At 40.3% G+C, this 72,089-nt stretch overlaps 1 protein-coding gene across 1 annotated transcript; it reads right to left on the bottom strand.

Moving 5' to 3' along the window:
- Positions 1–33,591: 33,591 nt before the first annotated feature.
- LOC110576584 (vitamin D 25-hydroxylase) lies at positions 33,592–49,187 on the bottom strand. The gene is made up of 5 exons (XM_021685779.2): positions 48,887–49,187; positions 41,032–41,173; positions 35,944–36,576; positions 34,814–35,143; positions 33,592–33,976 (listed from the first exon to the last, which is right to left on the bottom strand). Exons 1-5 carry the CDS (start codon positions 49,109–49,111, stop codon positions 33,801–33,803), a joined length of 1,506 nt encoding a protein of 501 aa, XP_021541454.1. The 5' UTR covers positions 49,112–49,187; the 3' UTR covers positions 33,592–33,800.
- Between the last annotated feature and the right edge of the window lie 22,902 nt (positions 49,188–72,089).

Raw genomic sequence — 72,089 nt, 5'->3', positions numbered from 1 at the left:
TGCCACTTTTGCTACAACTGCCACATAATTTGTAACCTGGTCGCACATTACTAAGTAATAAAATTTTAACTAATTTATTGAGTTTGCACTTAAAATATATATATCCTGGGCTCTTACTTCCCTGGTATACATTTTGCATCCTGCGTAAGTATATTTCTGCTATTGCAAAGTACAAGTGTATAAATTCACATGTGCACATATGCATAATGAGACTCAGATTTCCTATTAAAATTTTGTATTGGGGTTAATGTATATATTTTCTCAAAAGGAATGTTTTTATTAAAAATACTGTTACCGAGAACTCATTTTTAAATAATTTAAATTTAATCTTTGCTAAATAATTGACATATTAAAATAGACCAAAGAAACACTAAGAAGTATCCTTGCTGAAACAAATTCATAAACTTTAAGAAATGAATGTGACTATATTAAGTATATACAGTGCTATTAAATGCAATCTTACTTGAAAAATTGCCATAAGGGATTCCTGGGTGGCTCAGTCGATTAAGCATCTGCCTTCGGCTCAGGTCATGATCCCTGGGTCCTGGGATCGAGTCCCATATCGGGCTCCCTGCTCTCGGGGAGCCTGCTTCTCCCTCTCCCTCTGTCTGCCACACCCCCTGCTTGTGCTCTCTCTGAAAAATAAAATCTTAAAAAAAAAAAAAAATTGACATAAGCAATATTATATATTCTATTTTGGTTACTACTGAATCAGATTAATTTTATTATAATTTTCATCATGAATTTGCTGTTTTAACTCACTGGTCTTAGAAATAATTTTGTAGTGCTATATCTGTGTACTTACCCATACATTATTTTTCCATATAAAAACAAACTACTTTGTAAAGTTATTTCCTGATTTGAAGGCTATTTCCTGCTATTCTTTGTTAGTGCTGTTGGCCTTTGCTATTTTTATAAGAATCCTGTAAACTCTAGCATTGCTGAAGTCAAAAATTTCCTCTCTCTAGATTGCATCTCATAGGAACGAACTTCACAAAAGAGATGAATAAAGCCAACTCTGGTTTCTTTCTTATAGTTGCCAGGCTAATCTGAGGAGCTCTAGAGAGTGGGTGGGGATGGCGCAAGAATTATGATTTACCCTGGAGGTAATTGCTTGTGGAAAGAGATTAACAGTATGTGTGGAGGGCGCCTGGGTGGCTCAGATGGTTAAGCGTCTGCCTTAGGCTCAGGTCATGATCCCAGGGTCCTGGGATCGAGTCCCGCATCGGGCTCCCTACTCCTTGGGAGCCTGCTTCTCCCTCTGCCTCTCTCTCTCTGTCTCTCATGAATAAATAAATAAAATCTTTTAAAATAATAAATAAATAAATGTGTGTGTGTGTGGAGGCCTGGACAAGAACACGTCTCCACCTTGGAGGAGCCGAAAGAGGTTGAGGGTGGCTGACAGGGAGTGGTAGAGAGAGGGTGGCTAATGAAGAGCCTGGTAAAGCATGACATGCCATTTAAAGTTTTTTCCTCAAGGAAATGGGGGACTGAAAAAGTTTTCATCTGGAAGAGTGACCTGATTACATTTACATTTTATAAAGATCGTTCAAATAACATACTATGTCAAATGGAAGAATAAGATTAGACCTGGGGAGATCTCCCTGATCTGGACATGGAAAGATTATAGGACAACAGAGAAGTGAGTAGACTGAAGATTTGAGATGGAGGAGAATCCGTTTGCCCTGGTGATAACTGGATACGGTGGTTAAGAAGACCGTCGGGACTTTCAGATTTCTGCTTTGGGCGCCTGTGCATGTCATTCACTGTGAGAGGGTATACCCAAGAAGGAGTAGACTGTGGATGTGGTGGCGGGACAGGGGTATGTGTATAGCCTATTGGTTCTCTTTCTCTGGAGAACTTTGCTAAAAGTCACCAAACACAAGGAAACAACCCTAAAGGAGAATAGCAGATTTAGACTACCCAATGTCTGCAGATGCTGCATTGCCTTATCAAAACAATATGAAATAGCCATGCATGAAATGTTTAAGGAAATAAGATACAAAATGACAAAAAAAATGAGCAAGCAGTTAGAAATTTAAAACTCACCAGGTACGAGGGCGCCTGGCTGGCTCAGTTGGTGGAACATGTGCCTTCATCCCAGGGTTGTGAGTTCAAGCCCCATGTTGGGCATGGAACTTAAATAAATAAATAAAGATTCACCAGGTACAAGTAGCTATAAGACTGATGACAAACTTCTCAGTACCAAAAATGGAAGCCAGAAGTCACTACAACATTATCTGCTAAGTTCTGCGAGGGAAAAATGAATTAAAAAAAAAAAAAAAAATCTGTCAACTTACAGTTAATCACCAAAACTACCAAAAGTGAGGGTAAAATAACGAGACATTTTCAGATAAACACTGATCTTTTCCCATCAACAGAGTTAATCTAATGAAATTTTTAGAGCAGTACTTCTAAAGTTTGCTGTAATGTACATATAAATCATTTTGTGATCTGGTTAAAATGCATATTCTGATCTAGTAAGTCTGTAGTGGACCTCAGGAGTCTGTATTTCTTAAAAGTAGGTCCCTAAGAGTGGAGTTCTTTAAAAAGTTCTCAGGTGCCTGGGTGGCTCAGTCGTTAAGCGTCTGGCTACGGCTCAGGTCATGATCCCAGGGTCCTGGGATCGAGCCACACATCGGGCTCCCTTGCTCAGCGGGGAGCCTGCTTCTCCCTCTCCCACTCCCCCTGCTTGTGTTACTGCTCTCGCTATCTCTCTCTCTGTCAAATAAATAAATAAAATCTTAAAAAAAGGGGCACCTGGGTGGCTCAGTCGTTAAGCGTCTGCCTTCAGCTCAGGTCATGAGCCCAGGGTCCTGGGATCGAGCCCCGCATCAGGCTCCCTGCTCTGTGGGAAGCCTGCTTCTCCCTCTCCCACTCCCCCTGCTTGTGTTCCCTCTCTTGCTGTGTCTCTCTGTCAAATAAATAAATAAAATTCTTAAAAAAAAAAAGTTCTCAGGTGATGTAATGATGCTACTAGTCTGTTGACCACATTTAAGAGTAGCAAGATTCTAAAGTGCATACTTCAGAAAAGAAAAAAAATGACCCAGAGGGAAGATAGGCAATGCAAGAAGGAAAAGTAAACAGATTAATAAACAAATTTAGGTAAGTCTTAAATCATTATTTATATGAACTAAAAAAATATTTTGGGGGCGCCTGGGTGGCTCAGTTGGTTGGGTGACTGCCTTCGGCTCAGGTCATGATCCTGGAGTCCCGGGATCGAGTCCCGCATCGGGCTCCCTGCTCGGCGGGGAGTCTGCTTCTCCCTCTGACCCTCCTCCCTCTCATGCTCTCTGTATCTCATTCTCTCTGTCTCAAATAAATAAATAAAATCTTTAAAAAAAAAAAAAAATTTTGTGTGCCTTAAAATCCTGGATAACATGTTAATCAAGAAATAAAGTTAAGGGTCTTACATGGTTTCAAATGGAAATTAAGATACTAACTTTAGACTTTGTTAAATTAGGAGAAATGCAAAAATTAAGGGAAACTAAAGTTTTAAAAAGTATATAACTTCTAAACTGGTCGTGGTAGGGGAGTAAAAAACCTGGAATTGATAAAAAGGTCATAAACGAGTAAAGAGAAACAATAGGACAAATAGGGGGAGAAAAGGTAGGAACGAATTTTGAAATATCAATACCCACAAGAAATGCAAATAGTATTTTGGATTGGCACACCTAATCTGTCAGGGTTGTTTTCAAGCCAGCATGTAGTAGTACTTACAATGTACTGTTAAACATCGTTCTCAGTGATTTGATGTTAATTTATATTATCACCACCATTTTAAGGCAGATATTGTATTATTACCTCTGTTTTGCAAAGGCAATTTATCAGGGGGCGCCTGGGTGGCTCAGTTGGTTAAGCGACTGCCTTCGGCTCAGGTCATGATCCTGGAGTCCCTGGATCGAGTCCCGCATCGGGCTCCCTGCTCAGCGGGGAGTCTCTTTCTCCCTCTGACCTTCCTCCTTCTCACGCTCTCTCTCATTCTCTCTCTCTCAAATAAATAAATAAAATCTTAAAAAAAAAAAAGTAAAGGCAATTTATCAGGTACATAAAATACATGTACTTACCTAATAAAATAGTCTCAAAGATGAATAAATCAAAAGTTGGTAGAACTACAGAGAAAAATTGTCATTTCTACAACCTGGATGGGAGATTTAACACAGTAAGTTAAGCAGACCAAAAGTTAATAAAAATATAAAACAGCACAGTAAACAGTCTCATTAGACATATACAGAACATAAAACCCAGCAAAGAAAATTTTTGTCCTTAAAAATCCAAAGAACAGGGGCGCCTGGGTGGCTCAGTCGGTTAAGCGACTGCCTTCGGCTCAGGTCATGGTCCCAGGGTCCTGGGATCGAGTCCCGCATCGGGCTCTCTGCTTGGCGGGAAGCCTGCTTCTCCCTCTCCCACTCCCCCTGCTTGTGTTCCTGCTCTCGCTATCTCTCTCTGTCAAATAAATAAATAAAATCTTAAAAAAAAAAAAAAAATCCAAAGAACACTTTAAGTTGACTACATACTTGTGTATAAAGCAAGTCCTAATAAGCTTCAGAGAATATGTATCATACAAATACCATGTTCTCTGACCACAACACCATTAGTCTTCAGTTATTTTTTGTTACTTATTTCTATGTATGCTTGATAGATTAAAGAAATTGCTCCTAAATAACTCCAGGCTAAATAAATCATAATGGGCATTTAAGGGATGCCTGGTTGGCTCAGTCGTTAAGCGTCTGCCTTTGGCTCAGGTCATGATCCCAAGGTCCTGGGATCGAGCCCCGCATCGGGCTTCCTGCTCGGCGGGAAGCCTGCTTCTCCCTCTCCCATTCCCCCTGCTTGTGTTCCTGCTCTCGCTAACTCTGTCAAATAAATAAAATCTTAAAAAAGGGGGCATTTAAACATAAGTAGAGGTGAATGATTAAAATACCTGTACTACTTTCCAAAAATTAAGATGTGTTGAAAATGGCACTTGAAGAGAAACTTAGGGCATTAGAGGGTTATATTAGAAAAAAGGCTGATAAGTTAATGAGCTAAGCATCCAGCTTAAGTTAGAGAAACAGAATATAGTCATATTAACAAAATGAAGGATAAATCATGATCTCAGAAGAGCAGAAAAAACATTTGATAAAATTCATGTTTATGATAAAATATCTCAACAAAGTGGGTAATAAAAGGAACATAAGACCATAGATGGACAAGCCCACAGCTAACCTAAAATAAAAACAAGACAAAGATGCCTACACTCGCCACTTTCATTCAACATAGTATTGGAAGTCCTAGCCAGAGCACTCAGAGAAGAAATAAAAGCTTCCAGTTTGAAAGGAAGAAGTAAAATGTAAAAAAAAGTAAGTAAAGAAGTAAATGTAAAAAAAGTAAAAGTAAGAAGTATAATATCATGTCCTCTCTACTTGCAGATGACATATTATATACATATAGAAAACCCTAAAGACTTCATAAAAAAAAAAAACTTAGAATAAACAAGTTCAGTAAAGTTGGTGGGTACAAAATAAAAAATCTCTTGCCTTTCTATAAACCAATGAAATAGGGTGCCTGGGTGGCTCAGTCGTTAAGCGTCTGCCTTCGGCTCAGGTCATGATCCCAGGGTCCTGGGATCGAGTCCCACATCGGGCTCCCTGCTCCGTGGGAAGCCTGCTTCTCCCTCTCCCACTCCCCCTGCTTGTGTTCCTGTTCTTGCTGTCTCTCTCTGTCATATAAATAAATAAAATCTTAAAAAAAAAAAAAAAAAAAAAAACCAATGAAATATCTGAGAAATTAAGAATCCCACTTAGAATTTCAAAGAGAAAATACATAAAAATACAACTAAGAAGGTGAACAATATAGGGGCACCTGGGTGGCACAGTCAGTTGAGCGACTGACTCTTGGTTTCAGGTCAGGTCATGATCTCAGGCTTGTGAGACTGAGCCTGGTGACCGGCTCTGTGCTTAGCACAGAGTCCGCTTGGATTTTTTCTTCCTCTCCCTCTGCCCCTCCCCTCTATGCTCACGCACATGCTCTCTAAAATAAATCTTTAAAAAAAAAAAAAAAAAAGTGAACATACATGCTAAAAAATGTAACACATTGAAAAAAATGAATAAATGCAAGATTAAGTGCTCATGGTTGAAAGAATATTGTTAAAATGTACAGACAAAAAAAAAAATGTACAGACCACCCAAAACAATCTATAGACTCAATGCAATCCCTACCAAATTCCAGTGGCATTTTTAAGATTGAGATATGGGGCGCCCGGGTGGCTCAGATGGTTAAGCATCTGCCTTCGGCTCAGGTCATGATCCCAGAGTCCTGGGATCGAGCCCCGCTTCGGGCTCCCTGCTCGGCGGAGAGCCCCCTTCTCCCTCTCCCTCTGCCTGCCACTCTGCCTACTTATGCTCGCTCTCTAGCTCTCTGTCAAATAAATAAATAAAAAATCTTAAAAACAAAAAAAACTGGACCACTTTCTCACACCATATAGAAAATAAACTCAAAATGGATTAAAGACCTACATGTGAGACCTGAAGCCATAAAACACAAAACGGGCAGTTACCTCCTTGACATTGATATTGGCATTGGTTTTTCTGATAGGTTAGCATGAGCAAAAACAAACAATTCGGACTACATCAAACTGAGAAGCTTCCCGCACAGTGAAGGAAGCCACCAACAAAACAAAAAGGCAAAACTCAGTGGGAGAAGATATTTGTAAAGGCCCTATCTGATAAGGGGTTACTATCCAAAATATACAAAGCACTCATACACCTCAATAGCAAAAAACAAACACCACAAAAACCAAAACCCGATCCAATTTAAAAAAAATGGGCAGAGGCTCTGAATGGACCTTTTCCCAGAGGAGAAACAGATGGCCAAGAGGTACATAAAAAGTGCTCAACATCACTAGTCGGGGAAATGCAAATCAAAATCACAGCGAGTGATCACCTCACACCTGTTATCTCCTGTCTTTTTGATAGTAACCATTCTAACAAGTGCGGGCAAGAAAGAGGAGAAAAGGCGACTCTTGTGTGCTGTTGGTGGGAAAGTAAACTGGCATGGCCACTAAGACAAACATATGAAAGTTATCCCCAAAATAAAAAAAGAACTACCATATGATCCAGCAAGTAAGTGCACTCCTGGGTATTTATCCAAAGGAAACAAAAACACTAACTCAAAAAGGTGCATACACCCCCAAGTTCATTGTAGCATTCTTTGCAATAGTCAAGACATGGAAGCGACCTAAGTGTCTACTGATGGACGAATAAAGAAAGAAAATGTGGCATACATGTCCAACAGATTATTCAGCCATAAAAAAGGAAGAAATCTTGTGACATTTGTGACAACACGGATGGACCTTGAGGTCCTTAATCTAACTAAGTGTAAAAAGTCCGTGAAAGAAAAATACCATACAATCTCCCTTATATGTGGAATCTTAACCGATGACAACAAACTCAGGTACAGAGAAAAGATTGGTGGTTGCCAGAGGTGGGGAAGTGGACAGAATGGGTGCAGTTCGTGAAAAGATACAAACTTCCAGTTATAAAATAAATAAGTCCTGGGGATACTATACAACATGGTGACTATAGTTAATAATCCTCTATTATATATTTGAAAGTTGCTAAGAGTAAATCTTACAAGTTCCCATTGCAAGAAAAAAAATTCTGTGGTGATGAATGTTAAGTACATTTATTGTGGTGATCATTTCACACTATATACAAACATCAAATCATTATGTTGTATACCTGAAACTAATATATATCAATTATATCGCACTTGGAAGATTGAGTTGGGAAGGGGGAGACCTAGTAAGGAGGTCAGGGGAAACCAGCATGGTAGACAGCAAGATGCTTGCTGCTCCTGGCTGCCAGACTAATTTCTAGATCCTGCTTGCTGGCAGACATAGGGCACTCAAGGTGTTGTTAACACTGTGTAAATTGAGTCTGGAAATGGACAGGACTGAGCTTGAAGGCCCCCATTCTTGCAGCTGAGCTCAGGAGGAGAAAAACAGGCAGCAATTGAAGGAGGGGGCATGCCGCGGTGGCTCAGTCAGTTGAGCGTCTGTCTTCAGCTCAGGTCATGATGCCGGGGTCCTGGGATTGAGCCCCACATCTGGCTCCCTGCTCAGCAGAGAGCCTGCTTCTCCCTCTGTCTGCCACTCTCCCTGCTTGTGCTCTCTCTCCCTCCCTCTCTCTTTCCCTCCCTCTCTCTGACAAATAAAATCTTAAAAAAAAAAAAAAAGAATTGAAGGAGGGATAAAGAGTTTCCCAGACAAACAGAAGTTAAAGAAGTTCGGGGCGCCTGGGTGGCTCAGTTGGTTAAGCGACTGCCTTCGGCTCAGGTCATGATCCTGGAGTCCTGGGATCGAGTCCCTCATCGGGCTCCCTGCTCAGCAGGGAGTCTGCTTCTCCCTCTGACCCTCCTCCCTCTCATGCTCTCGGTCTCTCATTCTCTCTCAAAAAAAAAAAAAAAAAAAAAAGAAAATCTTTAAAAAAAAAAAAAAGTTAAAGAAGTTCATCACCACTAACCCGGCCTTTTATAAGAAGTGTGAAGGAGATTCTTTAAGTGGGAAAAGAATAGGCCATAAGTAGAAGAATGAAAATTATGACAGAATAATTTCACTGGTAAACTCAAACATGTAGTAAAATAGCAGATCGAGATTGATCACTTATAAAGCTACTATGAAGATTAAAAGACAAAAGTAAAATCAACTACATCTACAATATTTAGTTAAGGGATATACAAGTGAAAGGATGTAAAATAATGACAGCAGATACATAAATTGGGGGGTGGGATGGGAGTAAAAATGTAGTGCTTTGAAGAAGGTGTTCAAACAAGGGCGCCTGGGGGGGGGGCTCAGTCGCTTAAGTGTCCGATCTTTGGTTTCAGCTCAGGTCATGAGCTCAGGGTCATGAGATCGAGCCCTGACACTCCCAGCTCCACTGGGAGACTGTTTCCCCTCTCCCTCTGCCCCTCCCCCTGCTCGTGCTCCCTCTCTCACTCTAAAATAAATACATCTTTTTTTTTTTAATTTATTTGACCGAGAGATACATAGCGAGAGAGGGAACACAAGCAGGGGGAGTGGGAGTGAGCCACCCAGGCGCCCCTAAAATAAATATATCTTAAAAAAAAAAAAAAAAGAATATGTTCAAAAATACCAACTTAAAATATACGGCCATATACATAGAGTGTTATATATGAACCCCATAGGAAACGCAAACCAAAAACTTAGACACACACAAAATAGAAAGGAATCCAAGCATAACACGAAAGATTGTTATCAAATCACAGGGGCAGAGAGAGAGCAAAAGAAGAAAGAGAAGAACTACAAAAACCACCAGAAAACAATAACCAAAATGGCAGTAAGTACATATCTATCAATAATTTTAAACGTAAATAATTACTTTCAATGCAAGTGGACTAAATTCCAATCAAAACACATAGAGTGGGTCGCCTCGGTGGCTCAGTCAGTTAAGCATCTGCCTTGGGCTCAGGTCATGATCCCGGAGTCCTGGGATGGAGCCCCGCATCCAGCTCTCTGCTCAGTGGGGAGTCTGCTTCTCCCTCTCCCTCTGCCTGCCACTCTGCCTACTTGTGCTCTATCAAAAAAATAAATAAAATCTTAAAAAAACAAAAAACAAAACAACACATAGGGTGACTGAAGGGATTTTTAAAAAATTTAAAAATGGCCCATCTATATACTGGCACAAAAGCCTCACTTCAGACCTAAGGATACATAGACACTGAATATAAAGGGATAGAAGAAGAGGGGCGCCTGGGTGGCTCAGTCGTTAAGCGTCTGCCTTTGGCTCAGGTCATGATCCCAGGGTCCTGGGATCGAACCCCGCATCGGGCTCCCCGCTCGGCGGGGAGCCTGCTTCTCCCTCTCCCTCTACCTGCCGTTCCCCCTACTTGTGCTCTCTCTGACAAATAAATAAAATCTTAAAAAAAAAAAAAAAAAGGGATAGAAGAAGTTATTCCATGCAAACAGAATCAAACAAGAAACTGGGGTAGCAATACTTCTATCAGATGAAGTAAACTTTAAACCAAAGATTATAACAAGAGACAAAGAAGGGCATTACATATTAAAAAGGGATCAATCCAACAAGAGGATATAAAAATGGTAAGTGTCTAACACCCAATATAAGAGCACTTAAATATATAAAGCAAATATTAACAGACAAATGGATAGTAATCCAATAGCAGGGGACTTTAACACCCCACTTACAGCACTGGATCTAGACAGAAAATCATTTAGGAGGGGCACCTGGGTGGCTCAGTTGGATAAGCAGCTACCTTCGGCTCAGGTCATGGTCCCAGGGTCCTGGGATTGAGACCCGCATCAGGCTCCCATGCTCGGTGGGAGGGCTCCCGCTCCCACTCCTTGTGTTCCCTCTCTTGCTGTGTCTCTGTCAAATAAATAAAATCTTTAAAAAAAAAAAAAAGAAAAGAAAAGAAAAGAAAAAGAAAATCATTAAGGAAACAGTGGCTTTGAATGGCATCTTAGACCATAGGGACTTAACAGATACATAAAAGGACTTTCTATCCAAAAACAGAAAATGCACATTCTTTTCAAGTGCACATGGAACACTTTCCAGAATAGATCACGTGTTAGGCCACAAAACAAGTCTCAATAAATTTCCGAAGATTGAAATCCTATCACATACCTTCTTTGACCACAACATTTCGAAACGAGAAATCAATTACAAGAGGAAAACTGGAAAACACAAACACATGGAGGCTAAACCACATACTACTAAACAACCAATGTCTCAGTGAAGAAATCAAAGGGGAAATCAAAAATACCTTGAGCCTAAAGAAAATGGAAACACAATGGTCCAAAATCTTTGGGACACAGCAAAAGCCATTCTAAAAGGGAAGTTTACAGCAATACAGCCTACCTCAAAAAATAAGAGAAATCTCAAACAACCCAACCTTACACCTAATGTAACTAGAAAAAAAAAAAAAGGAGAAAAAAAAAACACAATAGAATGAAGGAGATAATAAAGATCAGAGTAGAGATCAATGAAATAGACACTAAAAATAAACAGGAAAGATCACTGAAACTAAGAGCTGGTTCTTTGAAAAGATAAACAAAATTGATAAACCTTTAGCCTGACTCATCAAAAATGAAAAAAAAAAAAAAGTTGGGGGGAGGGCTCAAATAAATAAAACCAGAAAGGACAGAAGTCATAACAGACCACAGAAATATAGAAAATCGTAAGAAACAGCTAGAGAAATGATGTCAACAAATAGGACAACCTAGAAGAAATAGATAAATTCCTAGAAACATACTACTTTCCAAGATTGACTCAGGAAGAAACAAAATCTGAACAGACCTATTACTAGTAATGAAATTGAATCAGTAATCAAAAAGCTCCCAATATAAAAAAGTCCAGGACCAGGTGGTTTCAAAGGTGAATTCTACCAATATTTTAAAAAGTTAATACCTATTCTTCTCAAACTAGTTCAAAAAATAAATAATTGAAGAGGATGAATTCTATAAGGCCATCATTCTATTCCACAATTCATTCTATAAGGCCAAATTCATTCTATAAGGCCATCATTACCCTGATATCAAAACCAGAGAAAAACACAAGAAAAGAAAATTACAGGCTGATATCCCTGATGAACATAGGTGCAAAAACCCTGAGCAAAATATTAGCAAATTCAACAATACATTAAAAGGATAATTTACCATGATCCAGTGGGATTTATTCTGGGGATGAAAGGCTGGTTCAGTATCCACAAGTCAACCAGTGTGATATACCACACTAATGTAATGAAGAATAAAAATCGTACGATCATCTCAATAGATGCAAAAAAAAGCATTTGACAAAATTCAACATCCATTCATGATAAAAGCTCTCAACAAAGTGTGTATAAACATACCTCAACATATTAAGGGCCATATGTGACAAACCTACAGCTGAATAATACTCAATGGTTAAAGGCTGAAATCTTTCCCTCTAAGATCAGGAATAAGCCAAGGATGCCCACACTCTTGCTACTTTTATTCAACATAGTATCAAAAGTCCTATCCACAACACTCAGACAAGGAAAAGATACAAAACGCACCAAAATGGTAAGTAAAACTCACCATTTCCTGATGACATGATAACAAATCTAGAAACACTTAACACACCACCAAAAAACTATTAGAATAAGTGAATTCAGTAAAGCAGCAAGATACAAATATACAAAAATCTGTTGTTTCTAAGCACCAATAACAAACTGGCAGGAAAAGAAATATCATTTGCAATTGCATCAAAAAGAATAAAATACCTAGAAATAAGCTTAACTCAGGAGGTGAAAGACCTATACTCTGAGAACTATTACATACAGATGAAAGAAATTGAAGATGACACAAGTAAATGGAAAGATATACTATGCTCCTGAATGGCAAGAATACTTTTAAAATAGCCGCACTACCCAAAGTGATCTATAGGTTCAATGCAATCCCTATCAAAACACCAAGAGCATTTTTTGCAGAACTAGAACAATCCTAAAATTGGTATGAAACCACAAAAGACCCTGAATAGCCAAAGCAATCTTGAGAAAGAACAAAGCTGGAGGTATCATAATCCCAGATTTCAAGATATACTACAAAACTATAATAACCAAAACCCTATCATGCTGGGGGTGCCTGGCTGGCTGCCTCATTAGTGGAGCATGTGACTTTTTTTTTTTTTTTTTTTAAGAGAATGAGCAAGCACACATGTGTGCACTAAAGAGATGGTAGAGGGAGAAAGGGTCAGGGAGAGAGAGAATCTTAAGCAGGCTCCATGCTCAGTGTGGAGCCCGACTCGGGACTCCATCTCATGACCCTGAGGTCATGATCTGAGCTGAAATCACAAGTTGGCTTAACCGACAGAGCCACTCAGGAACCTGAGCATGTAACTCTTGATCTCAAGGTCATGAGTTCAAGCCCCACATTGGGGATAGAGTTTACTTAAAATATATATGTAATTTAAAAATACAAAAATACAAAAACAAAGATAATGGTTGATCATTAGCATTCAAAAAAAGCAGTATCATCCTGGCACAAAAATAAGCACATAGAATAATAGAACAGAACAGAGAACCTGGAAATAAACCCATGCTCATATGGTCAATTAATCTATGACAAAAACATACAATAGGGAACATCTCTTCAATAAATGGTACTGGGAAAACTGGACAGCTACATGTAAAAGAATGAAACTGGACCACTTTCTCACACCATATACAAAATAAACTCAAAGTGGATTAAAGACCTGACACCATAAAACACAAAGAAAACAGGCAGTTACCTCCTTGATATTGATATTGGCATTGATTTTTTTGATAGGTTGGCATGAGCAAAAACAAACAACTGGGACTACATCAAACTGTAAAGCTTCAGCAAGACAAAAAGGCAACTCACTGAATGGGAGAAGATATTTGTAAAGGCCCTATCTGATAAGGGGTTACTATCCAAAATATACAAAACACCCATACACCTCAATAGCAAAAAACAAACACCACAAAAACCAAAACCCGATCCAATTTAAAAAAATGGGCAGAGGCTCTGAATGGACTTTTTCCCAGAGGAGAAACAGATGGCCAAGAGGTACATGAAAAGTGCTCAACATCACTAGTCGGGGAAATGCAAATCAAAATCACAGCGAGTGATCACCTCACACCTGTTATCTCCTGTCTTTTTGATAGTAACCATTCTAACAAGTGCGGGCAAGAAAGAGGAGAAAAGGGATTTTTTTTTTTTTTTTTTTAAGATTTTATTTATTGGGACTCCCAGGCGGCTCAGTTGGTTAAGCAGCTGCCTTCGGCTCAGGTCATGATCCCTGGGTCCTGGGATGGAGTCCCCCATCAGGCTCCCTGCTCAGCGGGGAGCCTGCTTCTCCCTCTGCCTGTTCTGCCTGCCACTCCCCTTGCTTGTGCTCTCTGACAAATAAATAAAATCTTGAAAAAAAATGTTTATTTGGGTGGGGCGGGGGAAGCGGCGGGCTCCCTGCTGAGCAAGGAGCTCAACGGGGGACTTAATCCCAAGACCCTGAAGTCCCAAGACTCGAGCTGAAGGCAGATGCTTAACCGACTGAGCCACCCAGGAGTCCCAGAAAAGGGAACTCTTGTGTGCTGTTGGTGGGAAAGTAAACTGGCATGGCCACTAAGACAAACATAAGAAAGTTATCCCCAAAATAAAAAAAGAACTACCATATGATCCAGCAAGTAAGTGCACTTCTGGGTATTTATCCAAAGGAAACAAAAACACTAACTCAAAAAGGTACATACACCCCCAAGTTCATTGTAGCATTCTTTGCAATAGTCAAGACATGGAAGCAACCTAAGTGTCCACTGATGGATGAATAAATAAAGAAAATGTGGCATATATGTCCAACAGAGTATTCAGCCATAAAAAAGGAAGAAATCTTGCCATTTGTGACAACACGGATGGACCTTGAGGTCCTTAAGCTAAGTGAAATAAGTCAGAGAAAGGAAAACACCATACACTGTCCCTTATATATTGAATCTAAAACCAAAACAAATGAACAAAAATAAGAACAGATTCATAAATTCAGATATTAAACTGGTGGTTGCCAGAGGAGAGGGTGGGAAGGATGGGTGAAGTAGGTGAAGGGCATCAATAGGTATGAACTTCGTTATAAAATACATCAGTCACGTGGATGTGAAGTGTAGCTCAGGGAATACTGTCGATAATAATGTAATAACATTGTATGGTACAGATGGTAAACACTATGGTAAGGGCTCCCAATATATTTAAATGCTGAATCACTATGTGGTTCACTTGAAAGGAGTATAATATTGCATATCAATATTTCAATTAAAAAGTAATTAATGTAATTAAACATATTAACCAATCAAAAGAAAAAGGGGTGCCTGGGTGGCTCAGTTGGTTAAGTGACTGCCTTCGGCTCAGGTCATGATCCCAGAGTCCTGGGATTGAGTCCCACATTGGGCTCCTGGCTCAGCAGGGAGTCTGCTTCTCCCTCTGACCCTCTCCCCTCTCATGTTGTTTCTCACTCTCTCTCGCTCTCAAATAAATAAATAAAACCTTAAAAAAAAAGAAAAAAGATCATCTCAATAGATGAGATAAATAATTCACCCTTTTATCATTTAAGGGAGAAGGAAAGAATGAAAGAAGGAAGGTAGGTATGAAGGGGGAAAAAGAATAGAAGCAAACTGATGTTCTAGGGGCATGAAGAAAAACTACAGTAAATGTCATTAATGGTAAAATATCATTCCTTTAAACAGATGAGAATGCTCACTATCCTCACTTTCATCAACAATGTATTACAGCTTCTAAACTTAGTAAGAATGACCATAATAATTGGAAAGGAAGACAGAAAACTGTCATTTTTATAAATGATATCACTGTTTAAGAGAAAATTCCAAAGAATTGAAACATTTTTTCAAATTAATTGTAAGTTTAGTATTTTTGTCATATGCTATCAGTGTACAAATTTCTATCCCATTTTTTATAGAACAGTCTCAAATTCTGCTGTTACCAATTTCAGTTTGGAAATGGTCATCAAGCTTAGGGTCTTAGACTCATTTTAATTCTCTTGAAAAAGCTTCACATGGTTAAAATTCCCATTTGGGGTTTCCCAGATTTTTTAGGATAAGATTTTTTTTTTTTTTAAAGATTTTATTTATTTATTTGAGAGAGAGAGAATGAGAGAGAGCACATGAGAGTGGGGAGGGTCAGAGGGAGAAGCAGACTCCCTGCCGAGCAGGAAGCCCGACGCGGGACTCGATCCAGGGACTCCAGGATCATGACCTGAGCCGAAGGCAGTCGCTTAACCAACTGAGCCACCCAGGCGCACCTAGGATAAGATTTTAATGAGAATATTCACAATTAATTTCATCAGGAAAACAATTAAGTGGGTATCTGTTTGCTGAAGTTTTATCTTTATTTTCCCATAATAGCTGTTTCATATTATTGGCCTGAATGAAGACACAGAAGATCAATAAAGATATGAAAATCCACCATTAAGTTGATGAAATTCATGAATAAACATGATTCCCTGCATTTAAGTTCAAATAACTGCTATTAGTAAAGGATAAATGAAGGGCTGGTTTAATAAGATCACTACTAATAAAAGCACTGGGAGCTGTTATTAATTACCTGTATTTTTTTTTTTTCTGGTTTAAAAAAAAAAGACCAAGGTGGGGGGGGGGGTTCTTAAACTCCATTCCTCAAAATACTGGGTCTGCATCCACTCCATTCTGAAATAGCCAGGCGATAGGTTTTAAACAAAACAAAACAAAACAAAAAACCACTGGTAACTAAAAGAGACCCAGAGAAGAGTGCTAAGGACCAAATCATGTAAAGAACCTAGAATAGTTAGCCTGTAGAAGTAGATTCGCAGTGCAACGCAAGCGAGAGCTTTCTTCAGATGTTTTAAGTGGAGGCCACATATTTAAATACCTACAAGACCAGATAGAAGTGATAAATTAATGATGTCGACTTGGTGCAGTAAATATGGATAAAGCATGTAAAAAGCTGCAACTAAGCTATAATTGATTTTTGCCATTCAGAATGCCAGTCCAGCTTTGATAGAACTTCACTTTTTAAAAGAAAAGCCTCAAAATACAGATTTTTATAAGTCTCAATTTTTAAGTGTTAAGTTTTATTTTAAAATTAAACCTAGGGGCGCCTGGGTGGCTCAGTTGGTTAAGCGACTGCCTTCGGCTCAGGTCATGATCCTGGAGTCCCGGGATCGAGTCCCGCATCGGGCTCCCTGCTCGGCAGGGAGTCTGCTTCTCCCTCTGACCCTCCTCCCTCTCATGCTCTCTGTCTCTCATTCTCTCTCTCTCAAATAAATAAATAAAATCTTTAAAAAAAAAAAAATTAAACCTAAAGTTTCTAGAATCAATTCCAATGTGGGAATGGGGTTTCCTCACATTACCATCAAGTAATTAATTCTCCAACACCAACTGGGTGTCCTACAATTCAACTCAATTCCGACACTATTTACCCAGACATAGCATCACATTCCACAAGTTAAGGGCTCAGTCCCACAAGACTGTCCTCTGCTTCAGACACCAATCACTGACTGACCCACTGACTACAGATTGGAGGTTCCCACAATCTCCTCCTTGGGTTCCATTAATTTGCTAGGGTCCTTCCCCGAACTTAAAAAAATCCATTTAGGGTGCCTGGGTGGCTCAGACGGTTAAGCGTCTGCCTTCGGCTCAGGTCATGATCCCAGGGTCCTGGGATCGAGTCCCGCATCGGGCTTCCTGCTCCTTGGGAGCCTGCTTCTCCCTCTGCCTCTCTGTCTGTCTCTCATGAATAAATAAATAAAATATTTTAAAAAAAAATCCATTTACTCACGAGTTACCAGTTTATTACAGAGGATATTAGAGGATACAAACCAACAGCTAGCTGAAGAGATACAGAGGGTAAGTTTCCAAACAAAGGAGCTTCTGTCCTTAACGGAGTTTTGGACCCAGCACAATAGCACATGAAAGCATTCTGGTTCACCAGCTGGAAAGTTCTCCAAACCACTTCCTTCTCGGATTTTATGGAGGCTTTATTCCACAGGCATTGTTAATTAAATCATTTACCATTGGTGATTGATTCAACCTCCAGCCCTGTCTCCTCCCCGGAAATCAGGGGGTGGGACTGAAAGTTCCAACCCTTTGATCATGATTGGTTCCCCTGACAACCAGTCCTCACAGTTAGGCATTACCCCAAACTCACCTCATTAACATAAACCCAGGTGTGGTGGAAAGGGGCTTGTTATGAGTAACAAGAAACCCAGTTCACCTTTATGGCTCTGAAGCGTTTATTTAGAAACTGAGGACAAGAGACCAAACATTATAGCAAAAGATGCTCTCATTGCTCTTATCACTCAGGAAATTCCAAGGGTTTTGGGAGCTGTAGGCCAGGAACTATGAACGAAGACCAAATATATATGAGAAATATATTTTTGTTGCATGAATGGCCAGATATATTCCTTATAAATCTCAACATTACAGACCTCTTATTAATCATTACCACACATGATTTGAAAAATATTTGAAAAACATTTGGAACATTTGAAAAATATTCAGTATACAGGCTCACTGCTTTAGAAGTTAATTCATAATGAAATGTTTTTAAATTAAAAATGAGTGCAATGGGGGGCACCTGAGTGGCTCAGTCGGTTGAGCATCCGACTCTTGATTTCAGCTCAGGTCATGATCTTGGGGTCATGAGATTGAGCCCTGAGTTGGGCTCAGTGTGGAGTCCACTTGTCCCTCTCCCTATGCCCGTGCCCCACTCACAATCTCTCTCTCAAATAAATAAACAAAATCTTGGGGCACCTGGGTGGCTCAGTCATTAAGCATCTGCCTTTGGCTCAGATCATGATCCCAAGGGTCCTGGGATCAATCCCCACGTCCGGCTCCTTGCTCAGTGAGAAGCCTGCTTCTCCCTCCCCTACTCCCCATGCTTTTGTTTCCTCTCTCGCTGTGTCTCTGTCAAATAAATAAATAAAATCTTTAAAAAAAAAGATTCTCTCTTAAAAATAAAAAAATAAAAAATTTTAAATGAGTACAATGGGTAAAATTTTTAACATTTTTGTGAAATATGCATGACAGTATACAGAAATACATGCAGCAAAATAAGATACTATGAATACCATCATGCAGCAAACATTGCTATCTCCCCAGAAGCTCTCACGTGCCTCTTCTCCATCTCAATCTCCTCTTCTCCCTGCTGAAGACACTCACCTGATTCTCTTTGTCTGAAATGTCTTTCACCTTTTGGAGTGAAGATTATCATGGCTGAATGTAATATTCTAGATGATTTTCTTGCAGCATTTACAGATATCATGCCTTTGTCTTCTGGATTGGCACTGTTTCTATTATGAAATTAGCTATCAGTTTTATTGTTGCTTTGAAGTGATTTTTTTTTTCTTTTCTATTTACCCTGTATGGCGTTCATAGGGCTTCTTGAATCTCTGGCTTAAAGTCCTTTATCAGTTTTGGAAAATTCTTAGCCATTACATCTTCAAGTATTACTTCTGTCCCATTCTTTCTCTTCTCCCCCTCTGGGTTTTCAAGCTCACAAATATTAAATGTTGTTATCTCCCTTACATCTCTTAGACATTTTTCATTTTCCATCCTTTATCTTTCTATGCTTAATTCTAGCCACTTCTTCACTACATTTCAGTCCACTATTAAATCTATCCACTAAGTTCTTATAATTTAGCTAATTTATGGTTCAGTTTTAGAATTTTCATTTTATGATTTTTAATTCTCTGATGAATTTTTCAATCTTGAACATTATGTTCGCTTTCCTAGAAGCAGAGCCTGAGCTAGGGATTCTTGTGCAACTGATTTACTGAGGGAAAACTTCTGAGGGGAGCAGGATAAGGCATGGGAAGAAGCCCAAGATAATTGATGTGGTTGAAGTCCTCAGCCTGGTCCCATAGGATGGAGTTCTGAAACACCAATAGCATCATACAGTTGTCCTCTTTGAGGCAAGTGATGTGTATATTTAACTTAAATACTCCTGAATTAGTCAGTTACTGCCTTCTGGGGCAGGGATGGGAGGGTTCAGGCTAAGCTCCTAGGGAATTCCAGGAGAGATGACCTCATCAATTGAGGACAGTTCTTCTGGGAAAGAGTATGAGCAGCTTACACTTGGGAGTATGAATAGGGGTATAGGTGGAGTGAGTGAATCCACCTAGTAAATAAATCATGGTAGAGGACTAAGAGTGGGGCCCCTGGGTGGCTCAGTCGGTTGAGCGTTTGCCTTCGCTCGGGTCATGATCCTGGAATCCTGGGATGGAGTTCCATATCCCATATCGGGCTCCCTGCTCAGTGGGGGGCCTGCCTCTCTCTCTGCTTGTGCTCGCTTGCTCTCTCTCTCTGTCAAATAAATAAATAAAATCTTAAAAAAGAGAGTGAGAGGGGGCACCTGGGTGGCTCAGTCGTTAAGCGTCTGCCTTCAGCTCGGGTCATGATCCCAGGGTCCTGGGATCGAGTCCCGCATCGGGCTCCCTGCTCCGCGGGAAGCCTGCTTCTCCCTCTCCCACTCCCGCTGCTTGTGTTCCCTCTCTCGCTGTCAAATAAATAAAATCTTTAAAAAAAAAAAAAAGAGAGAGAGAACCAGAGTGTCCACTACAAATGTATTAAGCATGTTTATTGTAAAGTTTGCAGTTAATAATTCTATTATCTGGATCTGTTAAAGGTCTTTCTGTTGTCTGTTGTTTCTTTTGGTTTTAGTCATTATCTTGTCTCCTTACATGCTAGTAATCATTGAGTGCCAACAATGTATATGAAAAAATTGAAGAAATATTTCAGGCCTAGGATTTTTATCTTCCTCCAGAGAGGATTTGTTTGCCTTTGGCAGGATGCTGGGGCATTAGTATTAGTAATCTTGAATCACCTTAGTCCAACCAGGGACTGAAGTAAATCAAAGCTGGGCTTCAACTTCAGTGTAGCCCATTTTTTCACTCTTACTCTGAGAGGATAGCTTTTTACGGTCCCTTGGTAGGCTATATTCTCCAAGTTTTTGGCCCCTAGCTCTGTGAATCCATCAAAAACTGTGCTTAACTTCTCAGCCTTTGAGTTGCCTCCCCCAGATTGGTTCCCAGCTCCAGGAGAAAATGAGTGTGACACAATCCAAGCACACTTCTCCAGATTTCCTCTTTTGTTTAGATCTTGCCCCAGAATTCTTCATTACCTTGTTGTTATGAGCTTAATTGTATACCCCCAAATCCATGTGTTGAAGTCTTAACCCCCCAGTACCTCAGAATGTGACTATAATTGGAGACAGGGCCTGTAAAGAGGCAATTAAGTTAAAACGAGGCTATTATGGAGGCCCTAATCAGATCTGATGGGTGTCCTTATAAGAATATTGGTTATGTGTGTGATTTACACATATATATTTCTTTGCATCTGTGTTCATGAGTGAGATTGGCTTACAATTTCCCTTTCTTTAAATAGACGTGAATTTGTATCAAAGTTATTCTAGCATGAAAAAAAATCATTTGGGGGGGGTGTGCCTTCTTTCCCTATTCTCTAGAAGTATTTGTGTAAGATTGTCATTAGAATTCACTGGTGAATTCATTTAAACCTAGAATTTTTTTTGTCTACAAAGAAAATTTAAAGAAAATTTTTGAATTTAAAGAAAAAGTTGGATTTATTTATATATATATATATTTTTAGATTTTATTTATTTATTTGACAGAGAGAGAGTGGCAGACAGAGGGAGAGTGAGAAGCAGACTCCCCACCGAGCAGGAAGCCCAACGTGGGGCTCGATCCCAGGACCCTGGGATCATGGCCTGAGCTGAAGGCAGACACCTAACCGACTGAGCCACTCAGGTGCCCCCAAAATTTTGAATTTAAAGAAAATTATGAATTCAATTTATTAGTTATAGCACTGTTTAAATTTTCCATTACTGTTCCTGTCAGTTTTGGAAAGTTGAAAAAGTGCTTCTCCTAGGGCAGTGTTTCTATATATATAAGCTGCACATTAAAATCACTTGGGACCTTTGAAAATAAGCATGCCTAATTTCTGTCCTTAGCACTCCCAATTTAATCTAGGTATTAGTACTTTGTAAAAAAAGATGAATTTTAATTTTCAAAAATACTTTTGTTTTTTGTGGTTTCAGTTCTATTCATTTATATTTATATAGTCACTTTATATATTTGTATTATATATAATAAATACAATTACTGATAATCAAAAACTTAATAAAAGATGAACACATACTAAGATGTCTCATTTCCATCCCATCCTCATCTACCCCTTTCTCTCAGTTACCTAGGAATGACCATTTTCATTAGTTTGTATTCATCCATCTAGTGCTTTTTATTCAAATACAAGTGCATACGTGCACAAAAACACATTTTTATTCTCCACTTTATACAAAAAGAGGACATATTCTATACATTGTTCTTTGTATTCATTAGCTAATGCTCTCTAAGAAATTCACCAAAATATACTGGTAATAATCATCTATTGTAGTTCTTATGAGTCAGGAAATGGCTGCCTGAGCACTTCTGGCTGAGGATCTCTCCTAAGATCACAGTCAGATGCTAGCTGGGTCTGTAGTCATCTGAAGGTTTGAGGAGGATCTATTTCCAAGGTGGCTCACTCACATGGTGGGCAAGTTGATCCTGGCAATTGATGGGAGGCCTTCAGTTTCTCTGTATGTGAGCCTCTCAACTGGACTCCTTGCATGTCATCATGACATGGTGGCCAGCTTCCCACAGAATGAGAGCTCAGAGACCAAGGTGAAAAATTGCAATGCCTTTAGACAAGCCTTGGAAGCCACCATTATCACTTCCATCACATCCTATTGGTTACACGCACCAGCCCTGATTAACAAAGTTCTGTTATACTAGGTGGGGATCATTTCTATATAGTGATATGGAGAGATCACCAGGATAAATGATGTCAAAGAAAACAAAACAAAAAAAGGAAAACCAACATACAGAATGTAGACCCAGTCTCCAAAAATGTATGTCTTATTTTATAGTGTCTGGATTTTGAGTTGTAATTAGAAAGGCTTTCTCATTCCAAAGTTAAAGAAGGATTCACCCATGTTTTCTAGCATTTTTATGGCTTTGTTTTATAAATTTAAACTTTTGAGTCATTTATAGTATATCAAGGCATATGCTATGAAATACAAAGCCAAATTTTTAGCTGTTTCCAAATCACTACAGAGTACTCTCCATATCAATACCATTTATTAAAAAGGTCCATCTTGGGTGCCTGGGTGGCTCAGTCGGTTAAACGTCTGCATTCGGCTCAGGTCATGATCTCAGGGTCCTGGGATCGAACCTCGCGTTGGGCTCCCTGCTCAGTGGGGAGTCTGCTTCTCCCTCTCCCTCTGCCCTTCCCCCTCACTCATGCTCTCTCTCTCAAACAAAAATCTTTAAAAAAAAAGTAAAATAAATTCATCTTTGTTTCTGTTTCACTGACTTCATTTTTTTAATGTATTTGGATTTTTCTTTGTTATTTTTCTGTTTATTCATATCATTATTATGCTATTTTATTTATTTAAATATTTTAAATATTTTATTTTTAAGTAATTTTTCACCCAACATTGGGCTCGAACTCACAACCCTGAGATCAAGAGTCACATGCTCCACCAACTACGCCAGCCAGGCACCCCCATTATGCTATCTTATTATTCAAACTTTATACTAGAAACAGCTGTTTAGAAATAGCTTGTCTATAGGGCCTTTGGGAAGTGATTAGGTCATGGGGATGGAGCCCTCGTGATGGGGATTAATAGCCTTATAAAAGAGACCCCAAGAGCTCTCTCCTTCCTTCTGCTATGTAAGGACACAGAGAGGAGACAGCCATCTATGAACCAGGAAGCGGTCCTCACCAAGAGTCAAATCTGCTGTCATTATGATCTAGGACTTCCCAGCCTCCAGAACTGTGAGAAAGAAATTTCTGCTGTTTATAAGCCATCAGTTGATGGCATTCTGTTATAATAGCCTGAACAGACAAAGACACTGTGCCACAGTAAAATATTTTTTATGAAGGGAAAATAGATTCATAGGCTTTGAGAGACTGTACAAATGAACAATGACCAGACCACAGAACTTTGATCCACAACCTTTGCATCAACCAGTCCAGAATGGTCAGGATTTGGTCAATTACTGACAACTTCTCTATTTTTTTGCCCCTACTTCCAACTCAGGACCAACTAAGAAAAGCCAATATGTTCCCCAAACCAATCACGTAAGATGCCTGCCCTCTAGTTAGCCTCTCTCCAGTTTCCCCAAATGGACGCCTTCCAAACATAGCATACTTGAAGCCATGCCTTTTTATTTTCAGTATAAAATTTTCATATTCCCTCGCCTGTCTTTAAGTCTTTCCAAAACACAACTGATGACTCCTTTGCTATATAGCAAACTTTGAATAAATAGCCTATGTTTGCTCAACCCCCCCCCAAAAAAGAAAAAAGAAACAGCTTGTCTAGTTCTATTTAAAAAAAAAACAAACACCTGACCACATTAAATGTATACATTAACCTATGGTGAACCGACGTCTTTATGTTGTCTTCTTAAGAATATTTGTACAAGTTTCCTTTAGGCTCTTTCAAGAGTGTTATAATGTTTATAATGTTTTTCCCACTCATCTTTTACATATTCTTGTTATATTTATTGCTATTGCTATTTTTTATCGATATTGAAAAAACGGTACTTTCTCTTTCTCTTTCATACACCTAATGGTTGCTGGACATAGAATAGCTATTGATGTTTTTGTATTTTAATTTTATATTGTTACTTTATTGAATTATCTTTCTATTTATTCTCAAGGATTCTATGGGATATAGTCATACTATCTGCAAATAGAAATACTTTTACTTTTTTCCCCCCATTTCTTTCAATCTAATGTTGTCTAATTGTGTTAGCTAGTACAATGTGAAAACAGTAGCAATGATAGTGGACTCATTTTCTTGTTAACGTTAAAGGAAGAGTACAATATTTCCAATATTTCCACTTCAGATTTGGAATGTGTATATATACTTTATATACATATATTTGCAAATATACAAATCCTTTTTAAATAGGTATATATATGTATATATTCATGTATTCATTCTACCAATCTGTATTTTACTGTATGTAAAAAATCTTTTTAAAAAAATGACTTTTCAGCATCTATGAAGATATCCACCTCAGTTCTTTGTATATGATTAATAATATTTCCTAATGGTGAACCATTCCTATGTTCCAAGACTAAACTCTATTTGATCATATACATTAATTTTAATTTATTGTATTTTATTTTTTTAAAAGACTTTATTTGGCAGAGAGAGAGACAGCGAGAGAGGGAACACAAGCAGGGGGAGTGGTGAAGGGAGAAGCAGGCTTCCTGCTGAGCAAGGAGCCTGATGCGGGGCTCGATCCCAGGACCCTGGGACCATGAACCAAGCTGAAGGCAGACGCCCAACAACTGAGCCACCCAGGTGCCCCCATATACATTTATTTTAAATGTAGTGGTGGATCTTTTCTGAAGAATTTAATTAAATTTGTATTGATTTCAAAAAAGCATTTTAGAATTTCCTTTTTGTTTTTATGCTATGGGACAGCTCAATTTTTTTTTTTACATTTAATTTAATTTAATTCCAGTATAACTAATGTACAGTGGTATATTAGTTTCAGGTATACACTATAATGCTCATCATAAGTGTACTCTTAATCCCCTTCACCTATTTCACCCATCCCCCCTTTTGCCTCCCCTCTGGCAACCACTAAGAGTCTGGTTTTTTGTCTTTTTCTGGTTCTTAAATTCCACATATGAGTGAAATCATGACATTTGTCTTTCTCAGACTGAGTTTTTTCACTTAGCATTGTACCCTCTAGATCTATCCATGTTGTTGGAAATGGCAAGATTTCATTCTTTTTTATGGCAAAGTGATATCCCATGGTGTATATACACACCAATCTTCTTTTCCATTTATCTATCAATGGATTCTTGGGTTGCTTCCATATCTTGGCTACTTTAAATAATGCTGCAACAAACATAGGGGTCCATATATCTTTTTTTTTTTTTTTAAAGATTTTATTTATTTATTTATTTGAGACAGAGAGAATGAGAGAGAGAGCACATGTGAGGGGAGAGGGTCAGAGGGAGAAGCAGGCTCCCTGCTGAGCAGGGAGCCCGATGCGGGACTCGATCCAGGGACTCCAGGATCATGACCTGAGCCGAAAGCAGTCGCTTAACCAACTGAGCCACTCAGGCGCCCCATATATCTTTTTGAATAAGTATTTTCATATTCTTTGGGTAAAGACCTAGTAGTGGAATTACTGGAGCATATGGTAATTCAATTTTTAATTTTTTGAGAAACCTCCATTCTGTTTTCTATAGTGGCTGCACCAGTTTGCATTCCCACCAACAGTGTATGAAAGTACCTTTTTTTCCCATATCCTTGCCATTCAGTAGGTTGTCTTTTTGTTTTGTTAGCTGTTTCCTTTGCTGTTCAGAAGCTTTTTATTTTGCTGTGGTTCCAATTGTTTATGTATATATATATATTTTTTACTTTAAGATTTCATTTATTTGAGAGAGAGAGTGAGAGCAGGAACACAAGCAGGGGGAGTGGGAGAGGGAGAAGCAGGCTTCCCGCTGAGCAGGGAGCCCCACACAGGGCGCTATCCCAGGACCCTGGGATCACGACCTGAGCCAAAGGCAGACGCTTAACTGACTGAGCCACCCAGGCGCCCCCAATAGTTTATTTTTGCTTTTGTTTCCCTTGCCTGAGGAGGCATACCTTAAAAAAATGTTTCTATAGCCAATGTCATAGAAATTGTTGCTTATGGACTCTTCCAGGATTTTTATGGTTGTGGGTTTCACATTTAGGTCTTTAATCCATTTTGAGCTTATCTTTGTATATGTGTAAGAAAGTGGTCCAGTTTCCCCAACACTGTTTATTGAAAAGACTATCTTTTTCCCATTGCATATTCTTGCTTCCTGTCTTGTAGACTGACTATAAAAGGGCAGGTTTATTTCTGGGCTCTCTATTCTGAATGATTGATTTATGTGTCTATTTTTGCACTGGTACCATATTGTTTTGATTACTTGTGATAATCTTGTAGTATATCTTGAAATCTGGGGTTGTGATACCTCCAGCTTTTTCAAGATTGTTTCAACTATCTTGTGGTTCTACGCAAATTTTAGGATTATTTGTTCTAGTTCTTTGAAAAATGCTGTTGGTATTTTGATAGGGGTTGCATTGAATCTGTACATTGCTTTGGGTAGTATGGACATTTCAACAGTACTTTTTCTTCCAATCCATGAGCATGGAATATCTTTCCATTTGTGTCATCTTTAATTTCTCATCAATGTCTTATAGTTTTCAGAATACAGGTCTTTCACCACCTAAGTTTATTCCTAGGTATTTTATTATTTTTGGTGCAATTGTAAATGGGATTGTTTTCCTAATTTCTTTTTCTGCTACTTCATTATTAGTGTATCAGCTCAAATAGTTTTTTGAAGGCTACATTTTTGGCAACTTCTTCTTTTATGAAACCTGATCTGTTGAACCTATTTCTTTTAGAGTCAATATTGGTATATATGTATGTATTCATTTATTTATTTATGAGAGAGAGAGGCAGAAGCAGAGAATCTCAAGCAGACTCCACACTGAGCAAAGAGCCTGATGTGGGGCTTGATCTCATGACCCTACAATCACAATGAGCTGAAACCAAGTGTTGGACACTTAACCAACTGTGCCACCCAGATGCCCTAATATTGGTAAATTCTATTTTTGTAGTTTATCGATTCATTCAGATCTTCAAACTTCTTTGCATTGAGTTATGTAAGTTTATTTTGTATGATTATAAAAATTGTTTCCGTGATTATTTTCCCTTATCATTTCACATTTTGAGTATTTATTCTTTCCTCCTTTTCCTTGATTAATCAAGTTAGCTAGTGCTTAGTTTGCTTGTCTAATTCCAGAGTCAGCAAATTTTTCAAATCAGGTGGATAGTAAATATTTTAGGCTTTTCAGGCCAAAATATTATGTAGGTACTTACAGGAGTGAAAATTTTCTACAAAATTTTTATTGATAACATTTGAAATACAATAATAATTAAGTACTTAAAAAAGTAATATTGATTCATTAATGAGAAAAAAGGAATTCTTCTCTGGGAGATAAAATTTTGCTTAATTGGGGCTCAAAGTTCATTTTTCCTATCATCAAAACATTACAAATGTTCATCTGTTAATGTTGATCTGTAATGAGATTCACAGATTTCATATTTGAAGGTGCCTTTTCACAAAGATGGGCACTGTCAAATACTGGTATCAATCCATGAGCATCTGATTTTAATTGAGTATATTAATTACTGGGAAGGCATTTATAGAATTCTATTAAATTCTTCAATACTTGCCTTTTTCCCATGTCATTACTTTACAGACTAATCACTTGCATTGGAAGTTAGATGGAAGCACTTTGATTGCATAAATAAATTTTGAAATATGGAAATTTCCTTTGCACTTGCATTCAGTTCTGAAAAAGTGCTGCTGGAACTTTAGTTTCAGCTCACAAACATATCTGCTGGAGAGATGTGTGGGAATGAAGGCCTCATTTTTTTGTTTTAACTTTTGACAGCACAAGTATATAAAGTAGCTTGATGTTAAAACTGACACTTGAAAAACACAGGTTTGGACTTAGTAGGTCCACTTATATGCAGATTTTTTACAGTACAGTACTGTGAATGTATTTTCTCCTGATTTTTTTCTTTCTTTTCTTTTTCTTTCGAGAGAGTGAGTGCATGTAAGTAAGGGGGGAGGGGCAGAGGGAAAGGGAGAGAGAGAGAATATTAAGCAGGCTCCATGCCCAAATGTGGAGCCCAACGAGGGGCTCGATCTTCTGTCCCTCAGATCATGACCTGAGCTGAAATCAAGAGTCAGACGCTTAACTGGCTGAGTGACCTAGGTGCCCCTCTTACGATTTTCTTTCTTTTATTTTTATTTTTTTTTAAAGATTTTATTTATTTGACAGAGAGAGACACAGAGAAAGAGGGAACACAAGCAGGGGGAGTGAGAGAGGGAGAAGCAGGCTTCTGGCTGAGCAGGGAGCCTGATGCGGGGCTCGATCCCAGGACCCTGGGATCATGACCTGAGCTGAAGGCAGACGCTTAATGACTGAGCCACCCAGGCGCCCCCCCTTATGATTTTTTTTTTAAAGATTTTATTTACTTATTTGACAGAGAGAGACACAGCGAGAGAGGGAACACAAGCAGGGGGAGTGGGAGAGGGAGAAGCAGGCCTCCCGCGGAGCAGGGAGCCTGATGCAGGGCTCGATCCCAGGACTCTGGGATCATGACCTGAGCCGAAGGCAGACAACGACTGAGCCACCCAGGCACCCCCCTCTTATGATTTTTTCTCTGATTTATTTCAAGAATACAGTATATAACATACAAAATGTGTTAATCGGCTATTTACATTATCAGTAAGCTTCCAGTCAAAAGTAGGCTATTAGTTTTTTGGGAAGTCAAAAGTTACGCCCAGATTTTCAACTGCACAGGGGTTGGTGCCCCTAACTCTTGTGTTGTTCAAGGGTCAACTATACTGTGATTCAAAGTGTTATTAGGTTGTTGAAACAACTTCACCTCAATATGTTTCCTATGTAAGTACTGTTTTGCCACAAAATTTTAGGTTAAACTCAAGAATGATCAAGTCTGCTCTAAAAGCTAGTGTCTAAAGCCATTCAGTATTTGATAACAGTGGTTGAGGGTGGTTGTTCTTATTCAGAAAAACTTCAATTTTGGTCCCGAGCTAAGAAACTTGCAGTAACATTTTATGGTATCACTGCTAAGTCATCTACCAAGTGGCTTGGTAGAGCAAGTCAGGATAGTCAGCTTCTATTTCTTTTTTTTTTTTTTAAGATTTTATTTATTTATTTGAGACAGAGAGAATGAGAGACAGAGAGCATGAGAGGGAGGAGGGTCACAGGGAGAAGCAGACTCCCTGCCGAGCAGGGAGCCCGATGCGGGACTCGATCCCGGGACTCCAGGATCATGACCTGAGCCGAAGGCAGTAGCTTAACCAACTGAGCCACCCAGGCGCCCAGTCAGCTTCTATTTCTGACAAAAACTCACAAAACTAATGATTGTTAAGTCCATGAGAATAAATGAAGTTCACCATTGATAACACCAGTTTTGTAATGTATGATAGATTGAAGTATTTTGTGTAAAGTACCTACTGATGAATCACAATTGGTTTATGCCTTTTTATGTTCTGCATGTATTTTTACTATCAGTTGTAACATATCTTAGCTGATTCTATCTCAAGTTGTATTGAATTAGTGTTTTCTCATCTTCTTTGAAAATATCCTCTCCTGTAGTTGTTTGATGCAGACCAGTCACCGAGACTAAATTTTCAGTCCAACTTGGCATGGATTTCTTGAATAAACGACAACTGAAAGTATGGGTAACATCTGTTTACTCATCAAGAGCCTGGAAAATCACTCAAAATCATCTGCATTGTTTTTAATTGACTATCAACATTGCTCCAATGTCCTCAACTCTGAGCAACTGTTCTCACTCAAAGACTACGAGTCTTAAACAAGTTTGTTTTCTGGACACATTTCTTTGGCTGCTTCAATTAAACATAATTAATTCACAAGTAATAAATGTCTTTCTCTGCTTGGATAACAAATGAGCCACTCAGAAACTTACTTTGGTTGCAGCTTCATTTTCATTTTTCATGAAGAAATTGTGAGAATGTTAGATTGTTAGAGATCATTAAAAATACCTAATTTTGGGGGCGCCTGGGTGGCCTAGGTCATGATCCCAGGGTCCTGGGATTGAGCCCCGCATTGGGCTCCCTGCTCAGTGGGAAGCCTGCTTCTCCCTCTCCCACTGCTTGTATTCCGTCTCTGTCAAATAAATAAAATCTTAAAAAAAACCCCCCAAAACCTAATTTTTCTGACCATTGCTTTCCTATGAGGGATAATGTGATGAGTGCTTAGTGTGGTAGTGCAAAAGCATACTGTATTCTTTCGGCAGAGCTACAGTGCTATTCTATAATAAACATGTTTTGCCACCTAATTTGGTTAAAATAATTCACACTCCACTATGCCCTAAAAGCATGACATTCAAAATTCACTTTTTTTCTCTCTTCTTGTTTTTGTTTGATGTGAGGAGTATGCACTGGTAAAAAAATTAAAGTTTAAGGTTTTTAAATAAAATGCTACAATACGGAGATATGCATAGAGCTGGGAATGCTGTCATGTTCCAACCACATCACTGCAGTGTGTCAAGCAGCATGCCAAGGGGTAAGACACGAGGGTGCCACATACACTTTCTGTCACAACTACTCAACTCTGCCATCATTGCCCAAAAACCGGTGTAGGCAATCTATTTTTAAAAATGAGTGTTTCTGGGGCGCCTGGGTGGCTCAGTTGTTAAGCGTCTGCCTTCGGCTCAGGTCATGATCCCAGGGTCCTGGGATTGAGCCCCACATCGGGCTCCTTGCTCCACGGGAAGCCTGCTTCTCCCTCTCCTTCCACCCCTGCCTGTGTTCCCTCTCTCGCTGTGTCTGTGTCCAAAAAAAAAAAAAAAAAAAGAGTTCCTGCATTCCAATGTAATTATGAACACTCAATTTGAAATTCAGAAAATTTTCATGTTCCACAAAGTATTTTTTCAACCACTTAAAAATATGAAAGCCATTCTTAGCTTGTAGGCCATACAAAATTAGTGAGCCAAATTTTGACTGTAGGGTATAATTTGCTGACTCTTGATCTAATGTATTGATTAAAAACAAAAAAAGATCCGGAGTGCCTGGGTGCCTCAGTTGGTTAAGCGTCGGTCTTTGGCTCGGGTCATGATCCCAGGGTCCTGGGATCGAGTCCTGCATTGGGCTCCCTGCTCCACGGGAGGCCTGCTTCTCTCTCCCCCACTCCCCCTCCTTGTGTTCCCTCTCTTGCTGTGTCTCTGTCAAGTAAATAAATAAATAAATAAATAAATAAATAAAATTTAAGGAATGGAAATTTCATAGTGCCCTAGTCATAAAATATCTTTCAGGGAAATTTATAATACTATGTGCACATATTAGAGAAGAGGAAAAGTCTCAGAACAATATTCTAAGCTCCCATTTAAGAAACTAGAAAAAGAGGGGCGCCTGGGTGGCTCAGTCAGTTAAGCGTCTGCCTTCGGCTCGGGTCATGATCCCTGGGTCCTGGGATTGAGTCCCGCATTGGGCTCCCTGCTCCACAGGATGTCTGCTTCTTCCTCTCCCACTCCCCCTGCTTGTGTCCCCTCTCTGGCTGTCTCTTTCTGTCAAATAAGTAAATAAAATCTTTAAAAAAAAAATAGATACAAGGTAAAGAAAATAAATAGCATGTTCTTTATTCTCTGTAGATTTATGAAAGTTTTAATCATCCTAGAAAAAAATAGTGATAGTAGTAATCAAGAGCAAAATAAGACGTCCTTAATTTTGATTATAATCTATTCTAGTTCACTAAATTTCTTTCCTAAGACCACCAAGCTTCCAGAATGCCCAGTCTGTAGAGTTCAACCTAGGCATTTGTAGGAGAAATGATAGTAAGTAGGAGGCCCAGGGATGAGAGATTTGCTGTGCCAAAGGAAAAGCAAAGATCAAAAAGTAATTTGAATGAACACAATTGTCAAGAGTCAGGGAAGCAGGAGGGAAAGTTGCTTGGCTTAGCAAGTGCTTAGAGGGCAGTGAGTTAGATATTGTAATTAGTCTGCTAGTCAGGAGTTCCTCTTCTCCTTATAACTCTCCTTATTTTTGTATAGATAACTATACTACCCCAGTGTAGCACATGTACTTTGGGGGAAGCCAACTCCATCACTGGCTCTAGTAGTCAGGCCTAAGTGAACCATAATCCCACTCAAAAGACAGAGTTTTAAAAGATGGGCACTTAACTTAGTTAGGATCTATGGGACACAAAGAACAGTTTTGGGAGAATATCTGAAAAGCTCCCTCACTCCCCCAGAAACAACCCAAGCACAGTCTAAACAAGGAGGCAAAGCACATGGACTTCCATGTCTTAAGATAAAGCTGATACCATCTGGGACGCAAAATGCAAACAAGCAGATCTTTGATGATACCATGGAGTATGTAGGTCATACCTACTCTAAAACTGCCACACTACTGCCAAATTTCTCCTTTATTATTTAGGTAAATTTGCCCAGGATTTTTTCCTCTTGCAACCAGAAACATCTTAATATATCAGAGATGCAAAGACTCCTGATTCATCACAGAGAAACTTGAAAATATTCAACAGATGAGGTTATTAAGGTTAAATTCATATTCTTAACAGAAGTCGTTGTTATATGCATTTACTCTAAGGCTGCAACTATTCATGAGCCAAGTTACAAGAGCAGAAATCCTTGATGTACAACCTTAGAGGAAATCATGTTAAAAAAACTATAAATACCTACCAGTTTGATCAGGACAGTCACAATTCACACTTATTTTCCTGCCATCATTATTACTAGAAGCCCATAATGCTCTAAAGCATGTTTTTTGGATTTGTAAAATATTCTCTTCAGAAAAGTAACAGTAATCCAAGGAAATGGCTGGAGACCTTTAAAAGGTAAAACGATTCCATCTTTAAGAACTGTGATTGGTTTATGAAGAAAGTGTACTAGGAAAAATGTCTGTGTCTATGAAGAATTAATACTTACTTTTGGGTGTCATTTTTTATTATAATTACATTACTGTAATTTCCTTCTACTGAACTGGTGCTATGGGGATGAATACTTGGGTCACAGGGACCCTCATCTGTAATAAGAACAAGGTAATTCTTATGCACACATAATAGGGAGCAAAATTTGAAAGCACTGGCAGGTTCTTAAATACACAGATATTTATTCTAGTATCTGCCACTATGTCTAAAATACCTCTGTCCTCCAAACTCATTTATTTAGGTTCTAATTTCTTTAGTCCTCTATTAAACTGGACTCCTACCACACTACCCACTAATGATAATATCTTATCAGAAGGGAACTGGCATTGGCATTTGGAAGCAAAGCCCCCAGGACAGGAGCAAGATGGAGTCAAGAAAGAAAAAGGGGTACCTGGTGCTCAACAAGAGGCTGAAAAGTCAGGCTCTGCTTATGGCATCCATGGCCTAGCTTACTTAAGCAACACCTGTCATTTGTACCTTTGTTTTCCTCCACAGATAATTCCACCTCAGAAGTCACAAAAGCTTGGAAAAAACCATACTTAATGCTTATTATTGCTTTAGTACTACTTTCAAAGACTGTGTTCGTTTGGCTTTATGATGCTGTGATTTTTGTATAAACACACACACTGGTTAGATAATCAAGGTTCAGGGGTAAAAGGCAACCAGATAACCTTTTCCCACAAGATGGCCAGCACTTTCAGCGTCTTTCTGCACAGATGAGATAGGGCTGGGGTTGCAATGTCATGCCTAATCTGGGCTTCAGATCTGGAACCAGCCCGTGCGGGAAATGCAAGTGAAACCGCTGGAGCAATGCTGTGAAAAACAGGAACATCTCCATCCGAGCCAGCTGCTCTCCAAGGCAATGTCTTTTCCCTAAACAGAAAAGAACAGACACAATTTTTTAAAATCCATAGTATTTACCAAAATTTACGTCTACTATATGGGTACCATTCAGGAAATCTGGTATTTAAAGAAAGTTAGAAGCAGTTATGTTTATTAAAGAGAATAACAATTGGCACTTCAGCTCCCAGAGCCCATTTCTTTACCTTCTCTTGTCAGATCATGGGCTTCTGTAAGCTTATTAATCCACTTCCACACTTCCCTTGGACGTTGCAACACAGCCCAAGATATGCCATGAAAGATCCAATCTCAGGCATGCCATTTTGTTCTAGATCCAGGAGAAGTGTATTTCATTTCAAATGACTAAATGTGAACCCTTCCCCAATGAAAGGAAGAGTTTTCAGTCTGTCTTCCATGGGTCTTGTGGTCCGTGGACTTTTTCACGGACAGCAAGAGGAACCAAGCAATATTTTTGGAGACGAGGTACAATAAATAAGGAGCCAAAAGAGCTATGTTTCAGCTGCACTTCAAATTCTGATGTCATTTCTTCCCCCGGGTCTCAGTTTCTCAAGCTACCTATTACTGACTTCTAGCTCTACAAGTTTCGATTACAAGCTCAAATCCACAAGCAAAAAAGTTTCAGAAGAAGCCAGAGCTTCTCAACCATTTCTTTCTAGTTACTAAGTTAAGTGTTGAGGAGAAACAGGTGTTAATGACTTTCTAATTAAACCAGTCTCTCCTGTAAGAATCAATGCTGTGTTTTCAGAGTTGGAATCTTTAATTCTACAACAGAATATTTCAGATTAAGATGTCATACATGATCAACCATTATCCTGTCCCAAAGTCGTGTCTCTGTGAAAGTTCTCTTACCTAGGGAAAAAGGAACCAAAGCCTCCTTCTTGGCAAAATATCCACTGCTGTCCAGAAATCGCTCAGGAGAGAATATTTCTGGGTTTCTCCAGTACTTTTCATCAAAGTGTACAGAATAAAGGTTGGTAATTACTGTTGTGCCTTTAGGAATGGAATAACCACGTACAACTGCATCTTCAGAGGTTGCATGGAAAATCCCTAATGGTACTATATTACAGAATCTTAAAACTTCATGCAAAACTGCCTCCGTATAAGGCATTTTGCTTTTGTCATCCCAAGAAGGCTTCCCAGTGGGTCCCATAACTAAATCGATCTCTTTCTGAACTTGTCCTGTCAGAGAAAAAGTGTTCAAGTTATTATGCAATTCTTAGAACTATATCCAAAGTAATTTCCCTTTGGGTAACCTATAATAAGTCAACAAGGTATGGTTACAACCAGATTCAGATTTTTCATTATCTGGGAGTTCTATCTGAAAATATGCCATATATTGTGTGCCACCAGAAACTAATGCTCTGAGTACCTTTGCTGTGAAAAAAAAACACTAAAAGTAATAAAAATAAAAATTAAACAAACCTACAATTGAAATAACATCACTCTCAGCGAGGGAAATAGTGAAACATAAAACTTGAATTAAAAAAAAAGCAGGGTTCAGGTCCCAGCTCTGCCACTTCCAAGGGCTGATCTTGGGCAAGGCAGCTAGTTAGCCTTTTCCCTCATTTTTATAAAACAGGCATAAGACCTATCTCTGAGGTTTTTACATGACTCGAGAGAACATATGTGAAACTCTTTATAACTATGAAATGTTGGGGCGCCTGGGTGGCTCAGTCGTTGGGCGCCTGCCTTCGGCTCGGGTAATAGTCCCGGGGTCTGGGGATCGAGCCCCGCATCGGGCTCCCTGCTCCACAGGAGGCCTGCTTCTCCCTCTCCCCCACTGTGTTCCCTCTCTCGCTGTGTCTCTCTGTCAAATGAATAAATAAAATCTTTACTAAAAAAAACAAACTATGAAATGTTTTTCTTCTTGGCTAGCACAGCAGAAATTCCTAAAAAAATGCTTTGTACATAGCCAAAGACTCTAAAACATGTGTGAGCCCTAAATGTAGGGACAGTCCTGAGATCAAGAGGATCCTCACCTTGAATGTTAGGATAAAGGGCCATGAAAAGAATTGCCCACCGCAGCACATTGGTTGTAGTTTCGGTTCCAGCAATGATGAGTTCACCCACGGAAAAAATGAGGTTTTCTTTGGAGAAAGTACACGATGGGTCATTTTTACCTCGATACATCTCATCTAAATAAGCATCGACAAAATGCTGAGGTGACTGAGGCTTTCTGTTGATGGAAGCTTTTTCAATAAGCCTGGAGAGAAAATCATAGACCACAGCTGCATTTCTAAATAGCTGTTGAAGTTTTCCAAAAGGTAAGATGCCAATCCATGGAAAGGCATTATACAGGAAGACTGAGGCACTGGCAGCCAGTTCCACATTTTCACTAAATAACTCAATCATGTGCTGAAAATCAGTGTCTTCATAAGTGAATCGTTCTCCAAAAATGATCAGATTGGTTATGTTTGAAACAGCATTTGTTATTAATTGTTTAAAGTTAAATGGTCTACCTTTGTATGTCTCAATAAAATCAATAAAAAATTTGGTTTCTTCTAAGATTTTAGATTCAAAAGACTTTTGGCCATATCCAAAATAGCGAAAGCTATTTACAGCTAATTTTCTGTGATCAACCCATCCTCGGCCATATCTGGAATTGAGTAAGCCTGGAAAAAAAACAAAGTATTAAAAAAAACTTTATCATTCCTACATTCCTGTATCTAACACCTGAAAATGCTATGGAGTAAAAAAGGATGGTTAGTCATTCTTCTCCAAATTATCTTTCTATAAAACTAAAACTAGATCTAGTGCTTAAGCCCTGTTCTTTGCTAATCATTAGCCACAGAATATTGTCAACAGATAAAGCTGGTCTTCTTTTTATCTGGAGACAGGCAGAAAAGACCTGTAATTCTCCTACCACAAGAAACTGGACAGTCCTATGTAATTCATCCTAGGTGAACTAGACCCGATGACTTTATTATCTAGCTATTACTCTAAGCCTCATCTACAAAAGACAAACCACTGCATGTTCTATGGGCAAATTTTATCTTGGACTAAGAAAACAACTGAAAACCATCCTTGTAGGATTAGAAAATTTTGTTTCTGTTTCTAGATTTTAGAACACAGATTCTCTCCTGTTAAAGGCATATGTTACCTAACAAGGTAACTCTGGAAGAGGCTAAGGAAGCCTGAATGAGGTGTCAGTGTGGTAGAAATACTCAAGAAAAAAGAAGGATACTATGAATTGAGTGTTTGTGTCCCAACAAAATTCACATGTTGAAGCCTAACCCCCAAAGTGATGGTATTAGGCGGTGGGGCCTTTTGGGAGGTAATTAGGTCATGAGGGTAGAGCCTCATGAGCTAGACTGGTGCCCTTATAAGAAACACAAGAAGAGATGACTGTTCTCAGCTGTGTGAGGATACAGGGAGAGGACATCTGTCTCCAAGCCGGGAAGTAGGCTCCTTCTAGACACCAGATCTCCTGGCACCTTAATCTTCGATTTCCCAACCTCCAGATCTGTGAGAATAAATGATTGTTGTTTAAGACACTAAGTCTGGTATTTTTACTAAAGCAGCCCGAACGAAGACAGGGCAAACATGAAACTCAAATTTCTAATGTTGATATTGCTGCCTTAAAGTTTCAGAGTCTCCACAGTATACTCTGCTCTTATGATGTGGCTACTATAGAATATATTCCTTTTAAATTATCAAGATGCACCCCTATGTTTATTGCAGAATTATTTACAATAGCCAAGATATGGAAGCAACCCAAGTGTCCATTGATAAATGAATGGGTAAAGAAGATGTGGTATATATATTCCAAATGGAATATAACTCAGCCCTAAAAAAGAATGAAATCTCGCCATTTGCAACAGCATGGATGGATCTAGAGAATATAATTCTAAGTGGAATAGGTCAGTCAGAGAAAGACAAATACCATTTGATTTCACTCATATGTGGACTTTAAGAAACAAAACAAAGAAAAAAGAGACAAACAATAAAACAGATTCTAAAATATAGAGAACAAACTGGTGGTTACCAGAGGGGAGGTGGGTGGGGAGACGAGTGAAATAGGTGAAGGGGATTAAGAGTACACTTATGATGAGCACTAATATACGGAATTACTGAGTCATTACATTGTATACCTGAAACTAATATGACACTGTTGTTAGTTATACTCAAATTTATTTTTTATTTATTTTTATTTTTTAAAGATTTTATTTATTTGACAGAGAGAGAGACAGCTAGAGAGGGAACACAAGCAGGGGGAGTGGGAGAGGAAGAAGCAGGCTCCCCGCAGAGCAGAGAGACCGATGCAGGGCTCGATCCCAGGACCCTGGGACCATGACCTGAGCCGAAGGCAGACGCCCAACGACTGAGCCACCCAGGCACCCCTATACTTGAATTTAAAAAGTGATTTGCAAAAAATTAAAAAAAAAATTACCTATCAAGAGAAAAACAGGGGTGGGGCACCTGGGTAGCTCAGTCATTAAGCATCTGCCTTTGGCTCAGGTCATGATCCCATCGAGCCCCACATCGGGCTCCCTGCTCCGCGGGAAGCCTGATTCTCCCTCTCCCACTCCCCCTGCTTGTGTTCCCTCTCTTGCTGTGTCGCTGTCAAATAAATAAAATCTTTAAAAAAGAAAAAAAGAGAAAAGCAGGGGCACCTGGGTGGCTCAGGTGGGTTAAGCATCCGACTCGATTTCAGCTCAGATCACAATCTCAGGATTGTGAGATCGAGCCCCACCATCAGGCTCTGAGCTCAGCATGGAGTACACTTAAGACTCTCCCTCCCTCTCCCTCTGCCTCTCCCCACCATGCTCTCTCTCTCTAAATCAATCAATCAATTTTTTTTTTTTAAAGATTTATTTATTTGACAGAGAGCACAAGCAGGAGGGAGTGGCAGGCAGAGGGAGAAGCAGGCTCTCCACGGAGCAGGAAGCCTGATGCGGGGCTTGATTCCAGAGCTTGAGCCCAGGACCCTGGGATCATGACCTGAGCCAAAGGCAGACGCTTAACCGACTGAGCTACCCAGGCGACCCAAAATCAATCAATGTATAAAAAAGAGAGAGAGAGGAAAACAGTATCTTTAGCACATATATATAACATGCACTTTACTCAAAATTTCATTCATAATTGGTACATACATGTACCTTTGATGAAAAATGTCACGTTCTCTTGTGTACATGAGGTACCTATAAAATTTACATTTCAGCAACTTTTGTGCAACGGTTTTTGAATTTGGAGCTTATGATAAAGCTAACCATACAAAAGGGGGTCTTTAGTGCTGTGCAGCCATCTTATGTTCCCATAGTCCATTGTCTTTTCTATACTCCCAGATGACCATTCAACAAATACTCATTCAACATGTATTTATGGAGCACCTACCGTGCTCCAGGCAGTGTTCTAAGTGTCACAGATATATCAGCAAACAAAAGAGGCAAAGATGCCTACTCTCATGGACCTTACACACTAGTGACAACAGGCAAATGAATGAATTATTACAGCAAGGAAGGAGACACAGGGTGGTCAGGGAAAACCTCACTGAGAAACTGACATAAGATACAGTACATGAGGGTGTGAGTCAAGCAGATATGCAGGGAAAGATCCCTGCTTCGAGGGAACAGCTAGCGCAAAGCCCTACAGCAATGTATGCATATGAGATACATGTACAAGAGGATACAGAGGAGCCTTGTGATAACTCTGTGCTGGCCAAGCATGGGCTGAGCCCACTTATAGGGCAACTTTTACCCAAAGTGTGGGCTTTGAATTCTCAGTTCCAAGTTCAGTGCATATGTATTTACAAAAACACACAATTTTCTACTTCTTTTTCTCTTACTGTTTTTTGAAAATATCAAGTCAAATGCTTATTTCATCTTTATGATAAAAATAGTCCAAACTACAAAACTATAGCTTTGAAAAATATATAGTATATACTTTATCCCAAACGTTACCCTGATAACATCATCTTTCATTTTCACAATTTCTTTAAATGTCTTCTATTATAATTGTGGTATAATTTTTTCTTTGGCCTAAGTATTATTGAAAAGAGTATTAAGAAGCTGGAAATTTGTGTTTTATTTTATTGCTTTCAAGTATCATTATCCTCTGGCCTAACAATTTGTCCTTTAAAACTGCTGTTTTCTTTTTTTTTTTTTAAGATTTTATTTATTTATTTATTTGAGAGAGAGAGAGAGAGAGAGAGAAACAGCATGAGAGGGGATAGGGTCAGAGGGAGAAGCAGGCTCCCCGCTGAGCCAGGAGCCCGACGTGGGACTCGATCCCAGGACTCCGGGATCATGACCTGAGCTGAAGGCAGTCGCTTAACCAACTGAGCCACCCAGGCGCCCTAAAACTGCTGTTTTCTTTGCATTAGTTGATTTGCTTTGTAATTCAATATATGGTTAATTTTTATTTTCTTTTCAATTCTTTAGTCTATGTAAGGCAAATTTTGTTACATTTTTCTTTGAAATTGAGTGTGAAGCTCTCATTAAATTAGAGAGTTTGGGATACCATCATTGTAAAACCTTTACACCATTAAGTATTAAAACCACTGTATCTGACTTCAACATTCTAATTTAGGCTTTCTGCTCACCAATTCTGTTAACCTTCAGCCTTCCTCCCTCGTTGAATATCAAATCATCCAATGCTGATCAACACTAAACCAAACAGAAGCTAGTCCTTTACACAAATCCCACAATTCTTCATTTACATGTCATACTGGTTAGTAGTTAAGAAAGGCTGCTTCACATTCTATTCTGATGGTAAAAATGTCACCAAGTACTCAAGACTGGCTTTAAAAACCACTCTTGATTCAAGTGTGCATGCACATGTGTGTTCCTAACTTGCTTCACAAAACTTGCAGGTATCATTAAATGCTAATTCTTTAAAACATTATTTACAATATTTATTAGACAGAATTACAACAGCAAAATGAGCATGTACTGGTCTAAAATATGGGTGTAATGCAGCCTGAAAGGTCTTCAAATATTAAGTTCTGTAACCTAAATTCTTTCCTGCTAATCAGTACAACAGAACCTACACTCTAAATACTAAAGTTACATCAAATAAGTAGTGTAATTTAAAACAGTAAATCACTAAATAGGTGAAAATAAACATACCTCCCATTTTTGTCATCTTCATGAATAAAGGAAGGCATGGTCTGTCTGCAAAAATCTCACTTTGATGAACAAGGCATTCCTTTACTACATCATAGCCATTTAAAACCACAGCTGATATACCTCCAAGATCTAAACTGAAGATCTTTGAGAAGAAAAGAAAAACAACATTTAAATGACAAAATGGAGAAATATAACTATGGAAATCCACCCGTGCTAAGCCCAGTTCTCCCAGTATTTGTTACTTCCCTGAAAATGGAAGGATTTATTATTCAACTGACAATGTTTTGAGTGCCTTCTCTCTACAAGGCATAGCAAACACTACGATTTCATTACCCGGTTAGTGCCTAAAGACATAATCTTATAAATGGTATAAGGAAGAGAGTACTGGGCTCATTAAGCCTGGGTTCTAGTTTAAGCTTTGTCATTAAACAAATATAGGACCCTGGGCAGAACCCTTAACCTTTTTGGCTTCAGGGTTGCCACAGAAAATATGATACTTGATTCAGATGCTCTTTTAAGATTCATTCCAACTCAATGCATTCAATGAGCTCTAGGAATCTCTTTTTATTTCCAAGATAAATGAGGAAGCAGCACCATCTATATATTATTACTCCAGGCTTAGATAGGGGAGGGAATTAACTGAGAGATAAATTTGAAGTATAAACATATTATAATTAGGCTCATTTGTATTTGGGTCTCTGAATTCCATGAAGTTAACAAAGATGGCCCCTAAGGGAATCTGACCCTGGAGAAAAGGCATTTACCACATAGGCACAGGCGGGTGCCCCTCAGCTAAAGAGAAGGCAAGTCAGAAGATCCATCCTATGCCTTGCTGGAGCTTCTCATGTGCTTCACGTCAGGTTCACTTACAATAGAACACCTCCTGTAGTCTATTCTAGCTAGTCCAATGAGGGAACAATGCTACTTTATCAGTGGGGTGCAAAGACTGCTTATCTTCATCCTCTCAGGGCCTGGCTGAGAGCTTTTTAGGGCCAAAATACTGAGTCAACTCTCATCTCTTTGCAAATAAGTAGAGCAGATTTAACTATGGTTTACAATACTTTGGGGGGGAAAAACCCAAATAGAAGTTTAATGGAAAACATAAGTTCAGCAGAAGTAATTACAGGAAAAAAACATGATGAAGACCTCCAAGTAGTAGCAGAAGCAACCCACTTAACAACGGAGTCTTTGGCAAAGGAATAGGCTCTGCCGACCAAGCAATAGGAACATCCAGAACCTTGGGGAAGTAGCATGGACTGCGTGTGACAAGCAGTGGTATTAGTCAAAAGTGGCAGTGTAAGAGTTTCGGTGCCAAGAGAATGGCTACCAGCTGAAAAATGTGAGGCTCTTTCAGTTCCCAAAGCAGTAATGGAATGGTCTTAAAGTCGTTTCCCAGAAGTGTAATTTTAACAGATAGAAAGGGAAAATGCCTCCTCTTGTGTGTCTTCTCTAATCTCAATACTCTCTACTCTAACACTCTTGACACCAGCTGTGTGGGTTTTCCACACCTCAGCAATTCTGGGACACCAGCTAGGTGTCCTAGAATTTAACTCAATTCTGACACTACCTACCTGGAGATCCCCCAAGTTAAGAGCTCAGTCCCACAGGACTGCTCCCTATCTCTACTTCAGATGCCATTTGCAAGTCCAGGTGCTTCTGACCAACAGGCTATAAATCAGAGGTTCCCATGACCTCTCCTCCTTGGGTCCCATTAATATGCTAGAGTGGCTCAGAGAATTCAGGAAAATAATTACTAGATTAACAGTTTATTATAGAAGGATACGACTCAGGAACAGCCATATGGAAGATATGCATAGGGAAGGTATGGGGAAAGGGGAGGGGAGCGGAGCTTCCATGTTCTCCCCAGGCATGCTCTCTATCCTCTACTCACCTCCACCTGTTCACCAACATGGAAGCTCCCTGAACCCCGTAATTCAGGAATTTTTATGGATGCTTTATTACCTAGGCACAATTAATTACATCGTGGGCCACTGGTGACTGCTTCAACTTCCAACCCCCCTCCCTTTCCCAGAGGTAGTGGGGGTATGACTGAAAGTTCCAACCCTCTAATCATGATTGGTTCTCCTGGCAATAAACTCCCATTCTAGGGACTGTCCAAAAATTCCTTCAAGCATAAACTCAGGTGTGGTTGAAAGCGGTTTGTCATGAATAACAAAAGACACCTTTATTACTTTTAACACTTAAGAAGTTCCATGGAAAGGAACAAAAACCAAATATGTATTTATTATAAATCACAGTATCACAGCAGGAAAGGATGGTATTAGTGAATAGGCACCTGTTCTGATGCAGGACAACAAAACCGATGGAGGATGGTAGAAGACCCTGGGATTGAAAGCTGTGTTAATATGGAGCAAGAACAAACAGAAGTCATATTGCAGGGTAAAGCTATCAGGTGTGGACAGTATGGATTACAAAGACCAAGGAGGAGCCATGGTTTGCGCAAGTTGTTATACAATCCACCTTGACTCAAAAATTTGGTCCCTATTTGAGGGTAAAGCTGGGGAAATTGTCATTTGAACTAGCATCTATTCTGGTATATGCTGTTTTCAAGGACTTTTGGTAAAGGTCTGTGAAACACTTTCCTTCCCTTCTAGAAGTCAGTCTGTTATCATCAAGTTTCTTCCCCTCCCTGCAAACCAGCTCTGCCCACAATTTTTCACTGTCTCAGGTAATGAGCACTCCATTCATCCTTCCAGCTGTTCAGGACCCAAACTACTGCCTGTGTCGACTCTATTTTTCTCCCCAGCCCCACATCACTGCTTAGAGTCACGTTGCTCCTATTTTCAGAATATAAACAGGAGATGGCAATTTCTTACCCTTCCATCCCTAACACTCTGATCCAAGCCACCTTCATTTTCCCTCATGTTATCACAACAGCCTCTCAACTTGTTTCTTTATAGGTGATTCTCAATATTACATACTCCTGATTCATGGCCTTTGTGCGTGTTCTTTTGGCCTGGAATGTTCTTCCCCTAGTTATTCCTAGAGTTTACTCCTTCATTTCCTTTAAGCCTTTGCTCCAATGTCTTCTTTGCAGTAAGGCCTGCTCTACCTCAGTTAAAATTCTACCCCTTAGCCTTCTCCATCTCCCTTCCCCTAATTTAGTTAACTTCACACTCTGTACTCTGATGTATTATATCATTTACTTATTCTATTTATATTGTCCATCTCCTCCCCGTCCACCTCAGCCCCCAGGAGAACATAAGCTACACCAGGACAGGGATTTTTACCACTGTTTTGTTTACTACTATATCTTCACACCTAGCACAGTACGTAGCAGATGCTGATAACTGCTAAGTATATGCTGAATTACTGAATAGTGGTGAAGACATACATTTAAGTATACTATTACACAACACCATGGGTGAAGGGCTAGTAAGAGAGGGATGTGAAAAGTGCCATTGATGAAAACTGATAAACACTTTTCAACCTTTGCTTGGGCTGTTTTCTCATTTGAAATGCCTCCCTTGACTGCCATACTGTCCAAACCATACCATGTCTTTAGGGAATATCCTCTACGAAGCCTTTCTTGGTGCATTCTCCTTCTGTTTATTCTGGGGATGCAAGACTGTTTCAATATTCAAAAATCAATCCAAGTGATGCACCACATTAACAAAATGAAAGATAAAAATAATATGATCACTTCAACAGATGCAGAAAAAGCATTTGAAAAAATTCAACATCTGTTCACAAGAAACCTCTCAACAAAGTGGGTTTGGAGGGAATATACCTCAATATAATACAGACAATATATGACAATCCCACAGCTAACATCATACACAATGGTGAGAAATTAAAAGAGTTTTTCCTTTAAGATCAGGAACCAGACAAGGATGTCCACTCTCACCACTTTTATTCAACATAGTACTGGTAGTCCTAGCCACAGCAATCAAACAATAATAATAATAAAAGGCGCCAAAATTGGTAAGAAAGAAGTAAAACTATTTGTAGATGACATGATACTATACATTGAAAACCCAAAGACTCCACCAAAACACTATTAGAAGTAACAAATGAATAAGTAAAGTTGTAGATCACAAAACCAATATACAGAAATCTGCTGCATTGCCATAACTAATAATGAAGTAGCAGAAAAAGAAATTAATAAAACAATTCCATTTATGATAGCACCAAAAATAATATCTAGGAATAAATTCAACCGAGGAGGTGAAAAACCTGTACTCTGAAATCTATAAAACACTAATAAAAAAAAAATTGAAGATGACACAAATGGAAAGATATTCCATGTTCATGGATTGGAAGAACCAATATTATTAAAATGTCCATACTACCCAAAACAATCTAAAGATTTAATGTAACTGCTATCAAAATACAAACAGCATTTTTCACAGAACTAGAAATCCTAGAACAAATAATCCTAAAATTTATATTATATAAAAGACCCTGAAAAGCCAAAGCAATCTTGAAAAACAAAACTGGAGGTATTACAATCCCGGATTTCAAGATATATTACAAAGATATAATAATCAAAATACTATGATCCTGGCACAAAAATAGACACATAGATTAATGGAACAGAAAAGAGGGCCTAGAAATAAACCCACGATTATATCGTCAATTCATCTACAACAAAGGAGGCAAGACTATGCAATGGAGAAAAGACAGTCTCTTCAATAAATGGTGCTGGGAAAACTGGATCAATACATGTAAAGAATGAAACTGGACCATTTTCTTACACCATATAAAAAATAAACTCAAAGTGGATTAAAGACCTAAATATGAGTCCTGAAACCATAAAAATCCTAGAAGAGAAGATAGAGAGTAATCTCCTAGTCATTTCCTTAGCAATTTGTTTATGGATAGGTTTCCTCAGGCAAGGGAAACAAAAGCAAAAATAAACTATTGGGACTACACCAAAAGAAAAACTTTTACACAGCAAAGGAAACCATTAAAAAAACAACAACAAAAAAAACCTGAAAAGGCAACCTACTGAATGGGAGAAGGTATCTGCAAATGATATATCCAATAAGAGTTTGATATCCAAAATATATAAAGAAATTGTACAACTCAACACCAGAAAAATAATCTAATTAAAAACGGGCAGAGGACCTGAATAGGCATTTTTCCAAAGAAGACATACACATGTCGTAAGACACATGAAAAGATGCTCAACATCACTAATCATCAGGGAAATGTACATCAAAACCACAATGAGATATCACCTTATACCTGTCAGAATGGCTAGTATCTGGGGTGCCTGGGTGGCTCAGTTGATTAAGTGTCCCTCCTCTTGATCTCAGCTCAGCTCCTGATTTCAAGGTTGTAAGTTCAAGCCCCAAGTTGGGCTCCACGCTGGGCATGGAGGCTACTTTAAAAAAAAAAAAAAATGACTGGTATCAAAAAGAAAAGAAATAATAAATGTTGGCAAGGATATGGAGAAAAAGGTACCCTTGTACACTGTTAGTGAAAACGTAAATTGGTGCAGCTACTGCAAAAACAGTATGGAAGTTCCTCAAAAAATTAAAATTAGAAATAGTATACAGGGGCACCTGGGTGGCTCAGTCAGTTAAGTGTCTGACTCCTGTTTTAACTTAGGTAGTGACCCCAGGGTCGTGGGATCAAGCCCTGAGGCCAACTCTGTGCTCAGCAGGGAGTTTGCGTCTCCTCTCCCATTGCCCCTCCCCCAATGGCGTGTGCCCGTGAACACTCTCTCTCTAAAATAATCTTAAAAAAGATAGCATACAATTCAGTAATTCCACTACTGGGTATTTGTCTAAAGAAACTGAAAACACGGGGCGCCTGAGTGGCTCAGTGGTTAAGCGCCTGCCTTCAGCTCAGGTCATGATCCCAGCGTTCTGGGATCGAGCCCCGCATCGGGCTCCCTGCTTGGCGGGAAGCCTGCCTCTCCCCCCTCCACTCCCCCTGCCTGTGCTCCTCTCTCACTGTGTCTCTGTCAAATAAATAAATAAAACCTTAAAAAAAAAAAAACTGAAAACACTATTTCAAAAAGATATATGCACTATGTTTATTACAGCATTATTTACAATAGCCAAATATATGGAAGCAATCTAAATGTCCATCAATAACATGAATGTATGAAGAAGATGTGATATAATGTATACATATATAATGGAGTATTACTCAGCCATAAAAAAGATGAGATCTTACCATCTGTGACAACATGAATGGACACAGAGACTATTTTGCTAAGTGGAATAAGTCAGAAAGAATCTAAAAACAAAACGAACAAACAAAAGCAGAAACAGACCCACAAATACAGAGAACTGGTGGTTGCCAGAGAAGGGGTGGGTGGATGGACAAAATGGATGAAGGTGAGTGGGAGGTACAAGCCTCCAGTTATGGAATAAGTCATGGGAATGAAAGGTTCAGCATAGGGAATATATGAAAAACATCTTCCTATTCTGCAAGACAGCATTTCACATAATTGGTTTAAAGATATTTTTTATGTTATAGGCCTAATAAATTGTTTTGCAATTAATAACCAAGAACATTTGAGTAGTTTACTGTTTCTAGTTATTATCATTACTCATGAGGCAAAATTAAAATTCAGAGAAAAGTTACACTCAATTCCTGGAGAACTGGAAGGTTGACAATAAAATATAAGAATTATATAAATTGCTTTACGTAAAACCACTTTCCCTTTAACAATGTCAACCATGAGAGTGGTGCAAGAACCTAAGATAATTCCCGTAAACATTGGTTCAAATAAAGACTTAAGCCCCAACCTGAAATACCACAATTGCCAAACAGCAACACTATACTATTCCTTCAAAGCACTCACAATTTGTGGTCGATATTTAGAGTTGCTCTCTCTCACTGGGCTCTAACTCCCTAAAGTCAGGTAGTGTCTGCCTTCCTCGCCTCATCCCCAGCACCTGGCCGAGCCTGGCAGCTTGTTGTTGCTGCAGAGGCATGAAAGGATTCAATACAAAACAGGTGAGCTCAGCCAGGGCCAATGCTCTGGAAACTTCTGCCTCCTTCCGAGGTTAGGACATCCTTCCAATCGCACGCGTGAGTTCTGGCCTTTTCCCCTGCAGGGAGCGGCGGTGCGGCTGTGTGCAAGTCCCTCAGCACTGCTGTGCGGCACTTTCCTTCTCTGCACAGTGCGAAAGGCCGGAAGTGGCTGAGCCGGACGGTTGCGAGTTTACGTCAGGGCACCTTGGAAGGCAGGCTGGCCCACAGCGGCGCAGTCCCAGTGTTTGCTATGAGGATGTCCCTGGCCAGTCAGGCCGACCCTGCTCACTTCGCTGTAGGACTCCGCACCGATTTTTAGTCATTAATTCATTCGCTCTTTCGTAATTATTTTCCAGAGACCATCTTGGCCAGGGGCCTTACCTGCGCTTTCTCATCCCCATAGCAGACGCCTAGAGCAGCTATCCTTAGATGCAAACATTTAGGAACGTCCTATTAAACATTAATCTGGACCTAGAACTTGGATGCCCCATTTTCGCGAGAAGCCACGGGTAGAACCGCACACACGTCTAGCTCCCACCGGCTGCCAAAAAAAAACCCCTCCAAACCACAGGCTTTCCAAAACAGCCCGAGGCCCCACTGCGCAGGCGCGGAGCACAATCTTGGCGCCCTCGGGGCCCATGCGCAGGCGCGCAAGCACTACCAGGGGATTCCCGCCTGATCCCGCTAGGCGTCGGAAGGGTAGAGGTCCTGGCTGGGCGGGGTTCCCCTGGAGGGGCGCGGCCTCCAGGACTCCTACCCCCCGACTGGGGAAGGCTGTTCCCTCCAAGTCGCTAGTACACGGAAGGGAAGTCTAGACAGGTCGGGCCCAGAAACGGCCGTCAAGTCCACCCCTGAGGAAGGCCCGGGCCCTCCCAGCCCGCAGCCCGTCGGGCTGTACCTCGCCATACATCTGGCTCTGCTTTCTCATGTAGACGTGGGGGAGCTCGCCCGAGGCGGCCAGCGAGTAGATGTTGCCGATAAATGGCAGCCCCGACGGCCCGGGAGGGAAGCCAGTCGGCCGCCTCTGCTTCAGCAGCTGGCGGATCCCCAGCGCGAAGAGCAGCAGAAAGAGCGCGCCTCCGAGCGCTGTAGCGCATGCCTCAGCACCCGGAGGGTCCCACATAGCCGGGCCGGGGGCTGGTGCTACGAACCCCTGGGCCTTGGAGCTGGTTCGCCCTCCTGCCCTGCCGCATTCCTATTGGTCGGACACCCCGAGGTCCCGCCCCCGTTCCCTGGCCTTTGGTTGGCTGCTCCGGACAGTTACTCCTGGCTCTGTGGGGCTCAGAGTCTAGGTGCAGAGGCGGGTGCCACCCTTTGGATCTGGGCGTGGCTCCAAGCGACCTCGAGCCTCTGGGCTTTTCCAGGGTGTTGACCCCAGGGCTTGGGGAAAGCTTCTGCACAACCTCCGTCACTGGGCTAGGAGGATCCTTCCTCCCTTGCGGCCAGCCCTTTCTGAAGGTGAATTTTTAGGAACTATTAAATAAGGCACTTTTTAAAAAAATATTTTATTTGTTTATTTGACAGAGAGAGACACAGCGAGAGAGGGGACACAAGCAGAGGGAGTGGGAGAGGGAGAAGCAGGCCTCCCGCTGAGCAGGGAGCCCGATGCGGGGCTCGATCCCAGGACCCTGGGATCATGACCTGAGCTGAAGGCAGACACTTAACAACTGAGCCACCCAGGTGCACCTAAATAAGGTACTCTTAACCTATTTAAGAGTGGAAAAACTGCAAAGGTTATCAGAACTCAGTCTTGAACTAAACCTGATAATCTTCCGAATTAACACTTGAGAACTGACTCATCAATATTAAAAAAAAAGATCTGTCCTCTTTTACTCATTTGTTCCTTCATCATTATGAGGCATTTTTGTATGTGTTCCCCTAAGAATTATGATTTCACAATATTTAGGTAACCCGAGTTAATCATGTATGTTTTCACTCCTTTCTGGTCTTCCCAAACTGGTTACTTCTTGGCAATCTGCAGTTGCCTAGGAATGGTACTTGATGTGGGAAACAAAGAAGGAAATGTAGAGAAAATTAAACGTCCTTATAACCTGCAGCCCATTGACAAATATTTGAGGCTGGAGGAGTGTAACATTCTTCCAGGAAACTCCCAACGTTCTTAATGTTAATGCCTTGCTAGAGGGAAGAATAACCTTGGTTTGACAATAGCAAGGCCTCAGGTATCCCGAGAGTCTTCTTTAGCATATGAACATCCTTTTGGAACTTCCCTTATCTTTACTTCCTCCAATCTCAAAGTGTATAATCAGTTGCTCCTCCCAATCCGCCGGGGCAGTAGCTCTTTGTGCCCAGGGGTCCTTTAATTAAAAAAAAAAAAAAATCACCTTTTTGCACCAAAAACATTTCAAGAATTCTTTCTTGGCCGTAAGCTCCGGACCCCAACAACACTACTCCAAAAACATGCCATTTGGCGCTGGAACATGGGGCTTTGAGTCTTTTCATCTGGACTCTGAGCCGCGGTGCCAACTTGGTGAGTGTTTTCCTCTACTTACTTAGTTTTCCTCTACCTTTACTCTCATTTCAGGGGCTTTTCAAGGAGTACAGTCTTATTAGAACGCTTTCATGTGGATTGCTCAGGCTGCAATCATCTAACCCGTGGCTACTGTATGGGGAGGAGAAAGCCTGCCTTCTGGCTGATAGTAACCTGGCCTGAATGGTAATAAGACCCAGAAACTTGATGCCCTCTCTATTCCTGTCCTTATACAAAGTTGTCTGTCTTGGGCATGTGATGGCCACCTAAGTCACCAGGATGGCTGTCAATCTTAAGACTCCCGTGTGTTCCTCCTTATTGGTCTAATGTGATACCCTCCACATCTGTAGTCTAGGCACTTCTGGCCACAAGACCCTCACTGGGAGCTGGCCAAAACCGGTACCCGATTGAATTAAAACCCAACTGGGGAACATTTCCTAGCGAAGTTGGCTATAAAGACTTCATGTGTTGGGATCTCGCTTAGAGCATGATGATTTCTATCTTTACTGTTCTCTGTCAATGTCCTCTGCTAACTACTTAAGTTACAAAATTGGGTACTTTCCTCTTGTAAAACTTTTCTAGTGTCTTCCATGGGTTAAAAATGGTGAGTTCTTTGTGGCCCAAACTCGGTCCATATGCCAGCACCCACTATAGTCTCGAATGTGATGGGAAAGCGGGGGCGGGGGAGGAGGGCAGGCAGGACCTTTACGGCTGGCGGTGATCTTAGTGATTTTGTCTGAGGGACGCTTCCAGTCGCTTTGACACCAGGAACCTCTGACCTATCCTGCGCATGGGGCACCACCCAGCAGTCGGGGGGAATTTTCTTGGTAATGGACCTTCTTTTTTCAGTCCCCAAGGACTCTCCCTGGGGATGCCTTTTAACCCACTGGAAACAATTCGGATTGTAAGATTTAAGGAAGTGAAGCTTGAAAATCTGTGTCAGCTCATCTGTTCAAGCTGACAGGCTTTAGGACCGGGAGACCTCTTTCTCTGCACTCTTGGCTTTTATCTGCCTTTCCCTCCCCACCTATTTCTTCACCGCCTTGGATGCAGCCTGCCTAACTGGTTCCTACACCATCTGGGTGCCTCCGGCACCATTGGCTCATCCTACCCTCACCGTTGAGGAGCAAAGAGCACCCCCTTGAACTTAACACCACCCACTTCAGATTTCCCCACCAGGGTCCCCAGTAAAAACTAACAGTGCGGAGCAAATTGGTTGACTTTTAAGTGGACCCAGGTGGAACATAATTTGGTATTTAAAGTAATTGAAACTTTTTATTCTACCAAGATTTACTAAAGATCAAATAAGCTCATGTTATCTCTGTTGCAATTTGTTAGCAAAAAGATGATTTAAAATGATGGTTAGTTTTGTTTGTCTGTTTTCATGGGTAATTGTTAAGATAGCTTTCAAAGTCTTTGGCAACCTGAAACTTTAAAGTTTTGCTTAGATAATAAATAGGATTGAATTCATTGGACATCTAGGCCTTTTTCAAATGAGATAAAATACTAAAGCATTGATTGCTGAATGTAGGTTTGTGCTTTTGACTTCTTATTGCAAAGAAACTAAGGATATTTGAGTCTGTTTGAAAACATGCTTTGTGCTTAATAGATTCATAAATTTGCCAGCTAAAGAATTTTGGTGTGACAGTTCACAATTGGTTACTACTTAGTTTTCACTGAGACTAAGGTCTCTAAGAGTTAAAATTCTGATAAATGTAATTAAGACTGATGAGAATAAGGGAAGCAACTGAATGAAAAAGTTGTAGGTTTATGAGGGAAAATCTTTGGAAGGGAATTTTATATGTGGTCAGGACTAAAGGTGAATGGATTTTAAAAGTACGGTGGTATAAGACTGAAATTCTGCTTTTCTCTCTTAAAAAGACAAAGTTTTCTTGAATTGTTGCTCTATGCTTGATAAGAAAATGTAAACAAAGTTTTTTCTCTTTTGTCTGCCTAGAAAACCAGTTTCTAGGTTTTGTCTTTGATCACTTGGTTAAAACTTCTCAATATTAAATGAGCTAAGTTTTGCTAATAACTATATAACCCTACACATTTGCCTTTGGAATCTCTTATTGTAACCTTGGTTAAATGAGTAAGTTTTGTAATGATCTGTAATCTTATTCAGGCATGTGTTATAACTTTGAGGTTTTTAAACAAACTTCCCAAGATTTAAATTGTAAATGAGGTCTAATAAGCCTTAGGTTGTATTGCTTGGATAAATACTATAACTATCCTAGAGATGATAAGCAATTCCTAATGTTTTAATATGTTCTAGCATCAGGCCATCATTTAATATCCTGATCTTTGAAGTCTTAAGTGTCACAGAAATAACCAGATTTCCCTGCCAGCTGTATTGTAACCTCTCATCAGATCTTTAACCATGTCCATTTTTGAGTCTTTCTGTTATTTATAATTATTGTTCGTATTCTCTTGCAAAACGTGTTTCATCTTCAAGGTGATTCAGAGAAAGGACTTTTGACAAATACAGGTTTTTAATATCTTTAAAATCCCAAAACTAAAATTGGTAAGAATTTCCAGAACTAACTAAACTGAGGAAGATTATAGTTTTTGTGACTTTTGTTTAAAACATTGCTGGTTCTCTAATATTTGCTCTTCCTGACTAAGGAAACTTCCTCTTAAGATATCTGTGGTATAAAAAATAAGATAAAATATTCCTCTGTGAACAAATTGAAGACTAACTTTTCTCTCTACCTGAACCCTCTGAAATTCAAAAGGTCTCCATAAGTATTCTTTATCTCATGGCAATTACAGTCATTTGCATAAGGTCAATAAGAATGTGTTCTGCTTGTAACAGGACACCATTGGAAACATTAGTTATTTTACCAAGGCTTTGATGGGAGTGTCATATTTGAGAGACATGCAGAGACTCAGATATGACCAGACAGCTTTAAGGAACTAAGGTTGACTTTATGAAGCATGAAGCCAACACTTGAAAATGTTGGCCTGATAACTTTTTGTTTGTTTGTTAAAGATTTTATTTATTTATTTGAGACAGAGTGGGTGAGGGGCAGAGGGAGAAGCAGACACCCCAGCTGAGCAGGGACCCCAGTGCGAGGCTCCATCCAGGGACTCCAGGATCATGACCTGAACTGAAGGCAGACTCTTAACTGACTGAGCCACCCAGGTGCCTCATTGGCCTGACACCTTGCTTACAGAGTTCCCAGAGGAAGTAAAGAACGTCACTTCCTGGCAGGTGCAGGAACCTCAGGATATATTGGGGACCTCCAGAAGAGGAATTTGCCCAAATCTATAGGTATTCCAGGCCTGTCTGATGGCAAGCACTTGGCTTGGCTTCTGGCCTAGAGAGGCTACTAAAAGTTCAACCTAGAGATTCCTTATTATAAAAAGTCCCAGCAAAGCAAATTCTAAAAGATCTATATGATCAGTCACTACTTTTGCTGAACTTACATAAGTCATGAAGCCAGGTTTGTTAGAATTAGATGTGTTTTATAATCAAATTAGTCCTGATATGGCTATCTCTGGTTAAAAATGAGGGTTATTATAGAGAGAAAATGTTTCAATAACACATCTTTGTAAGGTACTAGATTTTAAGCATTGAGACTCAAGAAAACTGGATTACTCAGAAGGGGGAGTGCCCCAGAACAATCAATAGGGTTAAGTCCCTTTGAGTTACTATATGGAAAACCTTTTCTCACTGTAGACCTATCAATAGATGGAGACTATAAGGCTCTGTAAAATTATTCATGTGGAACCAGGTTAATTCATAAATCTCTACATGAATATACAAATCATATCCTCTCTAAACCAGATCTGACAGTCACTAGCAACTCACCCCATATGAACCCCAGAAACATGGTTTATTTAGACAATCACAAGTCTAATATAGCAGGAGATTTAACTCCAGAATGGTAGGGGCCCTACTGGATGGGTCATATTATGTGCGCCCACCGCCATACAATTAGAGGGACACTCTTCATGGGCTCATATATCTAGAATAAAACCTGTATCTCCTTCACCGGAAACCAATGGGCAAACGTGCCTTCTTATTCCTGTGAACCTGTGGAAGACCTCAAATTTCTTTTAAAATGACATTAAAGGACTGGAGGGCAGGAAGAAAATTTTAGTTAACTATCATAGGTCTTTTTACTCAGAGTTCTCTTTCTTATTATAACACTAACCTTTTGTTGTCTTTTCTGATGTCTCCCTCCCTGGTGCCAGGATTCCTTCACCGCCATAACTTCCAGCTGACACAAAATCCTTTCTACTCAAGGAGGTTCATATATGTTGTCTATCTTGGATTGGCTGCCTCTGCCTTTGGTAACTCCTATATATAAATTCCCCAACTGACCAGTGTTGACCCAGAGGTAGGGACATTTCTATGCCCTATTCTGCAGGAAGAATTTACAGAAGGTAAGACCTTCCACCCTCAGCAACCTTAAAAATTTAAGGATCAAAATGGCTCGGGGCAGTGCGGGGGATGATTTGGGAAACAGGTAGAAGGAAATGTAGATAAAATTAAATGTCCTTCTAACCCACAGCCCATTGACAAATACTTGAGGCTGGCAGAGTATAACATTCCTCTAGGAAGCTCCCAACTGTCTTAATGTTAATGCCTTGCTAAAGGGAAAAAGAACCTTGGTTTGACACAGGTATCCTGTGAGTCTTCTTCAGCATATGAACATCCTTTTGGAACTTCCCTTACCTTTACTTCCCCCAAACCCAAAGTATATAATCAGTTGCTCCTCACAATCCCAGGGCAGCGGCTCTTTCTGCCCAGGGGGCCTGTCCTGATGCTTTAGTAAAACCACCTTTCTGCACCAGAGACGTCTCAAGAATTCTTTCTTGGCTCTCAGCTTCGGACCCCAACAACACTACTCCAAATCACATCAGTACTTACTATTTAAGTTTGCTAAATTACCTGAAATTAAGCAACTGATTGCTTATTTGGGAATTCCCATTTGGTATTTATTCCTATTTCTCTTTACTACTGAGCAGTTCCTTGCAACATAGGACCTATCCAGGCCTGGGACTCCACTAACCACTTCTTCCAGCTGTGATCAGCAGTGGCAAGAGTGTTATGGTCCTCAATAGCTCAAGGCTCATTGATATAACAAATACTTATTGGATGCCTATTATGTTGTGGTATCCTAAGCAATGGAGATAACAGAGGTCAAAAGAGCAACAAAGTCCCCATCCTCCTAGAATTTACATTCTTGTGGAAAGGAAGAGGAATAAATAAAATAATTTTAGATAATTATAATCAAGTGAAAAGTGTGTGGTGAGATACCTTAGTGGGTGAGAGATGTCAAGAAATGTCTCTTTAAGGGCGCCTGGGTGGCTCAGTTGGTTAAGCGACTGCCTTCGGCTCAGGTCATGATCCTGGAGTCCTGGGATCGAGTCCCCCATCGGGCTCCCTGCTCAGCGGGGAGTCTGCTTCTCCCTCTGACCCTCCCCCGTCTCATGCTCTCTCTATCTCATTCTCTCTCTCAAATGAATAAATAAAATCTTTAAAAAAAAAAAAGAAATGTCTCTTTAAGAAGATAACATTTGGGGAAAAAATGACATTTGAGCTTAGATCAAATGATAAGGAGATGTATTAATTTCCTCCTGCTGCTGTAACAAATTACCACAAATAGTGGCTTAAAATACAAACACACACATTTATTATTTTACAACTTTTGAGCTCAGAAGTCCAAAATGGGTCTTCCTGGGCCAAATGCTAGATGTGGTATGGCTGCATTCCTTATAGAGGCTCTAAGAATCCATTTCCTTGCCTTTTCTTTTTCTTTTTCTTTTTTTTTTAAAGATTTTATTTATTTATTTGTGTGAGAGAGAATGAGAGAGAGCACATGAGAGGGGGGAGGGTCAGAGGGAGAAGCAGACTCGCGCCGAGCAGGGAGCCCGATGTGGGACTCGATCCAGGGACTCTGGGATCATGACCTGAGCCGAAGGCAGTTGCTTAACCAACTGAGCCACCCAGGCGCCCTCCTTGCCTTTTCAAGTTGCCCATATTCTTTGATTTGTGTCCCCATTCCTCTGTCTTCAAAGCCAGCAACATCAGGCTGTCCTTGTCCTGGATCTGACTGTATTCTGCCTTCCTCTTCCACTTACAAAGACCCTTGTTATTTTGGGCCTGTCTGGATGATCCAGGTGATCATCCTAGAGTCACCTGTTTAGCGACCTGAATTTCATCTGCAACCTTATTTCCCCTCGCCATGAAACCTAACCTATTCATAGGTTGTGGCCATTAAGACGTGGACATATTAGGGGGGAGGAGCAGTATTCTGCTTACCACAGGAGGCAAACCTTAGGGAAATCTGGGGGAAAATCTTCCAAAGAGAGAATATCAAGAGCACAGGTCCCCACATATTAAGCAAGCCCTATCTTCTCAGAGTGTTTCCAGTTTCTCACTTCTATATTTCTGATGCGAATACAGTGGAGATGAAGCCAGCCAATTAGGTGATCTTAGAGTTTGGCTGTTTAACTGTTTGGAGCTCACTGATTGGTAAGTGGATATCCCCAGGGTCTGAAGATCTATTTCACAGGATCTCCAGGTATGGAATATCTACCTATTGAAACAGGGTGTTCATAGCATCTCCAGCCACAGAATATTTACCGGATTACCTATTACAAATGCCTGATATATTATTACCTTTAGAGATTCCTTAAAAGTCTCAGACGTCAGCCCTGCCTGCCTTCCCCAACATCAGGTGTGCAGTGTCTGGGCTGGCTACAGCTGTTATGCAGTATTGGTATACAGTTAAAGAATCGTCCCTTTCCATCATTTATTTATTTATTTTTTTTAAAGATTTTTCTTTATTTATTTGTCAGAAAGAGAGAGCAAGTGAGCACAAGCCAGGGGAGCGACAGGCAGAGGGTGAAGCAGGCCCCCTGCTGAGCAAGGAGCCCGATGTGGGACTCGATCCCAGGACCCTGGGATTGTGACCTGAGCTGAAGGCAGACGCTTAACTGACTGAGCCACCCAGGCATCCCTCCATCATTTATTTTTTTAAAAGTATTAATCTTCATTTCAAAAATAACTTTCCATTCAATTAAAGTCAGGAGCGTTCCTTCTTTGGCATTCTCCCCTGCTACGTTCACAGGATAACTGGAGTCCTGACAAGCAGTCTGACAGACTACCAGCGCTAATGAGATGCTTCCTCCTTCACCCACACACCTCTTGGGACATAGTCGTGGTAGAGGGCGGTGGTCCTCAGGAATCATTAAACGTCCCTCAGAACACAGATCCTTTCTTGTCACCATTTACCATGTTTCCTCACTGCTCAGCAAAGAAAAACCGCTTACTTTGCTCCCCCTCCCTGCGTTTTCTCCCTGAGTGATAGAAAATGATCAATAAAGTTTGTCTATGGATTTTATTATGACAAAGATGTTGGGTGGGACAGGAAGTAAAGGATTTTACTGTTTCATGGCAGGAATCCATCTTCAGTTTGCAGGATGGAATGGATGCCTGAGGAAATGTGAAAACCCTGTATATACGGCTCTGAACACTTCTGTGTGTGGAACAGTAACCATCTCAAGAGAGGACAGTGTTGCTGGATTGGAGCAAGGGCCTCTTTCTTGGCCTTTGGAAACAGTCCCTCCAGGGCTCATTCTGAGGGTGTCAGATGAGTGTCTTGAGAGCTCCTTGCCAGTTGTTGGATGGCCGCAACTCTGGCCTGAGCCCTGGGTGTTCACCTGACGTTCCTCCCCCAGTGTACGGTGTTGGCGACCAGCACAAATGCGTTTCTTCTGTACATTCCATTATGTGCACTCACACCTGTATTTCACCAGAATGGGAGGAAATGAGAGTCAGAGGAAGCACTGAGGTGAGCCATATTGGAACCTGAGGCAAAAGAAAAAAAAACAATACTGATCTTGACTTTTAAATTTTTTTAAAAAAGATTTTATTTATTTATTTGACAGAGAGACACAGTGAGAGAAGAACACAGCAGGGGGAGTGGGAGAGGGAGAAGCAGGCTCCCTGCTAAGCAGGGAGCCTGATGTGGGGCTCGATCCCAGGACCCTGGGATTATGATCTGAGCCGAAGGCAGACGCTTAACGACTGAGCCACCCAGGTGCCCCAACTTTTAAAATTTTTATGTCTCCAAAAACAAAACAAAACAAAAATAAAATAAAATATTTATGTCTCTCTCTCTCTCTCTTAATGTGAGCACTAAACCCAACCTTGGGCTCAAACACATGACCCTGAGATCAAGAGTCTCATACTCTAACAACTGAGCCAGCCAGATGCCCCCAAATTTTGATACCTTGTTCCTCATGGATTTTTGCATTAATTTAGATTGTGAAGTGTTAACACTGAAATGTTTTCTTGATTATGGAGCTTTTGGGTGCTCCCTTAAATTTTGCTCCCAAAGTAAATAAATGCCTCACCCGAGTCCTGACCATGGGAAGTAGAGTACCCAAATGATGGTTTCAATGACAAAGTGGTATGTAGGAACAAGAATGAGAAATGGCTTTTTCTAGACTTTTCTAGACTTTTTCTAGACTTCTTTTTCTAGACTTTTCCCCAAAGTCTAGACAGCTGTAGAGCGATCACATTTCTCCCAGGAGTCATTCCTGCCATGTCCTGGGGATGCTCAGCAGACCACCCCTGCCACTGCCTCTCCTCCAGTTCCCTTCTGGACCATCTAATCTTGACATCCTCTATCCTTTCCTTGTATTTAAATAGAAGTCTAAGTGGATGAACCCTTTATGACCATCTTGTTGAGGACCCTTTTCCAAATGTGGTATTTGAGACTCAGAGGAAGTGTAATGCTCTTTCCAAGGGCACACAAGACAATCCCAACACAACCAGAACGGACTTGCCACATGTTCCTTCTGTCATTCATCCCCAAATTATTCAGCACCCACTAGATTAGTTGCTAGGGATGTAATGGTGAACAAAATCAGTCATGGCCACCACCTTCCTGGGATTTACAATTTATTAGAAAATGCAAACATCAGTCAAATAATCCCCAATAGATACACCTTATGAATAGTTTTCTGAAGTAAAGAACAGTTCTGTAAGCCTGTATATACCACAGGAAATGTGATCGGTATTGGGAGTTAGAAACTGAAGTCTGGAGCATAGAACTAGCTTGTTCCCAGGGACTTATCTTCCCCAGGATTATGTTCACTGCAAATTTTACTGAGATTCTTCTCAAGCTACTGGTCTTCTGTGGGACATTGAGTGCCAGGTAAAGGAAAAGGGATGTGAGTGTAACAAAATTCATTCTTTAAAGTTCATATCAGTCAGAGTCACTTAAGTACCAATTTGAAGCCTTCTTACTCTTGCTTTGCAAATCATTTTTTTAATTTTAATTTTATTTTAATTTTATTTTTTAAAGATTTTATTTATTTATTTGACAGAGAGAGAGATAGCGAGAGCAGGAACACAAGCAGGGGGAGTGGGAGAGCGAGAAGCAGGCTTCCTGCCGAGCAGGGAGCCTGATGTGGAACTCGATCCCAGGACCCTGAGATCATGACCTGAGCCGAAGGCAGACGCTTAACGACTGAGCCACCCAGGCGCCCTGATTTTTTTTAAAAGATTTTTATTTATTTATTTATTTATTTATTTATTTATTTATTTGACAGAGAGAGAGAGAGAGAGACAGCGAGAGAGGGAACACAAACAGGGGGAGTGGGAGAGGGAGAAGCAGGCTTCCTGCTGAGCAGGGACCCTGATGCAGGGCTCGATCCCAGGACCCTGGGATCATGACCTGAGCCAAAGGCAGACGCCCAACAACTGAGCCACCCAGACACCCCTGCAAATGATTTTGATAAAGATTCTTAAATTGTGTTTCTAAAAACAGTAACTTATAAGCAAAATAAACAGAAGATGAAACTGAACATGCTCATTGAAGACTAGTTATTTTAATTAAGAACATTCTTTTTTAAGAGTATAGGGGGAATGTGTAAATGTATTGGGTGATTTGGCTAAGTTTCTTTTTTTTAAAAAGATTTTTAAATTTATTATTTGTTTATTTGAGAGAGAGAAAGAGAGCACGAGGAGGGAGAGGGGCAGAGGGAGAGGCAGACTCCGCTCAGTGGGGAGCCCAACACAGGGCTCCATCTGAGGACCCTGGGATCATGACCTGAGCCAAAGGCAGATGCTTAACCTACTGAGCCAACCAGGTGTCCCAGTTTGGCTAAGTTTCTAACACAAAAAAAAACTGCTAGAACTTGAAGGATTAACTTCGGTTACCCAGAAACCTTGCTTTGGGAACCCTGATTCTTGGACGATGACAATGAAGGACAATCAAGATAAGCCTTACAGCAGTGGCTCCCAGAGCACCCAAGAGGAGAGTCATATGACTTTTGCCTTTGAGCCAAAAGTAATTTTAATCATTGTGGAACATAATCTGAGCCATTCTTTGATGTCCTGTATGGAACTTGTTCACTTCTTGGAGTGACCCACCTGCTCCATCACACTGCATTTTGGGCCATCCTGTTCAGCTCATTTTCTTTGAATAACTTTGAAAGTATCTCCCGTTCTTCAGAAGAGACATTTGTAGGTGGCTGGTGGGACAGAAGGTTTATTTCTCTGGGGTTTGAAGACTAGCATTTTGAGTTATGAGAGAGGCAGTGGGCAATTTTCTGGGCCTACAGGAGATGAAGGGCCATTAAGACTTACCACAGAAATACCTGGCTTCCTATTTTCTGCCTACTCCAAATCATCCCACCCCAGGTCTGCTCCAGACTGCCTTCACTGGGGAGCCTTAAAATGCTCTGGACCTTAGTGGCCTACACATCTGAGCTGCTCCAGCCTTCAACCCCTTATCCCTCTGATGAGCTTTCACCTCTCAGTGCCTTCTCTTTTTCATTACTTCTTTGGTGAGAGTGATTTCTGGAAGGTAAGATTCCTGTCTTATTCTCCTGAATCCCCCCATTCTTACACATGGTTAGGCACCATGGGCCCCAAATCCATGCCAGATGATTGGCACTGGGAAAGTCTCCTCTGTCAAGACTAGAGGGCCCTCTGGGGAGTATTGCGAGCCGATTTGCAGGCTCCAACGGAAGACATGTTTTGTCTCTAGGTTGATTCATCAGGCAAATGCTTCGGAAGCATTTGTCCAAGCAAGGCATGGTACTATCTGCACTCAACTTGTTCTCAGAGAAGCAAGGGCCCAGACACAAGGGCGAGTGTGTTTCAGAGAAGCAGGAATAAGGCCTACTGACCCCTGGTCTGAAGGGCATAGTGCTCCTTCCTCTTTAACACTTTTCTGAGAATCTCTCACTCCTCCTGTCTGGGGGATGGAGCAGTAATTCTCTTGATTATGCCTCCTTCCACAATAACACAACCTTGCACCCCTTGGCAACACTTCTGGAAGGTATAGAGTGAACTGATGTTATAGGAAAGTAGAGTAGGGTCAACATGGCACAAAGCTTACAGCAACTTTAGAGGATTTCAGAATTGGAAGGAACCTTAAGAAACATTCAATCCAATTCAAGCTATATTTTACACATGTGGAAGCTGAGGCCCCGAGTGGACAGATTCACTCAAGGTCACATACTCAGTTGGAGGCAGGAATAAGAACACAGTGTGCTAATTCCTGGGGCTGTCCTCTTTCCATTTGCTCAGGCTGCCTTAATTGAGTCAGAGTGAATTACACCTCAGGTTTGACAATACGAGGCACTCCAAAGTCATTTCACAGATGTTTGAGTTCCAATTTAAGCAAAATGGACTAATTTGGCTAAGCAGATTTATAAACACAGAATAAATTGAGTGGAGAAATTTTCTGCTCTTTTAATGTCTCTTTTACTTTAATCTACTTAATTATTTAGGAAAATTTAGGATTTACTCTGAAATAAGTGAGTAAATACATAATTTTCTGCTGCAAAACTAAAAGTTTACCATGCATATCCCACACATATCTTTGGGTAATTTATGTTCTGACATTTTGTCTTTCATTATAATCAGTCTGGTTCTGAAAGACCTGACTATTTTCTTTTGAACACATCTATTTCCCTAGAGAACTAGATGCGTTAGCAAATATGACAGAAGATAGAGAAGAGGGACGCCTGGGTGGCTCAGCCGTTAAGCGTCTGCCTTCGGCTCAGGTCATGATCTCAGGGTCCTGGGATCGAGCCCCGCATCGGGCTCCCTGCTCCGCGGGAAGCCTGCTTCTCCCTCTCCCACTCCTCTTTTTTTTTTTCCCCCCCTCCCTGTGCCCCTCTCTTTAAAAAAAAAAAAAATTTTAAAAAAAAAAAAAAAAAAAAAAAAAAGAAGATAGAGAAGACTGTTTGCTAATGTATTTTAGTAAAAAGCCTATGGTGAAATTGCATAAGTGTTGATTTTTAAATTGAGACAAGTTGGGAATATCATTCCTGAATTTAAGTTTAACAATTCATAGAATATAAGTATCTCATTTTTGGTCTAAAGTTTTAGTTTGTGGTCTAAAGTTTTAGTTTAGTTTGTTGTATTTACGTGTTGATATCTTTAGAACACAATCCTATAATTAGGCTTATAGTCAAGCTTCCAAAATTTCCTTGTGGTAAAGCTATATAGATACTGTAATGAATATCTTCCTTCATACTGGTTCTCTGTGTTTGGGATAATTTTCTTTGTGTAGATTTCCAAATGTAGAATTATTAAACTTATTAGTGAGGGTTCTCCAGGGAAACAGTACCAGTAGGATTTAGATTTAGAGACAGTGATAAAAATATAGAGACATGTAATTATAAGAGGAGATGTATTATAGGAATTGAGTTACGTGATTATGGAGGCTGAGAAGACCCATGATCTACTCTCTGCAAACTGGAGTACCAGGAAAGCTGGTCGTATAATTTAGTTTGGGTCTGAAGGCCTGAGGGACTGGGGAGCTGATGGCCTAAGTCTGAGTCCAAAGTCCAAGAACAAGGAATGCCAATGTCTGAGAGCATGAGAAGATAGGGCAGCAACAGCAGTTGGAGTCACCAGCTGGTTAAGCTTATCATTATCCACTGTCATTCTCCAAGATTCATCTATTCTCTGCACCATCCAAATAGGAAAATTGAATAGGGATGTGTGACAATCACCAGTCTTGCATCTTTCAAGTTCTTGATGGTGGCACTCACTAGTCTCTATTCTCTTCAAGGATGCAGTATTGCATTTGATATATTATTTTTCTCGGTAGAGGCTGTTCTGATGACTTTCACTCGGCCTTTCCCATTATAGTAGCCCTTACTCCACAATTCAGGAAACCAAGGTGGGGATTCTTCTAGTTCTAAGTATGTCTACTCCAATTATAAATTCTGGAAATGGGGAAATAACCACAGAATGGGTTCAGAGACCCACTGGACCACTGTGAAATGGACCTGAGCTAAAACTCCATTGATCACCTGACTTCCATAAGCCTATACTCTGACTGCAGGGCCACAGTGACGTTCCAGGACCCCTGGAATTAGTGTCAGTTTGGAGCCAGTATCCAGTAGTCTCTAAAAGATCAGATTATTTCGTTATCTTCAATGTACAGTTATGCTGGTAAAAGGCTGTAGGTCTCTTTGAGGAAGTCTGGGAAAAAGATTAGCAGTATGAATTTTTGGTAGTGTACCATAGTCCTTCCTCAAGGACCTTCATTCAAAGGGTTCTTGGTCTCTAAACTACCTCAATTCCAAGAATTGATTGAGGGTCCATGACTCTCTGTTTTCATTATTCAAAGTTAGGTTTTTCTTACCGTGATCTTAAACTTTTCTGCTTATCCAGGTCAAGTAAGAATTTAGTAGGCTTCCTGTTCGTCTCACTGCTAGGACTCCCATGATAAACTAGGTAATGCCGTGGGTCTGCATAAGTCACTATTTTGATTGCTGCTTTGACTGGTCCATTACAGTAACCATGTGTACCTACTTTTGATGGTGAATGCTGTCACAAGGCTCCTGCCACCCTGGGATCCAATTATTCCCACTGCATTTAGGTTTCTCAATTGAGTGGCTTGCAGTTCTCACTGTAAGGTCTGGCCTACAGAGAAGAGTGACCACAGAGCACTTCAAGGATGCTAGGGCTCCCCTGTGAATTAATTTCTCAGTGTTGGTGAAAGTTATGTCATCTGGGCCCTCCCACTCTGGGGGAGTAGGTTTTTTTTTTTTTTTTTAAAGATTTTATTTATTTATTTGACAGAGACAGAGATAGCGAGAGCAGGAACACAAGCAGCGGGAGTGGGAGAGGGAGAGGGAGAGCAGGCTTCCGCCGAGCAGGGAGCCCGATGTGGGACTCGATCCCAGGACCCTGGGATCATGACCTGAGCCGAAGGCAGAAGCTTAACGACTGAGCCACCCAGGCACCCTGGGGGAGTAGGTTTTTAAATGACCAATTTACTCTAGCATTCCATCTCCTTAAGTCTCTGGAATCCCTTACTCTGCATTAAAGCAAGGGAGGTCAAACATTTTCAGTTCAGTCATGATGGGCCATCTTTTGGTCCATGTTTCAGCCAACTAAACAAACAAACAATTAGAGCCTTTTTTTTTTTTTTTTTAACTACCTGAACTACAAGATTAAGGGCAGAATTTCTGCTCTGTGAGTCCGTATCGATAAATTTATCCTGATCCAACTTTATGTTCCTTCCACTCTTATCTCATACTCTTAATATCCATTCCAACACATATTCCCCACATTTCTGCTTGTATAAATTAGAAAACTCAAATAGTTCTTTTGGAGTGCAGTACACCTCCTCATGGGTCATACTCTGTACCTCACGTTTAGGGGCCTGCTGGGACTTGAGTCTAGTTAGAGGTCTGGAAGCAAAGAGTGGAGGTGGGGTTGGGTTCTGAGGAGAATCAGTGTTGTGTTACATGTCAACTGCCTCAGTGCGGGGGGGGGGCATTATTATTTCCTCGGCTTACGTATCTTTTCATCTGGCTTTTCATCTGTATCCTTTATCATCTCTTTTCATAAACTGGTAAGTATGTTTCCCTGAGTTCTGTGAGCCACACTAGTAAACTAATTGAACCTGAGGAGAGGATCATGGGGAAACTCTGATTTGTAGCCAAGTCAGATAGAAATTGTGGGTAACCTGAGGATCTACTACTTGCGATGGGCATCTGAAGTGGTGGGGGGGAGCACTCTTGTGGAACTGAGCCCTTAACCTGTGGGATCTGACACTATCTTCAGGTATATAGTGTCAGAACTAAATCATAAGCCACCTAGTTGGTGTTGCAGACAATAATTTGGTGGGGAAAACTGGCACATGTCTGATGTCAGAAGTGTTGGGAGTGTGGTAGTAGTGTGAATAAAGGAGATGCACAAGAAAAACTGGATTTTTCCCTAATACGCTACTGGATTACTAAGAGTTCCCACGTGGGTACCCTGCTCCCTGGATTCTGGATTTGTTGGCTTCCCAAGAACAAGTGCCACATTTCTCTCTGATCATACCCTAATATACAGCAGACTAGCAACCATTTCATTTTCTTCCTACTTTCTGAATAGGCCCTTTGATAGAAGGCTTTTGGTTCTATCCTTCCAAAACTATAATCTCTATACAGTTTGGAATGCTCCAGTTAATTAGAGCTCTTCAAATCCTGCCAAGATAGAGAAAGGGCCAGGCTTAGAAAAATATTGTCTTGCTCACACATGGGTTGATCCAAAAGCAGTGTTTTAACCTAAGCTCTGAAATATATTTCACTATTATCTTAGGGGAAATGAACTTAGAAAAAAATGTATTTTTGCCTTCTTGATATTTTACTCAATTTCAGAACTTCATAACAAGCCCTCAGCTATGAAACTAGTGATTGCCTAGCACTTGCACATAAATTTAAAATCTGGGGCACCTGGGTGGCTCAGTCGTTAAGCGTCTGCCTTTGGCTCAGGTCACGGTCCCAGGGTCCTGGGATCGAGCCCTGATTGGGCTCCCTGCTTGGCGGAAGCCTGCTTCTCCCTCTCCCATTTAAAAAAGTTCTTAAAAATGTTTTTAAAAAGTTTGAAATTATAATAAATTATCAAACAAAGGGCATGAGTAAATACATAAGTCATTAAAAAGGAATTACAACTTAAAGAATGGAAGTGTATAGCCCTATTCTTTTTTTTTTTTTAAGATTTTATTTATTTATTTGGCAGAGAGAGACACAGCGAGAGAGGGAACACAAGCAGGGGGAGTGGGGGAGGGAGAAGCAGGCCTCCTGCCGAGCAGGGAGCCCGATGTGGGGCTCGATCCCAGGACCCTGGGACCACGACCTGAGCCGAAGGCAGACGCTCAACGACTGAGCCACCCAGGCGCCCCCCTATTCTTTATAATAAAAGCAAAATAAAACAACTGAAATTCATGCAGCTTTGTTCAGAAAAGGCAGCTGGACATGGCCCAGGTGTCTATCAACAGGAGAATCAGTAAACACCTACGGTATATTCATGCCATGGGATACAGCTCAGCAATAAAAGGGAGAAGAAAACCTGCTCATACTTGAAACAGCAGGGAGTAATCTTAAAAACATTTTGCTGTGTGGAAGAATTCTTACCCAAAGAGTACATGTTGTATGATTCCATTGATGTGAAGTTCTGGAATTGGTGCAAGTAAACTATGATTTAAAAAATTGAAAACAGTGGTTGCCTTTGGGACAGGTGCAGGTATTAGAGGCAGGGTTTGATGGAAAGAGTCATGAAGCAACATTTGGGCATAATGGTGATGTCCTGTGTATCTTGATAGAGGTTTGTATTTCATAGGTGTATACATTTGTCAAAACTCATCAAATGGTACATTTAAGACCCTGAACAGCCAAAGCAATCTTGATAAAGAAAAACAAAGCTAGAGGTATCACAATCCCAGATTTCAAGATATACTACAAATCTGTAGTAATCAAAACAGTATGGACCGGCACAAAAATAGACACATGGATCAATGGAACAGAGTAGAGAGCCCAGAAATAAACCCATACTTTTATGGTCAGTTAATCTATTACAAAGGAGGCAAGAAGATGCCATGGGAAAAAGACAATCTCTTTAACAAATGGTGTTGGGAAAACTGGACAGCTACATGCAAAAGAATGAAATGGGACCACTTTCTTTCACCATACACAAAAATAAACTCAAAATGGATCAAAGACTTAAATGTGAGACCTGAAACCTTAAATACCTAGAAGAACACATAGGTAGTAATTTTTTTGACACTGGCCATGGAAACATTTTTCTAGATATGTCTCTTCTGGCAAGGGAAACAAAACCAAAATTAAACTATTGAGACTACATCAAAATAAAAAGCTTTTGCACAGTGAAAGAAACCATCCACAAAACAAAAAGGCAACCTAAAGGGGGGAAGATATTTACAAATGATACATCTGATAAGGTGGTAATATCCAAAATATAAAAGGAATGTATACAATTCAACATCAAAGACAGAAATAATCCAGTCAGAAATGGACAGAGGACCTAAATAGACATTTTTACAAAGAAAATATCCAAATGGCCAATAGACACATGAATAAATGCTCAACATCACTGATCATCAGGGAAATGCAAATTAAAACCACAATGAGATATCACTTTACACCTGTCAGAATGGCTAAAATGAAAAACACAAGAAATAACAAGTGTTGGTGAGAAGAAAAAGAAACCTTCATGCACTGTTGGTAGGAATGCAAAGTGGTGCAGCCACCGTGGAAAGGTGTATGGAGGTTCCTCAAAAAATTAAAAATAGAACTACCATATGATCCCGTAATTCCACTACTACTGGGTATTTACACAAAGGATATGAAAACACTAATTTGAAAAGATATCTGCACCCCTATGATTGCAGCATTATTTACAATGGCCACAATATGGAAGCAACCCAATTCTCCACTGAGAGATGAATGGATAAAGAAGATACGGTATATATACACAATGGAATATGACTCAGCCATAACAGAGAATGAAATCTTGCCATTTGCAACAACGTGAATGGATCTAGAGGATATAATGCCAAGTGAAATAAGTCAGTCTGAGAAAGACAAATATCACATGATTTCACTCAGGTGTGGAATTTAAGAAACAAAACAAATGAACAAAGAAAAAAACCAGACAAACAAAAAAAAGCCAGACTCTTAAATGAAAAGAACAAACTGGTGGTGCTAGAGGGGAGATGGGTGGGGGGATGGGTGAAACAGATCAAAGGGATTAAGCGTACACTTACCTTGAGGAGCACTGAGAATGTATGGAGTTGTTGAATCATCTTGTACACCTGAAACTAATATAACACTGTATGTTAATTACATTTGAATAATAATTTGAAAAACCAAACAATATGCTTGCTGTAATGCTGCAGTGCAGCTTCAAGACAAGGAGCCTGCCCTCCCTTTGAACAACACAGCTCCTCAAGTCTCTCACATATGGATTCCTACACCGCCACGTGCTTACCAGTTGGGGGAAACATCAAGTTATATTCAAAATGTATATTTAAAAATTACAAATTTATTAAGTAACTTTGTAATGGTCATATACTTTAGAAAGTAAAGTTGAGAGTTTTTATATGTTTAGCTCTTGTGTCTGAACATGAATCTTTGAAAGAATTCATAAACGGAAAGGTCAATACATAACTTCTGTACAAGAACCAACTAGTCACGGTGAAATTAAAAAGAGCAGGACAAATATTTGCTTTACATGTTAGAGAAATGAATTATTACATATAAAATATAAAAGTTTATTCTGAGATACATAAATATCATAAATGCACCCTTATGGGCAAATGACATAAACAGAATGAAATGCTGATAGTGAGCAAATGGAAAAATATTCAGACCATAACAAAACTCAAATAAACAATGAGATAGGAGCTCCTGGGTGGCTCAGTCGATAAGCATCTGCCTTTGGCTCCAGTCATGATCCCAGGGTCCTGGGATGGAGCCCCACATCGGGCTTCCCGAGGAACTTCTGTTCCCTCTCCCACTCCCCGCTGCTTCTGTTCCCTCTCTCACTGTGTCTCTGTCAAATAAATAAATAAAATCTTAAAAAACAAAAACAAAAACAAAAACAACCCACAATGAGATAATGCACAAGCAGGGGAAGCAGCAGAAGGGGAGGGAGAAGCAGGCCCCCGGCCAAGCAGGGAGCCCAACGGGGGACTCGATTCCAGGACTCAGAGATCATGACTCAGGCTGAAGGCAGGCACTTAACCATCTGAGCCACCCAGCTGCCCCATGCTCATACCTTTCTGAGAGGGAACATAAAACAGGAACTTGATACTATGTACTAAGAACCATAAAATTGTCCACACCCTTTGACCCAGTAATTTCATTCATTGTAATTTAGGTGGAGGAGCTAATTCACCAGGAGGGCAATCCCTAGGTATGAGGGTCTTCACCGTAGCATTCTCTATAATAGCAGAACTTTAACCACCTAAATGCCCAACAATAGAGAAAGTAGAAACAGTGAGGTAAGTTGTAGTACATTAATGGGATGGAATATTCTACAGTTAACAGAAAAATAACTATGAAGAATATCAGATAGGGTAATGAGTTGTTCAAAATAGCATTCTGAAAAACAAAATATCCAATTATGTAGGTGCTTTGCTCATAGCTCTTTAAGATATGCCAGTATGTAGGACTATGAGAGAGCAGAGATAAATAGATTGTGTTTGTTCCTGCTCCTTCCCATTGAATCATGGAGCTGATAAATGTTCTTTTGGCATTGACACACTCCTCTACCTGCATTGTTCGCTCTTTTTTTCATTGTTCTGTCTTACCCATTTATTGAATGAGTATGCTTCTCCAAGGACACCCATGTCACCTAGAAAGAAAACCAACAGATAAATTTATTCATTAATTATGGAGCCTTTATTTTGTATTCAGCACTGGGATACAATATGATCAAGATCTATTCCCCTCTGCTCATTGAACTCAGTTTACACAAACACAGATAAGGAGGTATTTGCAATATAGTATAGAAGTTCATAAACTGATAGGACAGAAAAAAAAGGGAAGCTAACCAGGAACCAGAATTCTTAGGTGTCAAATATTTTCTCTCTTCAATGGGATTTTTCATTTAAAAGGGGCTTAAGGGATTTGCATTTTTAATTACTCCACTTTTCTCTACATCACACATTTCCCTCCTTCTGGCTTCTCCCTGAGAGACATAAAAATGTTCCTCTCTCCTCCAAGGCAAAAATTGAATTTTTACTTCCACACTCCCTCTCATTATTTTTCCTATAACTCTCCTTCCTTTTAGTCCCAATTCCATACCTCTTTCTAATTTCATGCACTCATTCATCCAGCAACAATTATTGACCGTGAACTAGAGATGTACCAGCTCTGGACTAGGTGGCCTCTGGGGCAGAGGCAAGAGCATAGAAGATTCATGACCATTGGCTCCCTAGTGGACAAATGGGGCAGGATTTGACCCCATCTAGGGAGATGTAGCCTGACTAGGTACCTCACAACACTCTGACCAGGCTGCATTGTAGGCCCTTGGGCAAGAAAATACAGGGTAGAGGGCTTTGAAAATCCATTTTTTTTTTTATCAACTTCTACCCCACTGCTGTCATTTAGACAACTTCCTCTGAAGTTGCCCATATGGAACAGTGGTTGCAGCAGTGACAGCAGCCGTTGGCTCCAGTGAGAGATACAAGGCTCCAGGTCTTCCTTGTAGACTAACCACTCCTGGTCAGGGAGGCCCAGCCAGGAACCCTGCAGGAAATGTTGGAGGCTTCAGAGGGAGGCATTTTCAATTAGGAAAGTCCCCAGGGCAGGTGATGGAGGGGTTCCCTCTTCCCTGCTTTCCTACAACCTTCTTCCTCCCCTCTCCTCACTCCCTCTCCCGGATACTCAGCCCTGCTCTGTCCTAGTCTCCCAAAGGAATCCGTGTAGTCTTTTTTTTTTTTTAATTTTTAAAAATATTTTATTTATTTATTTGAGAGAGAAAGAATGAGAGACAGAGAACATGAGAGGGAGGAGGACCAGAGGGAGAAGCAGACTCCCTGCTGAGCAGGGAGCCTGATGCGGGACTCGATCCTGGGACTCCAGGATCACGACCTGAGCTGAAGGCAGTCGCTTAACCAGCTGAGCCACCCAGGTGCCCCAGGAATCCATATAGTCTTATTCCTATTCAGTTGAAGAGAGAAGTTCTCACTCTTTCAAACTCTTGCTCTGAGATCAGGGATCCTCCGCCAGTGTATAGGGGGATCCAAGATTAAGATGCCTGATATCAACCCTCACTGGTGCCCTCCTGGGATCCAGAACTCTTGAGTGAAGGGAAGAATCATTCACCAGGGAATGTTTTCATGTTATTAAACTTCTCCATCTAGAGGGATGTGCACAGGGTTATCTTGTTTATTTATCCATCCTTAATCCACTTATTCAATGGAGATTTATTTTCACCATAGACAAGGGGAATCCCATGTTTCTTTAACAAGTTGTGTTTAGCCCAGCAGCAGAGATAAATAATGTACACGTGGCCACTCACTGTATCTGCAGCTCAGATGCCACAGCACTGTCACTCTTCCCTTGCCCTATGTGTTCAAGTTCATGGTCATGAAACCATATCACCTGGAGTATACAAGGAAGATAATTCTGGGAGGAAAGAGAATTGGACTGTAGCCACTCCCCTGATGGAACCTCCAAAACCAGGATGGACTGGTCTGTCCTAGTCAAGGCCAAAGGACAGGAAAAAGCCAGGACAATGAGATGGTGTGAGAGCACCCAGGGGTGGACTGGGTCATCTGGAAGAAATGTTGTTTCTGGACATGGTGTGCTGCTAGAA

Source organism: Neomonachus schauinslandi, chromosome 11 (assembly GCF_002201575.2).
Source record: "Neomonachus schauinslandi chromosome 11, ASM220157v2, whole genome shotgun sequence".
Lineage (NCBI taxonomy): Eukaryota > Metazoa > Chordata > Mammalia > Carnivora > Phocidae > Neomonachus > Neomonachus schauinslandi.
Note: the sequence above shows the minus strand (reverse complement) of the source record. Positions and strands in the feature narration are given on the sequence as shown.

Bases quoted from the DNA above. Each gene is read 5' to 3' on its own strand.
- LOC110576584 (XM_021685779.2), bottom strand. From the start codon at position 49,111: ATGTGGGACCCTCCGGGTGCTGAGGCATGCGCTACAGCGCTCGGAGGC. The intron at 36,577-41,031 runs GTATGTTTATTT...TTTTTTTTCCAG, and splicing joins GAAGATGACAAAAATGGGAG to GCTTACTCAATTCCAGATAT. The intron at 33,977-34,813 runs GTAAGAGAACTT...TTTTCTGTTTAG, and splicing joins TTTGGTTCCTTTTTCCCTAG to GGAAAAGACATTGCCTTGGA.